Source organism: Zingiber officinale, chromosome 3A (assembly GCF_018446385.1).
Source record: "Zingiber officinale cultivar Zhangliang chromosome 3A, Zo_v1.1, whole genome shotgun sequence".
NCBI classification, from domain to species: domain Eukaryota; kingdom Viridiplantae; phylum Streptophyta; class Magnoliopsida; order Zingiberales; family Zingiberaceae; genus Zingiber; species Zingiber officinale.
Genome location: NC_055990.1, coordinates 149,709,430 through 149,780,630, shown reverse-complemented (window position 1 = coordinate 149,780,630; position 71,201 = coordinate 149,709,430). Strand labels below are relative to the sequence as shown.

Below are 71,201 nucleotides of genomic sequence, written 5' to 3'. Positions count from 1 at the left end.
TCAACTCTTCTTGCATAGCATTAATCCACCTTTCAAAGTTAGAGCATTGTTTGACCTCTTAGAAAAATATAGGATCACTTTTCAATCGTATGTCAAAATCATGTTTTTAGAGATAAACATAATCACGAGTAGTTATGGTTCTCCTTTCCCTTATGGATCGCCTTAAAGGCACATATACTTGAGGTGGTTGAGGTATGTGCTCCTTAATATGAGGCAATACCTCAATTTGAGTTGTAGACTCCTTCAATTACATTAAAAATGATATGAAAATATCTTGACTTACTACTCCCACTGGATGTGCAATTTTCCATAATGTGTAGTATAGAAATTATACCGCTACTTATTACACTAGTAGTGAACACAAGAGAATTGCTAACGCTTTCCTTAAAAGATACTTCCTTAACCTTATCACTCCCACTGTCCTCAATAAATTTAACATTTTCCATTTTGAAGAATGATTTATTAGAGGGATCATAAAATTTATACCCCTTGATTTCTCAGAGTAATTTATAAAATTACAATTAACTATTCTTGAGTCTGATTTCATTTCGTTAGGTCTATAAGGCCTAGCCTTAGCTAGACAATCCTAGCCATGTAAATGGCTAATACTAGGCTATATATCCATTCACATCTTGAATGAGGTTTTAATTACTTTCTTACTAGGTACTCTATTGTGTAGGTAAATTGCAGTCTTGAGTGTCTCATCTCATAAAGACTCCGGTAGAGAAGTGAAGGTTGTCATACTTCTCACCTGTCTTTTATGGTACGATTGCTTCATTCAACTACACTATTCTAATTAGGAGTACCAGAAATGATATACTGATACACAATCTGATCACACTCAGTAAGTTAGTTTGCAAAAGGTTATGGGCATTGTTCCCCTATCCTTCATATCAACAGTAATATTCACCTCCATGGTCAAATCAGACGACTTTAATTTTCTTACCTAATTGATTTTTAATTTCAACTTTGAAAATTTTAAACATGTTCAATGATTACGACTTCTCATGAATAAGATATAGATAGCCAAATCGAGAGTAGTCGTCTATGAAGCTAATAAAATATGTGTGTTTATCTCATAATGCCTTGGGAAATGGTCCATAAATGTACATATGTATTAACTCTAATATGTTACTAAATTGATTTGGTCCCTTATTCCTTTTGTTAGTTGTTTTCCCCTTAACATACTTTACAAAAACATCAAAATTTGATATGTCAAGAGAATTGAGAATTCTATATAACATTAGCCTTTCTAGGCATTATCTAGATATATGTCCTAAATACTTATACCATGACATTGATGAATTCACATCAGTCAATTTGTATTTTTTACCTATACTATGTATTATCACATTGTAATTTATAGAAGTTATGGTGTTTAATTTATAAAGTTTATCAATTAAGGAATCATAGCCAACCAACACTGAATTAAAGAAAATTAAAAATTTTATTTTTAAATGAATAAGAATAAACTAATTTATCCAAACAATAAATTAAAATTAAATTTCATCAAAAAGATGGTGCAATAAATGTATTTTTCCTAAGCAAAGCCTAAAAACACCAATCAACTCAACTTTAGCTTCTTTTTATTCCTAGTATAGATGTATCTTTCATCATAAAACAAAAGTCGACTCCTGAGACAATCCTACATAGTGACACTTATGTGAGTAGTAGTACTGGTATCTATCTACCAAGTGTTAGTGAGTACAATAGCCAAATTGACTTCTGAACTAACAAGAGTGAGAAATTTATCCTTCTTTACACATCAGTTAACATACTTAGGGTAGTCTATCTTCATATGGTCTTTCTTCTTGCAGAAGAAACAAATGAACTCTTATCCTTCTTCTTTTCCTCCTTTTGGCCAAAACCCTACAGAATCCTCAGTTTGCTTTTCCTTTCCTTAATTGATCCTCTTTCTCTTTTTGTCTGAACCTTGGGAATCTGATGCTAAGTGAGCACTTTTAGGTGTCTCACTCCTCAGTGTCTCCTCCTTTTGCACGCACTAAGCTATAAGTTCATTCAATGTCTACTTTTTCTTTTGAGTATTGTTGTCTCACCGCAAATGCACGATTAAGTCGTCAAGTAATAAAAATATCAATCCACAAGGACTATTGATTAAGCACTAGCTAAGTTTACAAAGTAAGTTATCTAGACGATCGAAAGGTGTGTGAAGTCGTGTGTGTGTGTGTGTGTGTGTGTGTGTGTGTGTGTGTGTGTGTGTGTTGTGTGTGTGAGAGAGAGAGAGAGAGAGAGCAAGAGAGTCGAAAGGAAGTTGAGAGAAAGGAAGTGATTGAGAGAGAGAGAATTGGTTGGGGAAATAATTTTAGGATTTCGGTTTCACTATGATGCTAATCAATGTCCTTATGTATTATTCATTTCCTTACCTCTTTGCCTACACTCTTATAGGGACTATAACCAAATATCGGTATAACCCGTGAAGATCACATCAAATAGTTTACTCTAATTTCTAACGCCATTAAGTATGAAAGTAATTCTAGAAAGTCCGGTTAAAAGGATACTCTCTGTCACTAAGAGTCCCCAGTCATACAATCTTTAAAGTTATCTCAATGACTTCCTAACATTAAGTTGAGGAAAACCTATTTAGTCAATCCCTTATAGAAGACTAACTCATGTTTCAAGGTGATACTCTAGAAAATCCAGTTAAAAGAATATCCTCTGTCACTAAGGGTCCCTCGGTCATACAATCCAAATCATCTCCTTTACATGGTAATCAATCCTTCACATCCATTTTCATTCACCACACACATTTCAATAAACACAATACAACAAGTCATAAGTATATCATAGAACAAGGAAATAATCAAATACATAGTTCATACATCAATATTACATCATAATTACTCCCTATATTCTAGAGTTCGGAGGATCTACTCCATAACAATGAATAAACAACTAAAAGGCATGAAAAATAACATTCTACGACTTAAACTATAAAGAAAGGAGAAGAGAAAGCTTAGCAATGCGTTGCCGATATATTTAGGAGGACCTCCATGCTTTAGTGGTGGACGGATCATCGATAACTTCTCAAATGTTGGCTCTAAGGTTTCCCCTAGAAGGGGAAAATCCTCTCCCCAACAAAGGAGACAGAGTCCCAAACCCAAGATGAGTCAAATAATGAATTTCCTGACTCTTTTATACCTCCACTAAACTGTCCAGATCTATCAGGTTTACTAGGCTCCACCAAAATGAGTTTTCACCCTTTAAACCTAGTTTTCTCATGTTTCACTTTAAACCAAAGTTATATCCCTTGAAATTATCTAACTTTTGATAAGTAGCATGGACATTGTCTCCAACTGAGCCAAAAGTTATAGTGGTTCAAAGTTAGGTCTGTAGCTTAGGTGGAGAATGTGACACAGCCATGCCTTTTATCATGACTAGACATGGTTTTCTCTAATTGAAATCTAAAGTAAAGTTGTAGATCTTGAAGTTATTTACATTTTGGTATTTGAAATGGACCATAACTCCAACTGAGAAGAAAATGATAGTTGTTTGAAAATTAGTCCGTAATGCAATTTGGAATTCGACACAATCGTGCCTAAAAGACATGGTCATGCCATAGAACACACAGGAAATGCTGCATTTTTTACATGGTTGTGTTCTTTAGCACGGCTTGGCTGTGTGGGAGGCTTTTAGCTTTATTATAGTATCATTTGGAGCTGGTTTTTGTCCGTAGATGAGGCACATTCATGCTCGGGAGGCACGGCCGAGCTGTGTAAGCCACTGGATGGAAGGCACGACCAAGCCTTTTTGCATGGCTTGACCGTAGAAATCTCTAGAAAAATAAGCATGGTCGTGCCTTTGGGGCACGACCTACCCATGGGATCTTCATAGATGAAAGCACGACCGTGTCCATTTGACATGGCCTAAGTGTCAATCTTGGCCAGAGAGATGGCTCTTAGGAGACACGACTGTGTCTCCGAAGACATGGTCGTATTAGCTGGTACACAACCGTGCTAAGTTTAGCATGATCATGTTTTGTCATTCTCTGTCTAAGTTGCTCTAATATGCATTTTTTCTCTATTTTCACTCCAAAAACATGTCTTATCAATGAAAATAAGCAAAGAATAGTTCTCCAAATAAAAAGAGTAATTATGCTAATAAAATAGTAAAACAAGGTGTGATAACATAAATTATGCTCAAGAAATACAAGTGAATGTGCATCAAACAATACATAAAAATATATATAATGTTCACACATTACACCCACGGACTTAAACCTTTACTTATCCTCAAGCAAAAATATGCAACATAGACTCATATGTGGTATAGTGCATCATAATGCTTAGTGAATCAACCTAACTCTATCAAACAATTTTATTGATGGGCATGATAATAAAGTAATTTAAGTATGACCTAAGAAGAAGTTTTCCATGCTCAGTGTGATAAGTGACCTAAATTTTTTTAGTTTTAATCTCTAAGCCTAGTCAAGTCGTGATCTAATTGTGTTCTTTATACTTATGGCGATAGACACTTACTTGTCACATGCATGGTTTATCCTTCTCAAACTACATAAGGTTTTAAAGGAGGGCTCAGAATCAAGAGAAACATAACAGTTATTTTTTCAGTAACCTAACTCGATCTCAAAAGAGTACCTTGCTAATTTCACTCATGACAATTATTTTCTATATCCCTTATTCAAATAATTTTTTTATACTTTAAAGATGTAGCACTGACACAAATGTAAATGTACAAAATGCAAATGTAGGGATAATAATTTTTTCAAATGAGTTAACATAATCTGAGTTTTATCAAGTAACTAAAATGTAGTTAAGAAATCATCATGGAAACACAAGTATTAATTAAGTTCTATGAATCATAACTATTTCTAGAGTTATCTACTATCCAAATTAGGCAAAGTGAAAAAAGATCATAAAACTAGGTTATCACACAAATTTTCTTAATAGAAACACTACTCACTTCATGCTACTAAAGATAGAGAAAAGTATATCACCAAACATACTAGCACTATGAATCACAATAACATAAGTCTAGGATAAGCATACTAGCATTTTTGCATAAAGATAAACCTGTAAATAGTGACATGATATATGATGAAACTAGAAAAATTTTATTATACAAAAAAAAAATATGATAAAAAACTAAACTACAACCCAATATATATACATCTCCTTAGACTTAAATCTTCCATTGTTCCAATAAAAACCAAAAATAAAGTGGAGGAGGATTAAAGTAAGAGAAGTTACCAAGTGATGAGCTCCAAACTTTTGAGACGTTCATGTGTTTAAGATACCCCTCTTTTTGATATTTATATCCCTCCACATCTCTGAATCCTTTGCAAAAAGAAGTTTAGACAAAAAAAAACTAAGTAGAGGGTTTGGGTTATGAAAAAGAGAAATAAAAATAAGAGAGAACTTAAAGTCCCTCCCAAGAAGCACTTGTTTTAGGTCATTAGCTTGACCCTATTTAAGTTTTAATTGGGAGTGCATGTTTTGAGATAGTTACACTCTCCTTATTAGGTTCTCTAATGAGTATCATCTAAATCTCACTCGTGGAGGAGTAAGATATTTCAAAACCCTCTTACCAAGGGCTCATAGTCTCTCAAAAAATTAGCTCTCCTTCAAAATGTAGATTTGCTACATTAACGGCTCCCCTAGTGTTGTCCTAATGGATATAGAGGGAGGTACATGCAGGTACACAGGCGTCAGGAGCATGATGGGGTAAACCTCAGGTCGTCAGTTCCTGAGAATCGACCCCTGGCCATTACGCCAGAAATGTCATGCATCCACTGTTTGTGCTACGCCTTGGGGAAAATATGGTCTCCTTCAAAGGTTCATCATGAGGTTGTCCATATGATTGTTGTACCAACATGCTCGAAAAAGAAATGCTTAGTATCTTTAGATAAATAAAATAAAATCTTACCATTACCAATTACTGAAGAAAGTAAATCATCAAACATGGTTTCATATGTGGATAGGGAAGACTCTTCTAGATCTTAGATAATTGGAAGTATTTGAATTTCAGTAGTACACTCCTTTATCAAAGTCTCAATTTGATGTTCCTCAAGTTCATCTTCATTATCTTCACTCATTTGAGATTCCTGAGAATCGAGTTGACATTCTAGTGCTTAGTGAGTCTATTTTAATGCACTTAGCATTCATTTGATTGATTTCCTTGCACATCTAAGCTTGTTAGGTTAAGATGTTCTCTGCCATTTTCTCTATTCTATCCCACTGAGATGGTGGTCCATAGTTGTTCTCCTCTTGATTGTTCCTAAAAAATTTTTGAGGGTTCCTTCAACCGAGGCTATATGTGTGAGAATGTGATGAGACCATTATATTAAGGTTTCTTGTGAGATTATCCAATGATATTTCTAAATTGTGTAATGATGCAGTTTTCAATTGTATGGCCCATCACTTTATAAACCTCGCAATAGTATTGTTCCAGCCAATAATTGTAGTTGGAGAGGGCACCCTAATTTTCCATGTATTTTATGTGAGCGGTCAAATAATATTAGGCAATCATCGTTCCTATGACCTATTGCACTACAAATTTAACAATAAACATTAAGAGAATTCATGGTAGTAATTTGGTCAAACCTTTGAATTAGAGCATTCATCCTTGTGTTCAGGGATAACATGTCCATCTAAAAGGTAAAAGTTACAAAAGAATAGACATGTTGTAAAGTGCAGAATTTTATTAGCAAAAAGGAAAATACAAAATTAAAACAACAAAAGAGAGTGCAAAATTAACAAAAAAAAAAGCCTAGATTAACTAAATTACTAGCCAACTAATGTTAATCGAATGTTGTCCTTGGTAACGATGCGAAAAACTTTTTATCTTGCTGCAAGTGTATGGTTAAGTCGTCAAATAATAAAAATATCGATCCACAAGGACTGTTGACTAACACTAGCTGAATTGGCAAAGCAAGTTATCTAGATAATCGAAAGCTATGTAAAGTCAAGTGCACTTGAGAGAATGAGAGAGAGAAAAAGAGTGTGTGTGTGTGTATGTGCGAGAGAGAGAGAGAGAGAGTCGAAAGGAGGTTGAGAGAAAGCAAGTGATCAAGGGAGAGAATTGATTGGGGGAATGATTCTAGGATTTTTGTTTCACTATGATACTAGTCAATGTCCCTAGGTATTGTTTATTTCCTTACCTCTATGTCTATACTCTTGTAGAGGCTCTAACCAAATATCGGTACAACTTACGAAGATTACACTGGAGAGTTTACTCCAATTTTCAACTTCATTAAGTAAAGAAGTAACTCTAGAAAGTTCGGGTAAAGGGATACCCTCTGTCACTAAGGGTCCCCCGGTCATACAATCTCTAGAGTTGTCTCAATTACTTCCTAATATTAAGTTGGTGAAAACCTATTTAGTCAATCCCTTGTAGAAGATTGACTCATGTTTCAAGGCAATGCTCTAAAAAGTCTGGTTAAAGGGATACTATCTGTCACTAAGGTACTCCCAGCCATATAATCCAAAGCATCTCCTTTACATAGTAATCAATCCTTCACATCTATTTGCATTTATCACACACACATTTCATCAAACACAAACAAGACACAACACAATAGAATAAGTCATAAGCATATCATATAACAAGGAAATAATCAAACACATAGTTTACACATTAATATCACATCATAATTACTCCCTACATCCTAGAGTTCGGAGGATCTACTCTATAGTAATAAAGAAACAACTAAAAGACATGAAGAATAACATTCTACAACTCAAACTATGAAGAAAGAAGAACACTACAAGAAAACAGGGCTTCAGAGACGAAAAATTCCGTCTCTGATAGTCATTTTTTCGTCTCTAAAGAATATTTAAGATGGAATATTCCGGTTCCAATATCCGTTAGTGAAACCCCCGTGGCTAAATTTGAGACGGAAATATTCCGTCTGAGATTTCAAAAACAAATTAAAAAAAATTTTGTGAATCTGTTTTTATTTGACCAAATGAAATTAATTGAAAATATAAATTCTGTTTCTAATTTTGTTTTAAATCTATCATTAGTCTGTCTCAAATTACATAAAAAAATATAATTTTAATTTGTTTATAAATTTATTTATAATTCGGTTTATAAATTCTGTCTCAAATTTTGTTTTAAACCCATCATTAATTTGTCTCAAATAACATATTAAATATGATTTTAATCTGTTTATAAATCTGTTTATAATTTTATTTATAAATCTATATATAGATTCATTTTTAAATTTATCACTAAATTTATATTATTATTTATATTTATCATCTACATGATACTTTTAACAAGCACACATTTCAAACAAATTTAAAATTTTTAAAACAATTAATTTCTAATGCAAAGTATCATAAAACTAATATTGAAATAAATAAATATTCACATCATCTAAATACATCTAACCATTAATCAATGATAAAGTAATTTAATCTTTATTTCGCTTATCACGACACTCACGGGACCAGATCCTCCTGGATATAAATGATTTGTATATCCCGCCTCTTGAATCATTTTACGAATCATGTTTTTTAGATTTTCTTCTCTTTGCCTACCTTCCTCGATAAATTGTTCTTCCCTCTGTCTATTTTCTTTGATAACGAGTTCCAATTTATTTTTGCTTCCAGTAATTTCTTCCTCCATCCTCTTGCTAATAGCACACATGTCTTCAATTTCTTGAGATAATTTCTTGTTCTTTTCATGAGAGCACATTTCATTGGAACTTCCATTATATGATCTTCTAAAATATTGATTACATCCAAATCTATACACCCTCCCCTTACATGGGTCGCCCACCACATCACACCATGATTTGAAATTGAATGAAGGTCGAGTAGACTGATCATCAACATTTTGTCTCTCTTTATATTGTTCCTGTCCATATTACAAGAGCTTATATTAGTTTAACAAATATAAAAACCAACAAGTAAGAATTAATATAAGCTAATAGAAAATTAATGAATAATTAATTATGTTGACTTACACTAACTCGAGCCGATTTGTTATCCACAAACTCTCCAGTACCTTGCTTTCTTTTATGCATTCGTTCAAAAATCTCAAATTCATCCACATCTCGTCCCAAATCTTTTTTCTACAATCATACATAATACATGTCAATATAAAATAAAAAAAATGAGATACATTAAATTTATATCTAAATGTCAAATATATAATAAATTTATCGAATGTGTAAATTATTGGAATAAACATGTTAGAAAAGGAGGGTTACCATTCTCTCACGGTGTGCTCCAAAAGAAATTGAACCCCCAGTATGTTTGGTAGTAGACTCATCCTTCGCTGTCATTTTATTCTTCCGTGCAATTTCACATTTGATCTTGTGATCTTCTTTATTCCAATGAATTTTAACCAAGTCATTCCATATATTAACTTCCATCCAATCAGATCCTCTACCTATCATATCTAATATGTCTGGTTTCCTTCCTAAATCTTCTTGTGCAAATGATAATGCTACTTTCTTAGCCAAATGAATGGGTGCCCTGTATCTCTCACTTGCGATAACATCAAACAATCAGACAGATTGCGATAAATTAGAAGCATATTGCTGCAGAACCATACCTTTGTTCCACACATGTTAATAGCGCCTCCAGATAAGCTTCCACTACCAACTATACTTTCACTGTCATTAACAAACATTCGCTCATCTAGCTCACCTTTAAGGATTGCATCTTCATAATCTTTCTCTAAGATAAATATACTTGACTTTAATGACTTCCTCCAAGAGGTTATCAAAATAAGTCAAGCCATCTATAACATAGAAATAACTATTATGACACGAATATTAGAAAGTGTATGAAGTAAAAGGGCAGTAAAGATGGCTTAAGACCTGTGTCGATATAAGCCAGACATTCATTCCTTGCATTTGAAGCTTCTTGTGGTTTTTTCTTCAATATGCCCACTATCAAGTTATTTGTCATTTCCATTACTCCTCGCAGTTCGCCCTCTGAGGCATCATATTTTCTGGCATAGAGAAGCTAAAAGGTTGGCTCCCTTATCTGATCGTTTAGCTGAAAATGGAATGCCATATTAGCAATCACAACTAAGATGAGGAACAGTATACAAATAATTGACTCACAATACTGGAAACAAAAAAAAGGTACAGGATGTAATTACTAAAGATTGGTGAGTCTTGAATACTAAATTTCCTGATATGCTTGGGCTAATGGAGAATAAGTATAGCCTACATGGGAAAAAATAGTAATAAGGAGCTTTGGAAGTGAAGAAAATGTTTCTACAATAAAATACACTGGCATAGAAGTTTGAAATATATGTTCCACAGACTAACCAGTATAGAAACTAGTCCATTAGTACATGCCACAAGATCCTTGAAGCGTCCAAGTGCATGTATGCAGAGAGCTAAAAATCATAGCCATCCAAATCGATGGTAGTCAGAAATATAACCCTTTTCACAAACAGAAATTGTTGAATCATGACCATTGCTTGTATCAGTTTGCATGAATAACTCTTGGTATGATGGTTTATACTTTATAGTACCTGATCCATCTCATCATGATAAGTTTACTTGAGATTATATAGTTAACATACAATAATTACAACTATGACAATCTCAATCTAGAATTAGATTATATAAGAAACAAGAACATAAAAAATCAAGTTTTGTTACTGCTTCAATTGGATGACAACTTGTATGCACAGCAAGAAAACAACAATATTAAAATATTGCTATAATAATATCTTGTTGAAAAAATAATTTTATTAATAAAACAATAAATAAAAAAAACATGACCAAGGCCACGACAGGGGAAAGACAGCAGCCAAGACGACCAAAGCAACCAATGTGGCGGTTGCCATAGTGCCAAGGTAGCAACCAATTAGGTCGTGCAAGCGACTAGCGTTGTGTGCAACAGCCACCACGCGATTAAGTCACACGAATGACCTCGATCGCATGAGTAGGACGCAACTGGTGTTGCGCGTTCTACAACAGAGAAGAAGGCTGGAAAAGAAGCAAATGAGATACCTGAGCTTTGTTGGAGTGTATACTGAAAGCCTAAGCTTTTGTAAACATTTATGTTAAATAAAGAATCACATTTGGTCAATTTATCTACATTTGTTTGTAGTTGTTCAATTAATTTATATTGTAGATAACATAGTATGTGGTGTCACATATAGAAGATGATGTTATCAGTACCTTATAAATTATAAACAGTAGCTCACGACCAAAATGGAAAGGAACAAACCATTGGGAGGTCGTAGTGTAATTAGGAATTAGTTTATCTTGACTATATAATTACACTAGTACACTTAGAGTGTATTGAGTAGGACCATTTGAGGTCGTTTCTTTTATACTGACTTTATAAAGAAACAAAGACATCGGTTATTATGGAAGTGTGTGCTCTTAATCCTAATATAATAACAAGCACATATATTTGATATTTATTTCTTTAATATCAATGGGTGAGATTTAGTTTGATGAATCAATAAGCCTGATAAGTTGGGAAATTGTATCACTTATAGTGTGTGTTGTTGATTATAGAAGGAAACTGTGTCCTAGAGATACTAGGTTGATAATGTCCTCAAGAGGAGCTCATAAGGATTGTCATGTTAAACCCTGCAGGTGGACTTAGTCCGACATGATGATAAGGTTGAGTGGTACTACTCTTGGACTAAGATATTAATTAAATGAGTTGTCAGTAACTCACTTAATTAGTGGGCATTCGATATCTTAAACACAGGGAGACTAACACACTCATAATAAGAAGGAGCCCAAAAATGTAATTTGGGATTAGTGCGGTAGTTCAATAATAGTTCTCTAGTGGAATGAATTATTATTGATAAAATTAAGTTGTGTGTTCGAGGCGAACACGGGATGCTTAATTTTATCGGGAGACCAAAACCAATTCCTCCTCTCAGTCCCTATCGTAGCCTCTTATTTATAGAGTACTATACCCACCTATACCCACCTTCTATACCCACCAATAGGGGGCCGGCCAAGCTAGCTTGGAAACCAAGCTAGGGCCGGCCTAGGTATAAAATTGGGTGGCCGGCCCTAGCTTGAACCCAAGCTAGTGGGGGCCGGCCAAATTAAATTAAAAAAGAAATTTAATTTTAATTTTTATTATGTGAAAGATATAATTTATTAAAGAGAATTAAAATTAAAATATCTCTCTTGTAAAAGATCTACAAAAGATTAAAGAAAGAGATTAGATCTCTTTCCTTATTTGTAGATTGGTGAGATATTTTATTTTCTCTTTAAAAATTATTCACATGTTGTAAAATTAAAATTATAGAAATTTCCTTTTATCAACCATGAAGAGATTTTGAAGAGAAATTTTATTTTTTTAAATTTCCGGAAACAAATTAGAAAGTTTTAATTGTTGATTGAAACTTGTCCAATTTGTTCTTCATTGATGTGGCCGACCATAAGATTTCAATTGGGGAAATTTTATTTTATTTTTCTCAATTAAATCATGTCAAGGAAATTGAGAAAATTTTATTGTAATTAAATTTCCTAATTTGCCTAGGCCAAGGAATATAAAAGAAGGGGTGAGGGTGCCTTCATGGGTGACAACCTCTATTATTTCTCTCCCTCTTTTGTTCCTTGGTGTGGCCGGCCATCCTCTCCCTCTCTTCCTCTTGTGGTGGCCGAACCTCTCTCTCTCCCTTGGAGCTCTTGTGGTGGCCGGATACTACTTGGAGAAGAAGAAGGAGGAGGAGAGAAAGCTAGCATCTCTTGGAGCTTGGTTGGTGTTTTGATTTTCTTCCTTGGTGAAGCTTCTTCTTTTGTGGCCGAACCTAGCTAGGAGGAGAAGAAGGTGGTTGGTGATTTCTCATCTCGGAAGATCGTTGCCCACACAGCGTCCGAGGTTAGAAGAGGAATACGGTAGAAGATCAAAAGGTTATTTTTCTACAAGGTATAACTAGTAATTTTACTTTCCGCATCATACTAGTTATTTATGGAAATAATACCAAATACAAGAGGCTTATGATTCTAGAATTTCGAATATGTTTTTCGATGTTGTGTTCTTTTGTTTTTTTCTTTTCCTTGTGATTTGATTGTTCTTTTCGGTTAACCTAAAGTTATTTTAGGAAATTAAATATTAGCTTTCTATAAAAGATTTTGTCTAGTCGGTGGTGGTTGCTCCCATATCCAAGAAGGCCATGTGCCTCGCCACATCAGTACTGGGAACCGATTATGGAAATTAATATTTAATGGAATTAATAACTTAAGGTGATTTGGGTCGAACGTGTTAAGTTCCGCAGGAGACCCAAGTCAAAACCTAAAAGAACGAATAGATTAAGTTTTGGATCAAACGTGTTAAGTTCCGCAGGTGATCCAAAATTTAATTTAAAAGAACACATGGTAGCTAGGAAAAGGTTCAGACCTTTGTACAAATTTTTATACAGTGTAACCTCTAGGTTTTCCGAGTAGCAATCAACAATTGGTATCAGAGCTAGGGTTTTGCCTCTGTGTATTTGGTATTAATTTAATTATGCACATGTCATACATAATTTAGGCAGGTTAATAGTAGGATGTGCTAACTTTGTGGATGCAGAATCCCACTATTATGGCTTTTAGTTATTATGTGTGTGATTGGACCCTTGGACATGTCAAGGGCATTTATATGTGTGTGCATGATTGTATTAAAATACAGCAGGAGCTGTATTTAGTTTTATTAGGATTTTATTTTTGATCTAGATACATGTACATTCCTTTTATGGAATATAGGATCAAAAATGTAAAATTCTATTTATGTCGCGGATCGAATCTTGCAAAGCGTGGAACCTTCTAAGGACCAGCGGAACTAGGAGCAAGATGGATGCGACAGCGAGACCCGGTGGCGGTGGCCAAATATGGCAGCAGCTTGGGATGACAACACACGGAGGACAACTAGAGATAAACTCCATAATAGTTGAAATTTTGATTTTCTATTTATTGCTTTTATATTGTGTTGTGTGTATGTGTTAGTTTACATGCTTAGTAGGCTAGCATAGTTAAAATTCCTCATTTATAAATAACTAAGTGGGAGAGAGATTTTTAAATAAATCCCATGGTCTCCATTACTGGTTTGTAAGTGATGCAAACAAGCTTGCGCGTTGGCTCTGAGTGCCTTCCTCCATAACGGATGAGCTTGTTTGTGGATCACTAGAACAGACTTCCATTTTGGATGACTATAGGAAGTTAATTAAGAGCGTGTGATCTTCCCCAATGGAAGGGACATAATCTTATTAATGAACTTAGTGTCAAGTAATGGTAAACACTTAGACACATCTAATAGTATCCTCCCCATCGGAGTCACTGCTATTATTTGTGTGACCAAAAGATACCAACTATTAATTTTATTTGTCAAAAAGTTAGGTTGACAAGATAATAAAATTAATGGGTTAAAACCCTCCTTTTACAAATGTTGAATTTGTATACATCCACACTAACGTGGCATACAAAATTCACGGTGTTTTGAGGTGTTGGTTAATTTAAAATAGTATTGTTTGAGGAATCAATATTATTCTAAATTTAAGAGTTCTGACAAAAAATTATTTGTGATTCTTAGGATGACTTTCAACCCACTGTCCATCATACTTCAACAGAATAGACTTACTGGACCAAACTACATAGATTGGAAAAGAAACATAGACATTGTTCTTACTGCTGAAAGCTATAAATTTGTACTGACTGAGCAATGCCCTGAAGCACCTACTGGTGAATCTACTCAAGAGGAGATTGAATATCATAGGAAATGGGTAAAAGCTGATGAGATGGCGCGGTATTACATTTTGACTTCAATGTCAAATGTATTGCAACATCAGCATCAGGATTTACCAACAGCTTATGATATTATGAACAATCTCAAGGAACTCTTTGGTCATCAGGATAGGGCTTCTAGGCAAGAAGCCATGAGAAAGATAATGACAGCCACCATGCAAGAGGGTACTCCTGTGAGGGATCATATCCTAAAAATGATGGCTTATCTAAACGAGATACAGATCCTTGGAGGAGAAATTGATGGGGAAACCCAGATCGATATGATCCTCCAAACGCTACCTAGAAGTTTTGAGCAGTTTCGCCTGAACTATAATATGAATAAGAGGGTTTATTCATTAGCGGAACTACTGACAGAACTTCAAGCAGCAGAAGGATTATTTCGTCACAATGCTCAAATTCACTATGCTGAAAATGGTTCTACTTCTAAACCGAGAGGAAAGAAGAAGAAGAAACAAGCTGGTTCAGCAAAGAAAGTGAATAAATCTCAGAGTACGGGATTTAAAGCTGGCAAGTGCTTCATCTGCAAGCAGGCAGGACATTGGAAGGCGGACTGTCCTCGTAGGAACCAAAACAAAGGTATATCTCATACTCTAGTTGTTGAAACATGTTTAGCGGTGTTATCTACCAGCACCTAGTGTGTAGATACGGGAGCCACTGATCATGTCTGCAATTCCTTGCAGGGGTTCCAGGAAACCCGACGACTATCTGAAGGAGAGATTACCGTCTACATGGGTAATGCTACTAAGGTGGCAGCTGTTGCAGTGGGAGACGTCTACTTATCTTTTGGTAGAAATAGAAATTTGATTTTAAGAAATTGTCTTTATGTACCCAGTTTTAGAAAGAATTTAATTTCAGTTTCTAAACTGTTTTTAGATGGATATTCAGTTTTTTCAGTAACGATGTAGTTATTAAAAGAAATAAAGTGATTATCTGTTCTGGTGCATTAGTTGGCAATTTGTATACTTTAAATCTAATTTCTTCCACAAAGCAAAACATGGAAATTTATAACTCATCTTCTAACTCTAATAAGAGAAAAGAACCTTCGGAAATGAACCAAGCATATCTTTGGCATCTAAGGTTTGGTCATATTAACTTAAGTAGGATTCAGAGGCTTATAGCCGATGGACTTTTGAGTTCATTTGAGTTGGAAAATTTTTCAACTTGTGAATCTTGCTTGGAAGGTAAAATAACCAAGAGGCCGTTCAAGGCCAAGGGGTATAGAGCCAAAGAAGTGTTAGAGTTGGTTCACTCTGATTTGTGTGGTCCTATGTCTGTCCAGGCAAGAGGAGGTTTTGAATATTTTGTCTCTTTCATAGACGATTATTCAAGATATGGATACATTTACCTAATGCGCCGTAAGTCCGAGTGCTTTGATAAGTTCAAAGAATACAAGGCTAATGTGGAGAAACGACTAGGTAAAAGTATCAAGACACTACGGTCAGATCGTGGTGGCGAATACCTCTTAGGAGAGTTTAGGAATTACTTATCAGAGGCCGGGATTCAATCCCAATTGTCTGCACCTGGAACACCCCAACAGAATGGTGTAGCAGAGCGAAGGAATAGGACTCTTATGGAGATGGTTAGATCGATGATGAGTTATTCAGAATTACCAAATTTGTTTTGGGGATATGCTCTGGAAACAGCAGTATACGTTCTGAACTTAGTACCTTCTAAATCAGTTTCTTCTACTCCCATAGAATTGTGGAATGGACGAAAGCCCAGTCTAAGACATATTCGGATTTGGGGTAGTCCAGCACATGTGCTGAAACCAGATGCTGATAAGTTAGAATCCCGTACAGAAGTTCGCGTGTTTGTAGGATATCTCAAAGGAACGAAAGGTGGTTTATTTTATAGTCCTAAAGACCAGAAGGTCATTGTTAGCATCAATGCCCAGTTTTTAGAAGAAGACTATATAATGGATCACAAGCCCAGTAGCAAAGTTGTTTTAGAAGAACTTAGAGTGGACATGTCTACTTCAGTACCAACAGTACAAGATGAAGTACCACAAGAGACTGCAACACGTGTCACACATGATACACAACCACAGACAGTGCCTCGTCATAGTGGGAGGGTTGTAAGGCAGCCTGAAAGATTCATGTTTTTGGGAGAGTCTTCGGACTTGATCCCGGGTAAACATGAACCTGATCCACGAACATACGACGAAGTACTCCAAGATATAGATGCAGCATCTTGGCAAAAGGCAATGAATTCTGAAATAGAGTCTATGTACTCTAATAAGGTCTGGGAGCTTGTAGAACCACCTAATGGTGTAAAAGCCGTTGGATGCAAGTGGATCTACAAAAGGAAAAGAGGGACAGACGGGAAGGTAGAGACCTTCAAAGCTAGGCTTGTTGCGAAAGGGTACACTCAGAAAGAGGGAATCGATTATGAGGAGACCTTTTCACCGGTAGCCATGCTTAAGTCTATCCGGATACTCTTATCCATTGCTGCTCATATGGATTATGAGATTTGGCAAATGGATGTCAAGACAGCTTTCCTTAATGGAAGTCTTGAAGAGAACATTCATATGAAGCAACCAGAAGGGTTCATTGAAAAAGACAAAGAGCATCTAGTGTGCAAGCTCAATCGGTCCATTTATGGACTGAAGCAAGCTTCAAGGTCTTGGAACATCCGGTTTAATGAAGTAATCCAGTCGTATGGATTTATTCAGTGTCCGGATGAGTCTTGTGTATACAAGAAGTGTAACGGAAACGTGGTGGTATTTCTTGTACTATACGTAGATGATATTTTGTTAATTGGCAACAATGTCAAGGTATTATCAGACGTAAGGGTATGGTTGTCCAAACAATTTGATATGAAGGACTTAGGAGAGTGTGCACACATTCTTGGGATCAAAGTGATAAGGGATCGCAAGAAAAGAATGTTGTCATCCCAAGCTTCATATATAGATACAATCCTTGCTCGTTTTAGTATGCAGGATTCCAAGAAAGGTTTCTTACCTTTTAGGCATGGAATAGCTCTATCTAAAGAGATGTCTCCGAAGACATCAAAGGAGATAGAAGACATGAAAGCAGTTCCTTATGCTTCGGCTGTAGGAAGCCTTATGTATGCAATGCTATGTACGAGACCTGATATTTATTTTGCCGTGGGCATGGTCAGCAGATATCAGAGTAACCCTAGACAAGGACATTGGACTGCGGTAAAGCATATATTAAAGTACCTCAGAAGGACTAGAGATTATATGCTAATTTACCAAGCAGACGATTTGCTCCCTGTGGGTTACACGGATTCAGATTTCCAATCAGATAGGGACAATAGTAAGTCTACATCAGGCTATGTGTTTACTTTAGGAGGTGGAGCCATTTCATGGAGGAGTGTTAAGCAGAAATGCGTATCGGACTCAACCATGGAAGCTGAGTATGTAGCAGCCTATGAGACAGCTAAAGAAGCAGTATGGACTTAGATGTGATTCCTGGTTTGCCCAAAATTATCACAATTTATTGTGATAATAGCGGTGCAGTTGCAAACTCGAAGGAACCACGAGCTCATAAGGCAAGTAAACATATAGAGCGCAAGTACCACCTGATACGAGATATCATGAAGCGAGGAGAAGTTGTCATCGCCAAGATTGCATCAGCAGATAACCTGGCAAATCCTTTCACTAAGGCCCTTCCGGCGAAAGCTTTTGATCGGCATGTGGAGGGAATGGGAATCAGATGTATGGTAGAAGATATGGCAGCTTAGTCATTAGTATAAGTGAGAGATTATTGGAGTGTATACTGAAAGCCTAAGCTTTTGTAAACATTTATGTTAAATAAAGAATCACATTTGGTCAATTTATCTACATTTGTTTGTAGTTGTTCAATTAATTTATATTGTAGATAACATAGTATGCGGTGTCACATATAGAAGATGATGTTATCAGTACCTTATAAATTATAAACAGTAGCTCACGACCAAAATGGAAAGGAACAAACCATTGAGAGGTCGTAGTGTAATTAGGAATTAGTTTATCTTGACTATATAATTACACTAGTACACTTAGAGTGTATTGAGTAGGACCATTTGAGGTCGTTTCTTTTATACTGACTTTATAAAGAAACAAAGACCTCGGTTATTATGGAAGTGTGTGCTCTTAATCCTAATATAATAACAAGCACATATATTTGATATTTATTTCTTTAATTTATCAATGGGTGAGATTATTTCAATGAATCAATAAGTCTGATAAGTTGGGAAATTGTATCACTTATAGTGTGTGTTGTTGATTATAGAAGGAAACTGTGTCCTAGAGATACTAGGTTGATAATGTCCTCAAGAGGAGCTCATAAGGATTGTCATGTTAAACCCTGCAGGTGGACTTAGTCTGACATGACGATAAGGTTGAGTGGTACTACTCTTGGACTAAGATATTAATTAAATGAGTTGTCAGTAACTCACTTAATTAGTGGGCATTCGATATCTTAAACACAGGGAGACTAACACACTCATAATAAGAAGGAGCCCAAAAATGTAATTTAGGATTGGTGCGGTAGTTCAATAATAGTTCTCTAGTGGAATGAATTATTATTGATAAAATTAAGTTGTGTGTTCGGGGCGAACACGGGATGCTTAATTTTATCGGGAGACCAAAACCAATTCCTCCTCTCGGTCCCTATCGTAGCCTCTTATTTATAGAGTACTATACCCACCTATACCCACCTTCTATACCCACCAATAAGGGGTCGGCCAAGCTAGCTTGGGAACCAAGCTAGGGTCGGCCTAGGTATAAGATTGGGTGGTCGGCCCTAGCTTGAACCCAAGCTAGTGGGGGCCGGCCAAATTAAATTAAAAAAAAATTTAATTTTAATTTTTATTATGTGGAAGATATAATTTATTAAAGAGAATTAAAATTAAAATATCTCTCTTGTAAAAGATCTACAAAAGATTAAAGAAAGAGATTAGATCTCTTTCCTTATTTGTAGATTGGTGAGATATTTTATTTTCTCTTTAAAAATTATTCACATGTTGTAAAATTAAAATTATAGAAATTTCCTTTTATCAACCATGAAGAGATTTTGAAGAGAAATTTTATTTTTTTAAATTTCCGGAAACAAATTAGGAAGTTTTAATTGTTGATTGAAACTTGTCCAATTTGTTCTTCATTGATGTGGCCGGCCATAAGATTTCAATTGGGGAAATTTTATTTTATTTTTTTCAATTAAATCATGTCAAGAAAATTGAGGAAATTTTATTGTAATTAAATTTCCTAATTTGCCTAGGCCAAGGAATATAAAAGAAGGGGTGAGGGTGCCTTCATGGGTGACAACCTCTATTATTTCTCTCCCTCTTTTGTTCCTTGGTGTGGCCGGCCATCCTCTCCCTCTCTTCCTCTTGTGGTGGCCGAACCTCTCTCTCTCCCTTGGAGCTCTTGTGGTGGCCGGATACTACTTGGAGAAGAAGAAGAAGGAGGAGAGAAAGCTAGCATCTCTTGGAGCTTGGTTGGTGTTTTGATTTTCTTCCTTGGTGAAGCTTCTTCTTTTGTGGCCGAACCTAGCTAGGAGGAGAAGAAGGTGGTTGGTGATTTCTCATCTCGGAAGATCGTTGCCCACACAGCGTCCGAGGTTAGAAGAGGAATACGGTAGAAGATCAAGAGGTTATTTTTCTACAAGGTATAACTAGTAATTTTACTTTCCGCATCATACTAGTTATTTATGGAAATAATATCAAATACAAGAGGCTTATGATTCTAGAATTTCGAATATGTTTTTCGATGTTGTGTTCTTTTGTTTTTTTCTTTTCCTTGTGATTTGATTGTTCTTTTCGGTTAACCTAAAGTTATTTTAGGAAATTAAATATTAGCTTTCTATAAAAGGTTTTGTCTAGTCGGTGGTGGTTGCTCCCATATCCAAGAAGGCCATGTGCCTCGCCACATCAGTACTGGGAACCGATTATGGAAATTAATATTTAATGGAATTAATAACTTAAGGTGATTTGGGTCGAACGTGTTAAGTTCCGCAGGAGACCCAAGTCAAAACCTAAAAGAACGAATAGATTAAGTTTTGGATCAAACGTGTTAAGTTCCGCAGGTGATCCAAAATTTAATTTAAAAGAACACATGGTAACTAGGAAAAGGTTCAGACCTTTGTACAAATTTTTGTACAGTGGAACCTCTAGGTTTTCCGAGTAGCAACCAACAAGCTTAAGCTTGTTCGGTGGATCGTGGAAAGAACGCCGGAGAAGAAGATCACGTGCGCCTTAAGCCGGAGGGTTGCGCGCCTTAGAGTCGTGCATGGTTTGGAGCCAAAGAAGAAGATCACTTGCCCCTTAAGTCAGAGCCATGCCTGTCTTAAAGCCGTGCTTGATTTGCGACCGGAGAAGAAGATCGCGTGCAAGCCGAAGGAGAAATCGCGTGCGTGCAGCTGGAGAAGAAATCGTCGTGTGCGCTGACGAAGTAGAAAACGCGAGTGCGGGATTTGGGAGAGAAACGCTCAAATAGGGTTTAGACTTTTTTATTATTTAAAATAAAATATATTTATAATTACTTAATAATTTATTTCTCATATTATATACTTTATAAACAGATTTATTTTCTGTTTAAAACAACTTTAAACAGATTTACAAACAAAACTAGTTTCGTATCAAATTTAGTTGCTAATTCGTATTTATTTTTGTTTATAAAAATTAATTTATTTCTCATATTATATACTTTATAAACAGATTTATTTTCTGTTTAAAACAACTTTAAACAGATTTACAAACAAAAACTAGTTTCGTATCAAATTTCGTTGCTAATTCGTATTTATTTTTTTAATAAAAATTAATTTTCGTATCAAATTTCGTTGCAAAAAAGAAATACACATGCACTTCTTAACAGAGAGAATGATCAGTGCCACGCATCAGCCATTGTGATAAAATGGAGAACTAAGGATAAAGGATTACCTTTATAAGATATGATTCTTAAGAACAATGTGCCTAGTATTAATAAACATCTCCATTAAACTAAGTCATCTTATAGGAAATCCCTGCAGTTTAAGCAATCTAAACAATCACATCTTTTCTTTCTTACCGACAAAAAGAAACAAAGAAAATTGAAATTTTGAGACTGAAGTCCCTTGTCATATTTGCTCCTATTTTGTAGGCACAAGAGTTAGATAGGCCTAATTCAATCTAACAAACGAAATATATCCCTCAAAGAACTACTGAAAAATTCTAAAGAGGTCTTCCTTTAGCCAGGAGAATTCAATTTCCTACACTTGTCACGGATATTTCAATTTTCCTCATGAAAATGGCTCTGCTAGACTACTCAGTTCTAAGTCTTTCTTAAAGAATAATTCTGCATGAATTACAATGTCAGAATGACATGCCACCCTAAATTGGCAGCATGTTAGGTTGATTAAGACAAAGTATGGTTGATATTTATCTGCAAGTTTTTAGATATGCTACTGTCAAGGCCCTACACAGGCATGGGCAAGAAAGACGAGGGAATTTAAAAAAAAAAAAACTTGTAAAATCATATCAAAGGGATACTCCTACTCTGATTATTCTTATCTATTCGAAACTGAATAATTTCCAATTTATTTAAGCTTTACCATTTTTCAGTTTGAAACAAAAATCATCCTAATTCCAATAATTTTTTTACCTGTGCTCATTTTTTAGATTGTTGATGGTGAAGCGAGGAAGATTTTTTCCTCAAATAAAGTGAATTGTTTCATTGAAAATGTTCAACTTTTGTAGTTTGAAAATTTCAAATGTAGATTGAACGATATGGAAGCTCTTCTTCTGCCTCAATCACTCCATTGTTAAGCATCCTAGCTAATTCTCCACCTATCTATCCTTTGCTAAGCATTCATTGTAGATTGCTCAGGCTCAGAAAGTGCTAATACTGCTATGACAAAGGTAGAGAAAGGCATAAACTTGAAACTGCCAAATAAACCAATTGAAGAAGTTGCACCAACTCAAACAAGAGTCACCTTCCTCTCCGTGATTTAAGTTGCATGTTTCCTTTGTTTCCTCTGATACAACATATTGCAACCTTAAGTGTTGCTGATCACTATTGTGAATACAGGCACTAGACCATGCTGATGTGAGCACTTCTACTACCAACATATTCCTTGAATTCCACATTAGTAGTTCTATATAGTCCTATGTAATGATTATCTCATTGAATGATGCAAAACAATGTTAATTCTATAAATAGGATAAAATTTATCTGGCAAAGTCCTATGAATATTTAATTTTTTTTATATTTTAAAATTTTGAGTATGGCTCGAAATGTGATTGAGCCGTGCACGATTCATTCCGTGAACACCTCATGTCCATCTCGCTCGGCTCATGGAATGAACCACCCCCATCCAATCGAACTTGTCGGGCATGAATCAAATTGGAGTTGGAGAATGGAGGCCCTGCCCAATTTATACTCTGTTAGTGACTTATTTCAAAGTTGTGGTATCCTATTGTTGTCCTGGTTATTTAATTATGACAACTCCTACAAGGTTTGATGAATAACTGAAACAGTATGTTGCTTTGGCTTGATTGATCTTTACAAAGTAACTTAGCTCTGAAGTTCAATGTTGTCATACAAATTTGCCTTCGGCATATCATACAAAAACAGAGTTAAATGCAGCAGTTGTCTCAGAAGTTACAACTTGAGATAGCGAGCGATAAGTGACTAGTTCCCACAAAGTGATCTATTTAAAGGTGAAGAACTGATCCACATGTAATGTTTCAGTTTTTTTGTCCATTTGTCTGATACAACAGTGTGTGTTCGGAGGTGGCATGTTTGTTTGATTGAATGAGACAAACTAGAGGTGAGAGCCATCTGCAGTCGCTGTACGTGCCACTGTTGTTGAGGCCCTACGCAGGTATGGGCATGCCATTTGAGAGAAAAGAGACAATTGAAAATCACACTCGGAAAGCAGCCTTGTGGGCTTCTTTCCTTTGAGGAACTGTGTGTTCCAGAATGGTTTCGTTACGCCACTATTCATGCATCGTTTGTAAGCTTGTAGAGTACTCACTGCTGTGGCTAAGAGCAAACCACTGCTAGCCTCGGCCTCTGTTATGGCATCGAGTCATCATAAAATAATAATAAGAATGAGATAAGATTGGCATGCCGGTTTTCGGGAGTGGACATTGACATTGCACTGGTGGGCTTCTGTTCTCTCACGCTGGCTGGATCTTGGAGAGTTCTGAGAGCAACTTTACGTTACCCAATTGACCAATCGATAGATTGCTGACAGAAAGAGAGTTGGCCTCATCCCGATTCTTTTCTTGTTATTGGATTATTTTGTTCACTTATCTCAAACCTTTCATATCCCGATTCTTCACAATCACGTGAACCATTCTAGTAACAGCGTTCCTCGAGAATGTCCATCACTTCCCTTTTGTTCCTGTCAAACTTCTCTCGACCATAATTTCGAGAATTTATCAAAAGACATAGATAGAGTTTTAAATTTATCAAAAGACGTATGTGACTTTGGTATTTATCAAAGAACGCATTTTTTTAAATACATTTTTTATTTTATCCTCCTGACAATTTGACATTTTCTATCGTTTTCTTTTCTTCATTATATTTCTCTCTCCTCTTTTTTTATCAACAGAACATATGGACAACATTAGTCAAATTTTTCATAACATTTTAATACATTTAAAGAAGCAAAAATAAACAACGAATAGCATATTTGAACTCCTTGTAATTTCAGAAATCCACTAGAACTAAAATGAGTGCAATCGGAGCTCTCTAGGTTGATCAGTGAGTTTCAGTCAAAATCCACTGATGTACCTAAAGAGCTCTGATTGCACCCATTTCAGTTTCTATGGATTTCTAAAATTATAAGGAGTTCAAATATGGTGTCCATTATTTATTTTGACTTTTCATAGATGTTAATATGCAAAATCAAAGAATCGGCAAAAAAGGGGTCTGATATGGAATGATATCAGGCCTAACGTGGGCTTTTTTATCGATTCTTTGATTTTATATATTAATATCTATTAAAAGTCGAAATAAATAATGGACACAATATTTGAACTCCTTGCAACATCAGAAATCCATAGAAACTGAAATGGGTTCAATTGGAGCTCTTTAGGTCCATCAGTGGATTTTGGTTGGGCCTGATATGGAATATATCAGGCCCACGTTGAGCCTGATATGAGTCCATATCAGGCCCAACGTGGATTTTTTTTATCGATTCTTTGATTTTATATATTAATATATATTAAAAGTCGAAATAAATAATGAACATCATATTTGAACTCCTTGCAACATCAGAAATCCATAGGAACTGAAATGGGTTCAATCGGAGCTCTCTAGGTCCATCAGTGGATTTTGGTATTGAACTCATTTCAGTTCCTATGGATTTCTAAAATTGTAAGGAATTCAAATATGTTATTCGTTGTTTATTTTTGTTTCTTCAAATATATTAAAATGTTATGAAAAAATTATCCATATGTTTTGCTGATAAAAAAAAAAAAGAGAAATATAGTGAAGAAAAGAAAACGATAGAAAAAATCAAATTATCAGAGGATAAAATAAGAAATACACTTAAAAAAGTATGATAAATATCAAAATAATATATATTTTTTTGATAAATTTAAATCTCTATCTACCCCTTTTGATAAATTACAGTAATTCAAAAGCATCAACAACCATAAAATGTTCAAGTTTGTTGCGTCTTACACTTGAATGGAGTGCATTTGCCGAGCACCGATGTAGCCATCAACGCACTGTGCGCTCGTTTTAGGAAACAAGTGTTGCGTGGTTCTTCCCCTCGTACTCATCCTGCATGCTCGATCACTTGGCTCAGAACAACACACGTAGTGCCTCAATCATTTATGAAACCACGGCTACTTTTAAAACAAATATATAATCTCCACTCCACGTCTACCGTATTTGTTTGTATGTGCATCTCGCAAGCAAGAAAACAATGGCAGCAATGTGTAGAAGGTAGTAGAATTTTCAACTAAACGATGCCAACAAAAGCTTAAAAGCGATGCTACGTGCTACAAGTCAAGCAACATCCATATCCACTGGAGTTGCGTATGTGGACAGCCAAAATGAGCCTTAATGATGTTGAGCGTGCCGGATGGAGATTTAGAGGTCAAAAATAAGGGAAAAGGTTTACCAAAAAGAATGGTGGTAATGGTCAAGGGAATTCGCTTCCAGTTTGGAATGCAAATCAGCTTGTTTGCTACTGTGCACATGTTTGGAAGGCATACGCATCTACCAACCTGCAAAAGAACAAATAACGAGCAGGCGATTGAGTCGGTGTGTCCGTGATCGAGTGAAAGTTTAACAGTGATGGAATAAGTGAGTTAATCATTGGTTCTTCACATGCAGCAGTTTTGTCATATTGCTTTCTGGAAAAAAAATGATTGAAACTCTCCAGCTGCCTAGCTTTTTAGAAAGTTGATTAATGATATGCAGTCATCGTGTTTGATTTGTAAGGGGAGAGAAACGAACAAGTCAGTCACGACGAGCATGAAAAAACAACACTGGTGCATAAAATAGGGACTTCCGTTGGCTTCTACAGCTGATTAATTAAGCGTGTTGCTCCGGATAAACTGCAGCCTAAGATCTTCTTCTGATTTGCTGAGTTAAGAGTATGTAAAATCAAAAAATCTTAATAAAAAAGCTTGAATCATTTTAGAGATAATTTTTGAGGTTTGTAGTTAAGGTGCAGTATTGAAAACTTAAATCTATTTTGTTTTCTTTTGAAGATGAAACTCGTAATTAATAATAAAGTAGTGTTATATTATGATTTGTGATTTGTAATATAGAGAGTTATATGATTTGTAATGTAAGATCCATAAAAAAATTGTAAAGGAATTTTTTCATTATAGAAAGAATAGTAGATTTTTTATTTTTAATGTGACATTGATGTGGTATATGGGGGGCTAAAAAAACCTCATTTAGAGTTTTAACCATTAAAGATGCCCTAAGAGTTACTTGTTTTAATTGATTTAGCTAAGTAAATTCAAAATGTAACGGTGCTCTTGCATATATGGACATCTTGTAATAACTGCGTGATTTTACTGTACCAAATGTTTAAGGACATAATAATAGTTAGGGCATCTCCAATGCAAGATTTGTAAGAACTTTGTAGAATCAAAAAAGATGAATAAAAAAGTTTGAACCATTGTAGATATGAGGTTTGAAGTTTGTAGTTTAAGATCAGTAATGAAAACTCAAACATGCTCTTTTGTCTTGAAATTAATGTAATATACATGAATCCATACAACTACATATTATAAATTGAATTACAAAAAATCTCATTTAGAGTTCTAACTGTTAGAGATATTTCAATAAAATTTTATAATATTGATGTGACATATTAGAAATATATAAAAAAAAAACTTATTTAGAGCTCTAACTATTGAAGATACTCTTAGATTCTAAATAAGTTTTTTTCAATATGTGACATAAAAATCTATTATTCTCTCCATAGTAAAAAACACTTTTCTACAAATGTTAAACCTCATAACATCTCCAATCAAAGGTTTGTAAAATTAAAAAACCTCAAAAAAAAAAACTTAAATAATTATGGAGGTGAGGTTTTAGATTTTAGTTAAGAGTAGGTTTGAAAAATTAAACCGATTTTTTTCTCTCCAAAGTAGAGCTAATAATATATTTTTTCCTCTTGAAGGTAGATCTAATAATTAATGATAAGATATATTGTATCAAAATAGTAAAAAAAAAAAAAATGAATCATTTTATGAAGTATTTAGTTATAATATTTTATTTCATAAATAGTTAGTAGTAATTAAAGTTATATGAAAATAAATATATTTGATAGATTAAAAATATATGCAAACTTACTATAATTAAATTAAAATTTATAAGTTAATTAAATATTAAATAAAAATTAAATTAAATTAAAAATCAAAATTTAATTAATTTATTAATTAAAATAATAAATTAATTAAATTAAATATCACAATTAATTAAAATATTAAATAAAATTTATATACAGATATTAAATGAAAAAAAATAAATTAAAATATATGATTAAAATTCATAAATTAATTAAATATGATCCTATCTAAAATAGGTGGAGATGAAACGTTAGATGCGTGGCTCTAGTGTGGACTAAATAAAGACTCCTTGTTGTATCTGACTAACTCCCAAGTGATCCTGCGTGCAAGAAGAGCGTTAGCAATCTGGCCAAGGAAGGGGTTCCTCCGGAATCCTTCGACGCTTAAGTCAGTGATCGATTTCTAGGAATGAATAATAGAAAAAACAGTAGCGATGGGTGTGTAAAATTATGTAGTGTCACATACCTGCACCTGTAGCTGGAGACCTATTTTTATAGTGTTATGTTGTGTTTGTGCACGGATCTCAAAGTATTTTCAAAGAAAGACAAACCATAAAGAGGCTCTGACACCTTTCCTAAAATGGACCTGCAATTTCTGCGATTAACAAGCTGGAAGCTTCGAATGTGCAGCTTAAATAGAAAATATTGTTTATCCTCCATGGCATGAAACGCCAAAAAGGAATATGAGGTCGTTGAGCCGTGGGGCCCACAATAGGCTCACCTAGCAAGCCGACTAAGTCTTTAATATTGTTCAACCGACCATCACTCGTAAGAGCCACCTGGTTGACTATGGTGAATGCAATCAACGACTCAGCCTTCGCTCTGGTGGATTAGGTATCCAGTATGTCCGATCGGGTCATATGTCTGATCGGCTAAAGCACTTGGTCGAGCTCGTTAATACTTGGCTTTACGCTTCCTTAATGCTTAGGAGTTTGGGTGGATCAAGCATCCAATATGTCCAATTAGGCTTTATGTCCGATCGGCTAGAGCACTCGATCGAGCTAGTAAATACTTGGCTTTGCACTTCCTCAATGCTTAGGAGTTTGGTGCTCGAGGCCCGATTAGACAAAGGGTCCGATCTGGTAGGCCGACTTAGAATGTTGACAGCCTCTTGACTTTGACTGTCATGCCAGCAGGCCTCTTGAACTTTGACCCACGTTGGAATAGTCCACCTTAACTACCGTATCACAAGCCTCCACTTCAAGTCTAGTCGAAGGAGACTGCAAGTCCAATTGACTAGACTCTAGTGTCTCTTGTGCTTCTTGTTCTTCAATCGGCCGTTCATTTTCTTTGAATCGGATATTACACTTAGCTGTCAGTATTTCTGAGACCCCCTATTCCCCAACCGGACTATCATATTTAACACTACCGTTCAAATTAAGCTGATGAAACACTTAAATGTTGTTGCTTCATGCGCCCTTTGTCTCCCGACTGGACGCTCATTTTTTGAGCCACCCTTCAGCTCCATGTAACGTCACCCTACCATCTTGGAAACTATGCAAATCACTTATCATTAATGCATAGCATGATGAGCACAACTTTTTGACATACGCCTGTTTATCACCTACCATCCCTCATAAATACGACATACATCTTATTGACACGTGTTGCACACCTACACAAAAGAATATCCGATGTAACAAACTACTATTGGGATTCGATGTGACTGCTAGCGATTTAAATTCAACGATCTAGATTGAACCTCTCCCCTCTATCCTTTTGATCTAATGGCTATAAGTGGTCATCCTTAGGGTTTTTAACTTGCATGTTTTAACGACACTGTATCACTTTCTTCTTTCTCTTCATCTTCTACTTCTTCATTTTCTACTTGTCGTTGTCGACAATCACTTACATCTTTTGCTCCTTTAGCTTCTAGTAAGTTTCATTTCCTCTCTCCTTACCGTCCTATCCTCATGGCCTCTGGTGCACTAGTTGTTATTCATGGGCTCTAGTGCACCTCCGTCACCTCTGATCTTAATGGCGACGAGATACGCTGCTCCTATCGCATTCCCCCTAAATATAGTATTGTGATTCCTTCTTGTTATGGCCATCCCCACCTTCCTCCAGTCGGCTTCATACCTTTCTTTAAAGATCAGTTAATGGCTAGTCTTTGATTCCCTATTCATCCTTTATTTTCAAAAATTTGTTCTTACTTTCACACTCCCCTACAATAGTTAGTATCTAATTTCATTATGTTACTGTGCGGAGCTATTGTATTATTCTGCCTATACCGTGTCCCTTTGTATCCCATGTCTTTCATTATTTTTATTATCCGAAGAAGTCCGAGCCGTGCATCTTCCTCTTCCAAGACCGAGTGGGCGCTGTGTTTTTTTAATAAAATGTCCACCTCCAATAAAGGCTAGAAATCACACTACTTCTTCCTCCGATCGCCTCATCCAGTAGCATTTCCAACTAAGTGGCAAATGGAACTACCTAATCCTCCTACACTGACCAAGTATCGTTGGGGACCTAAAATATCATATTCATAAATTGCTAATTGAGGGCATACTATATATGTTCGGGATGAGTCCTCGACGAGCCCGACTGCTTGGTAGCTTTGGTGAGCCATTCATCTTTCTATCGCTATTAGATCTAACTGATTTTTATTTTATAGTCAAAACCATGTGGAAAGCACTGTTGAGTGATTCCATAAAATTGACGAATGAAGAATGGAAGATCAAGGGGAAGTCGAGCTGGAGAGCCACGGGCTCTTATCGATCTGACCTTCGAAGGAGCTGATTGGCAAAGAGGGAGCGAGCCAAGTCACGGGGAGCGATGTTGTTGCTAATATTGAAGAAATTCCACCCGAGCGACCCTTCTTTCTTCCCGTAGTTGTTCCCTCTAAGTCCACGACCTCGACCGAGCCACTAATCCACCATCAACACCAGAAAAGACGTTGATCGACAACACTGGTGCACTAGGCTTCTATAGTTCTGCAAACATTCGTTGTTGCTTCGACCGCATGACCGCCCTCCCAGTGGGAGGAGAGCTCAACATCTATGATCCATGAAGTCGTGGTCGATCAACAAACCCAAACTTCATATGATCATACACATTCCTTGTCTGAGCTACCGGTTGGAGCATTTCCAACCCAACCAATTTCTTTTTGATGTCGCTATCGACCGAGCCAACGATCTACAATACACTCGACCCCCCTTTTCCAAATTTAGAAGAAAATTAAAATCCAAACCCACTTAGGATCTTCTATCTACTCACTTTGCCAAGTATTTGGCCCTAGAGCAAAAAAAAGGATTCAAGGGCCCTTGGCCCATACTTACAAGTCGTGCCTCCACTTGGCCAACACAAGAAATCTTAGGGTCATAGATGATCTGGACCTCAAAAGCAGGGAGACCCGAGCTTTGGCCATGAAGCTAGAAGAAAAAAAGACCAATCTTCTCTCTAAACAAGTCAACCGAGCGGTTAAACAAGCAATAATTGTGGTTCAGCTTGGGGAGTAGCAACAAGCCCTTGAGGTAAAGGATGTTGAGCTGGTGACGTTAAAAGCTTAGCTTGAAGCTTCCCAGGCGGAGATGGCCAACTACTAGGATAGCGAGTTCGGTTAGCTAGAGGCCTTCCAAGTGGAGTATCTTCGTTCTAGAGACTTCAATTAGATGTTGGTCAATCAAACCAATAAAATGTTCGCTATGGTGCTAAGGGGGCCATCAAACAGCTGAACGAAGGAGGCTATCTAACGATAGATGTTCCCAAAAATTTCATCAAGTGTCGGAAAATCATAGAGATTATTTCAGATGATGCTTTTGCCAACTTTGGCTAATGCTCCTTTTTAGCTTTCCTATGCTTCTACAAGGATTTCAACAACTTGTGACTCTGTAAAAATTGCATATTTAACACTATTTTCTTGTTTTCTCCTTCATCATTTTTATGCCTTAGCATCTTGCAACGCTTCCTACTTTCCATTACTTATGTAAGTTTATTCAAATGATAAAAATTGGAGACTTAGTTATGAAAGCAATCTCACTTATAACTCGGTCGATCGGCGCAAGAATCTAAGACTTAGTCGTGAGAGCAAGCTCACTTATAACTCAGTCGATCGGCACGAAAGTCTAGGATTTAGTTGTGAGAGCAAGCTCACTTATAACTCGGTCGATCGGAGCGAGAGTCTAGCACTTAGTTGTGAGAGCATGCTTACTTAAAACTTGGTCGATTGGTGTAAGAATTTGGATTTAGTCCTGAGAACAAGCTGACTTATAACTCGGTCGATCGGTGTGAGAGTTTGGGACTTAGTCTCATAAGATTGAATTTGCCTGCATTCATTGAGCATAAAATTTTTACAAGCTATATCAGTTTAATACCGACATATTCTCAAGCCTGATAGGAAGATAGATGGTTTGCACTCCATGGCGGATTCAAATTTTTCCCTTCCGTGTCTTGAAGATAATAAGAGTATGAGGCAAGCTTTTGCATCACCTTAAATAGACCACTCTACTTTGACTCTAATTTGCTAACATTGCCGATCAGCTTTATTTTCTTCCAAACTAAGTCGCTGACCTGAAAAAAATCTTGGAATAACCCTTCAATTATAATTTTGCTTCATTCGTTAGTGATAGGTCATAAGTCGAGCGGCTGCTTTATCTCTAATTTCCTCTACCATATCAAACTCCATAAGATGTTGATCGACATTATCTCCATCATATAATTACCTCCGATTAAATTCCACTCCAACCTCTATCGGTATCACTGTTTCTCCTCCATATACCAAATAAAAAGGAGTTATGTCGGTACCCTCACGGGGCATAGTGCGATAACCCCATAATACACTCAGTAATTTATTAACCCAACTACATCTATTGTGATTGAGCCTGATTTTGAGTCCCTGAATGATCTCTCTATTGGTGACCTCCGCTTGGTCATTACTCTAAGGGTAAGTCATAGAAGTGAAGGTTTGCTAAATGTCATAAGTTGAACACCATTCTTGAATTTTCCTCCCTTGAAACTGTCTTCCATTATTCAACACAAGTTTATAAGGAATACCAAACTGACATATGATGTTTTGCTATAGGAATTTGATGACCATCTGTTCAATTATTTTAGCCAGTAGTATGACTTCTATCCATTTGGAGAAATAATCCATAGTTACAAGAACTTTCTTTGACCGAGTGTCATTGGGAAGAGTCCCACAATATTCATGCCCTATTGGTTGAATAGACAGGAGACAATCGAGGTCTTCAATAATTCTGTGGGTCGGTGCAGAATATTTTGGAGTTTTTGACAAGATACGCAAGTTGATACCAATCGAGTCGAGTCCGCTTGTAGGGTGAACAAAAAGTATCCAGCTAGTATGATTTTTCGAGCGAGTGACCGACCGCCAAGATGGCTTCCACATGAACCTTGATGCATTTCTTGTAAAATGTACTGGATGTTATCCGTTCCAACACATTTGAGTAGCGGACAAGAAAAGGCTCTCTTGTATAAGTGATCTGCCACCAACGTGAACCAACTGTCTCTCTTTTTTATCATACATGCTTGCTCCTGACCGGATGACTTCAATTCCCCACTCCGGTCAGGGGTTGTGCTTCCTTCAGATTGCGTGGCGGTGACATATCTTGGAGGGCCTTTACCTTACTTGGGTTGACTTCAATTCCCTGCTCGATCACGATCTAGCTAAGGAAGTGTACCCACTTTTAGCCACGAACAGACACTTGCTGGGGTTAAGCTTGAGTCCATAGTTTCTTAGGGTTTGACACATCTCCTCTATATCAGCACATAAATCAATAGCTTGAAGGAACTTGATTAAAATATCATTAACATATACTTCCATATTTCTGTCGATCTTTTTGTAGAACACCTTATTCATAAGTCATTGGTAGGTTGCTCCTACATTCTTTAGTTCAAACGGCATAACATTATAACAGTATGTTCCTTTAGCAGTGATAAAGTTAATATTTCTTGGTCTTCCTTGGCAAGCGGAACCTGGTGGTAGTCATGATATGCGTACAACATACATATTAACTCGCATACAGCAATTAAGTCTACCACTTTATTAATGCGTGATAGAGGATAATAATAATCTTTTGTGCACGCCTTGTTTAAATCTCTAAAGTCCACATAGACCTACTATTTGTTACCAGGCTTCAACACTAGCATTACATTTGCTAGCCAGCTCGAGAATTGAACTTCACGAATATGTCTAGCTTCAAGTAACCTATCCACCTTCGCCCGGATAATTTGGTTATACTCGGCTCTGAAGTCTTATTTCCTTTGTTTAACTGGATGAACGTCCGGGCAAATATACAATGCTTGCTCCATCACTATCAATGAAATACCCATGAGTTCCTGGGGTGTCCAAGCGAAGACATCATTATTGTGCGTCAAACAAGCAATCAACTCTGCTTTGCTCTTCGGGTTCAGATCGGCAGTTACTTGAGTGATGGCCTCCGGTCAACTATAATTGATTTGCACTTTTTCTTTTTCTTCATAAACTAAGGTCAGAGGAGCTTCTTGAATAGTGTTAACTTCTACCCGCGGAGCTTTCTGGGCGGCGTGAGCTTATGCTCTCACTATTTCCACATAGCACTTGCAGGCTACGAGCTAATCTCATTTTATCTCACCAACTGAGTCATCTACTGGAAACTTGATATTCTGAAAAAATATAGAGATGACAGCTTGAAATTCATTCAGTGTTGGTCGGCCCAAAATGATATTTGATCCTATCTAAAAATGGCGAAAAAGGCTAGCTAGGGATGTGGCTTCTCTGTTGACCTTAGGAAGACTCCGCTCTGATCTCGTGAAGACTCTGCTCCGATCTACAAAACAAGAAATGTCAGTGCTGGGTTAGGGAAAGGATCCTTGGCATTGACCCTCCGACGCTCAAGACAGTTACTAGAACCTAGAAGAAGGCAGAGCAACGTAGCAACAGCAAAAGCACAAGCGTGAATAATGAATAGCACATACCTCCACCGGTACATGGACGCCCCTTTATATAGTGATACAGTAGGCGACGTGCACGCTCCTCCAGGTGTGGGCACTTTTTTCCAACCGTCCTATGAAAGGAGATATCAGAAAAGTATTTCTGACATCATACCTTAGCAGAGCATGCAAATCCCTAACATGATCGTAGAAGTTTTCGTCGTACGATTTTTCTGTTGATCATGCCCTGTTGTCAGCGGCATTATCTCCCAAAGGGATATTATGAAACATAGGAGAGGCCCTACTGTTTAGCCAAGTCGGGTAGTCGCTCGACCTAAACTCCCTATCCAGTCAATCTCAGCTGCTCTTCTTTATTGTAGTCTGGTTTGGCAGATTCTCTCTAACCTGACCGGACATGAGCTTCGATCGGCTCGGTACTCGCTTGGTCAGTTGTGCGCCATCTGATGTTCTTTCTATATGACCTGTTCGGACGAGTGATTTACTTTGATAAGCTTCCTGGCCAACTAGACCATTCAAGCCTAATCGGCAGTTGAAGTTAACCTCCGCTCGACCCACTTTTGGTGAGCCTGTTAGTTCCCTGGCGTTGATCACCTTAACTTTGACCTCCATGTCGACTGCTATCTCCGTCTCTGACCCACACTTAGTGGACTCCCATTATCACCGCATCAATATTATAGGCTGAAAGTGCATCCATCACGATGAAGTTTGATCGATTGGTCCTCATGAGTGACTCTTCTCCTAGAGAGATAGTCAGCCGGACTTATCCAATCAACTACACTTCGTTACCGATAAACTCGTACAGGGGTGTTGTCTTGGGCTAGAGCTCACTCTTATACATCTAAAGCTGCTCGAATGCCTTCTTAAAAATGATGTTGGCCGAGCTACCTGTGTCAACAAATGTACGATGAATATTGTAGTTAGCGATCATAGCTTTAATGATCAAGGCATCATCATGGGATATCTCTATCCCTTCAAACCCTCTCAGACCAAAACTAATGTTTGGTCCCTATGCTTTCTCCTGACTACACCCGACCGCGTGGATCTCCAGTTGACGTGCATATTATTTTCTAGCCCAGTTGAAATCACCATCGGTTGAACCATCCACTATCATACCAATGTCACCCCGAGCAGCATTACTACGATTTCCTTCCTTCCAGGCGAGTCAACGCAGAGGTTGTTCGACGATAGCCCGAGCCGGTTCTTGGTTATTTCTTAGTTCGAGCCTTTGTTGGTTTTGATTGGCTCGTGATGGATTTTGACCTAGAAGCTCGTTCGCTCAGCGATGACACTAATGGTTGGGCGAAGGGATTACTGGCGAACCCCTTGATTAGATGGTTGACATTGCTCTTGATTAAAATGGTAACAATCTTCTGTATTATGTGTTCTTGAGCAATGATAGGTACAAAACATAGGAGCTCATTAACTCAGGGAAGCGTGCCAGCTTAGCTTCCACATGTTAAACCGCCTGCGGTCTTGGCTCATAGTGTTGTGGTTGATGACTCAGTTGGGGCCCCTTAGGTGGCAAAGTAGAGAGAACCACTCGGCGATTGGACACAATGGCGGGAGCATCAGGAGCCATCTCCTTCTTTCGAGCGGATTGAGTTTCTTCAACGTTGATGTATTTGATGGCTTGTCCGAGAAGATGATCAAAATCCTTCGAAGGTTTCTTAACGAGGGATCGGAAGAACTTGCCATCCATGAGGCCCTGGGAAAAATCACTCAGGGGGTGTTTGGTTGATGGGTTTGGGAATGAGGGAATGGAATGATAGTAAAAGATAGTGTTTGGATTGTGGGTTTGGAAATGACATTTTGGGAATGATTACTAGATTTATGGGAATCAACCAAACTCATATAACTTGATGGGTTTCATTTCCATTCCTATTCTCATTCCACCCTACTATCAAACTTATACCCATAGTCATTCCCATCATTTAACCAAATGCCCCCTCACTAAAATTTTAGGGATGGCTAAGGAGACATTCGTGACCACTTGGTTAAATTTTTTGATGTATGCCCTCAGTGAATCCTTGAGCCCTTGCTTGAGAGAAAAAAGGCTTAATGTCGTCCTATGATAACGATGGCTGTTGGCAAAGTGATGCAAAAAAACTTTGCGAAATTCTTTAAAATAGCATATGGACTCAGTCAGGAGATGGTTAAATCACCTTTGCGCCGAGTCGGATAGAGTCATGAGAAATACTCAGCACTTAACCCCATCAATGTACTGATGGAGAATAGTCGCGTTTTCAAATTTAAGTAAGTGGTCCCCCGGGTCAGTCACCCCTTTGTATTCTCCTATCGAGAGTGGTCGAAAATGAGTTGATAGTTTATCCTCCAAGATTTCATAGGAGAAGAGCATGCTCGTCCGCTCGAGGGAGCTACTGGTCATCGGTGCTTTGCCTTTATGATGGTCGCGGGTGGGCATATTTTTTGAAGACGAACCTTGAGGCCTACGCCTATCCGCTCGGCCCATGTCATCAAGGGTCGTGCGAGACAATGCCCAGTGATATGCAATTGACGATGGGGGTGCAGGCGGCAAGCTTATCGACTACAAAGGTACTTGAAGGAAGGCGGCTGGGGGAGGCTGGCTCGGCGAGAATCCGATTGAACCTTCCACTCGAGTACCGCGCTCGGCCTGATGGCCAATCGTTGACAAAGCTGTCTCATTCGACAGATGGCAATCAATGTGGTTGCTTGTTGTTGTTGTACCATTTTGGCCACTCAGATGGCTATCAGCAGTTCCAAATCTTCTTGAGACAGTGACATGGTGCTGATTCATCTAGTCTCACCATCTTCACGTCTCAGACGCAGGTGAAGTTCCCACAAACGGCTTTCCTTTCTTCGGTGCTAACTTTTTCTTTCCAAGGGATAGGGTTGGAATGTATAAGAACTTTTTTTTTTTAAGTATGGTCAGGAACAACTCCTAGGTCAATTAAGGATCAAATGTTGGAACCTCATGGGTATGGATAATGTAATGGAATTGTTAGATAAATTCATAGGCCTAGGTGGGATAGGAGAGTTGATAAAGGGAATAGAGATAATGATAGAGATCATACTGAGAAAGAGGAGAATTCTGTACAGGTACAACTCTTATTTGAATGAAGTGCAAAAAATGCGATCTTTTTTGTCTAATAGAACAAACACAAATAGGTGGAGATGGAACGTTGAACGTGTGGCTCTGGTGTGGATTAAATGAAGACTCATCGCTGTACCCAAGTAACTCCCAAGCGCTCTTGTGTCCAAGAAGAACGTTAGCGACTAAATCAGGGAAGGGGTCCCGGCTTTGGCCCTTCAACACTCAAGTCAGTGATCGATTTTTGAGAATGAATAGTAGAAAAAAATAGTATCGTTGGGTGTTTAAAATTATGTTTCATCGTAAATCTACGCATGTAACTGGAGGCCCCTTTTTATAGTGTTGTGTTGGGTTTATACATGGATTTCAAAGCATTTCTAAAGAAGGACGGGCCATATAGGGGCTCTGACACCTTTCCGAAAATAGACCCATAATCTCTGTGATTGATAGGCTGGAAGCTTCGAATGTCCATCTTACATATAAAATATTCTCTGTTATTCGTGGCACGAAACACCAAAAAAGAATATGAGGTTGTTGAGCCGCGGGACCCACAATAGGCTCACCCGACAAGCTGATTGAGTCTTTAATATAGTTCGACTGGCCATCACTCGCAAGAGCCACCCTATTGACTTTGGTGAATGCAGTCGGTGACTCGACCTTCGCTTGGGTAGATTAGGTATCCAATATCTAATCGGACCATCTGTCTAATTGGGCCATATGTCCAATCGACTGGAGCACTCGGTCGAGCTTATTAATACTTGGCTTTGTGCTTCCTCAATGCTTAGAAGTTTGGGTGGATCAAGTGTCCAGTATGTTTGATCGGGCGTTATGTTCGATCAGCTAGAGCACTCGGTTGAGCTAGTAAATACTTAGCTTTGCGCTTCCTCAATGCTTAGAAGTTTGAGGTCGAAGCTCGATCAAGTAGGTTGGCTCATAATACTGATCACCTCTTAACTTTGAATATTACATTAGTTGACCTCTTAAACTTTGAGTTACATTGTGATCCATCGTATCAAAATATTAAAAAATATATATAAATTAAATTAAATTAAAAATCATAAGTTAATTACTTTATTAATTAAAAATATAAATAAATTAAATCATTTATTAATTGAACCGAAGTTCAATTAATAAAGAAGTTCAATCATTTGAACTTGACTCGACGGTATCGCATATTATATCAGTTTATTCCATTTAATCAAGATTTAACAGGAGATCACATGACTCACATTCACCCATGGCGTGAGATGCGTTGTCCGTCGAAATTATCAGCTCTACTTAAACCTCTCACTGGCCTCCTCTCCTCTGTGCCTTAACTGTTTCTCCTTTTAGGTATTAACTTTGGGAGAGTGGTGATGGAGAGGTACTACGGAGTCGCTTCCAGCTTTACACGCGGCCCAACCACCGCGCAGTCCGCCTCTCTCCCAAAGCCGCACCTCGGAGCAGAATCCACTCTCGTCTCTTCCCGTTCCGCTGCCTCTGCTGCCCGCAGTGGCCGCTGCTTCGACGACACCGAAATCAGCATATTCGACGCCGAGCGCTACTTTAACGAAGGGCACGAACCCGTGAAGGCGACCGTATTTCTCAACGGGCCGGCAGAAAGGTGCGACCTTTACCCGAGGGACGACGGCCACGCTAAACTCGGCCGCACCACCTCGATCCACTCGACGCCGACCAGGGCCTCGTCGGAGACCAGCTGGAACAGCCAGTCCGGCCTCCTTGCCAACTCCGCCCGCGGGAATTCTCTCTTGAAGGATCCCTCCAAGTCGCCGTCCTCCTCCGGCCGCCGGCTCTTTCGCGGAAACTGCCCGTGTTCGGGGAAGAAGGCGGTTGATGTTGACGAGAAGTCCTCTGTCATCGCTAAAACTCCCATCTTTCGGGAAGCGGAAGTGGGTTTGAGTAGCATTCACGAGAGAGCCAGGACAGAAGAGATCAAGAGAGAGTTTGGCGTTGAGGAGATGAGAAAGGTGAAGATATCGCCTAGAATTTGTTCCCCGAATCCCAGTCTTTTAAGAACATTTCAGCCAGAAGTTGATCACCTCACCGTCAGCTCGGCCATCCCATTCGGGAATCCCGCCGGCTTCTCCTTCCCCGTCCTGAATCCCTCTTCGGTCAACTCCGCCCAAGAGCCTCCGCGGGAATCCCTAGAGATCTTCCGGCCAACTAAGGAGACGGCGGATTCCGCGAATGCCCCGTCAGATTTCCAACACCGCTCTGTCGTTTTCCCGTTCTCAGACGAGGTGGGCCGCAATAGCTTTACCTTTCCGGTGATTCCGAAGCTCCCGGTGGATGACGACGCGGCGAGCGACGCAAGCTCGGACCTTTTCGAGATCGAGAGCTTCTCCACCCAGGCGATGTATCGCCGGCGCGATTCTCACGAGCATGTCCGACGAGGCGTCGATCATGAGGCTACGCCGTCCATCGCGCCCAGCGAGTGCTACGCCCCGAGCGAGGTGAGCGTCCAATGGAGTGTCACCACCGCGGAGGGCTTCGACCGCGCGAGCTTGGCCAACTTCTCCAGCGCTGCCTCACACTGCGACGACCTCCGCATCGTCGAAGTGGAACGCCAGCGCTTCGCCGGCGGCGGCAGGAGGAGATGCAGCGGTCTCCTGAGCTGCCGGAGCGAGAAGGCGGTGAGCGTCGGCCCCAAGCCCGTCCGATCGGACTCGGTGCGTCCGACAACAAACCGAGCGATTTGGACTCGCTAAATCGAGCGCCAGGCCCCTTGTTTGGGCACTTCCCATGTTAAACACTGTGTTATTACTATTAATGGCTACATGAAATACAACGGTTGCTCCCAAAAATGGAATAAAATGACAGTAAAAGTTTTTCTTAATTGTTCTCTGGGTACAAAGTTCTTTCGTGGGATCGGATGGTCATCCAGACTTGACATTACTCCACCTATTAATTATTTTTTTAATTAATAAATAAATAAATCATGTGCTAGTTAGTGCCTTATATTAATTCTTATCCAAACATCATTAATTTTTCGTTAAATTAACGAGCAGGATAGAAAATTTTCTAAATATCCAAATATCAACTACTCTAATTTCAAAACGATTATTACAGTGTAATAATAGATTCGGATATAATTTTTTTATTGACTACTTGTATTATAAAAAAAAAAAACTCAATCTCATAGAGTGTGTCAAATTAATTTTTAAATAGAATATAATTAAATGAATTAGATAAATACATAGTATTTAATTTTATATCATTAACTCTATCCATTATTTCAACCAAAATAGATTAATAAATCTAAAGAATTTAAAATAATACAAAACTAAATCATATATATTTATTTAATTTTCCTAATTATATTATATTCTTAAATATCAATTTAACGCACTATATCATATTATCTAATACGAATTAAAAAAATTAATTATTAATCGATTACTACTTCTTTAACTTTAATCAAGTGTAATAATTGATTAAAATCTTTTTTAATAATTAAAAATTATATTTATATTTTAGAAATTACTATTCTCAACATATTGAGTCAAATTAATATTTGAAGTCATAGATATAATCAGAAGAACTAGTCGAACACATAGGAATTAATTTTATATTAATCTGAGCTCGTTTAATCCATCAGTCGATTTTGAATAAAATCGACTGATGAATCAAATATCCTCGAATTGATATGAAACTAATTAATATGTGTTCTTTTAGTTTTTATGAATATACTCATATTTTTAAACATTAATTTGACTCAATATATTAAAAATAATAATTTTTTAATATGAATATATTTAAAAAATTATATTTATGTCTCAGTATATTTTGTCAAATTCTAGTTGAACATATAGTACAAAATTAGTTAATAAACTAATTTTATTCAAAATTAATTTTGATTTTAAAAAATCAAGATTTTTATAGTCAGTAATTGACTGATTTTTTTATCATTTCGAAACAATGATTTGGTAATTTCTATACTTTAGGTAAAAAGCTGATTTTTCTTGGCGCCTGAGGTAGGCGAGCCGCTCCCGATTTACTGCTTGGCGGTCGATTGCAGGACTCTCTGATTTACCTCCACCTGGGGATTGAGGGGCTGTGTGAGGAGCGCCTGACGTTTTGCTATGCGGCGCCGGCGCTGTAGTGGTAGTTCACTGGAATAGGTGGGACGGCGACGCCATTGGTATTCTGCTCCACCGTCTCTTGTCCAGGTTCCAATATCGCCTGACGGGCGATGGCCACGGATCCGTTCCTCCGTTCCAATTCTGACCTAATCGAGGGTGTCGTTGACTACCGAGGACGTCCCGCCTCCAGATCGGCCTCCGGCCGCTGGACAGCCGCAAGCTTCATCATGGGTATCAAATCAAACCCTTCCTTCCTTGTTTCCTTCTCGTTCCTCCTCCTACCCAATCTCTGCCTTTCTGTTGATCCCGGGAGGTTGATCCTCGATTGCAGGGGTGGAGATCCCCGAACGGATGGCTTACTATGGGATCTCCGCCAACATAATCTCCTACCTCACCGGTCCTCTCCGAGTGTCGACGGCAGATGCCGCGGCGGCGATCAACGTGTGGAATGGTGTGGGGTCGCTGCTGCCAATCCTGGGCGGCCTTGTTGCCGATTGCTACCTGGGTCGCTTCCGGACCATCGTTATCTCTTCCTTCCTTTATTTACTGGTCAGTCTTCCTCTCTTTTTTATCTTCTCTTCTTCTACTTTTTTTTTTTTTCTTTATTAGTTGGAATGACGACTGTTTTGGGAACAAAAAGCTAGTGATAAACTTCGATTCTCCCAAAATTTTGGTAGCAGAAAAAGGGATCAAATTTGATCAGACTGTGTCATTGTAACCATTCTGTTTGTAATAAATTAACGCCCAAGGCCACATGCATCCCAACTAGAACATAAATTTAGCTGTGTACTTCTCTTCATTGGAAAAAAGGATTCGTTTAAGTGGATGTCTTGTAGCAAATTCCGTATGAAAGAAACTAGTGATACTGTTCAGGAATTGTGGAATTATATTTACCGGTTATCGGGAAGAATGAGTTAAAATGGCTTTAACGAAACATAGAAGTTGTATTTTCACAAGATGTCAAGTTCCAATATCTTGAATCAGTTGATAGACCATTGGCCATCCTACTACGTAGCAAATTGTTGCTGGCTTTGAACTGATACAAACAGTGAACAATACATAGCTCCCTTGCTATTTATCTGGCAAAATCAACTTTTTTTATGGAATTTCGAGGATTATCCTTGCTTTTCATAGTAGGAAGTATAAAATACTCAAATCAAATTACCATCTTTGTGGCCAAACATGGAATGTTCCTCTTTTAAAAAAGGGTAAGAGTTGTCACTTGTGTGATGTTTAGGACCATTAGAGAGTTAAGTATAGATGATGAGAAGTGCAATAATATTCAATTCTTAATTTATTTTCTACACAAGGGTATGAGCTAGTGCTTATGTTATGTAAAGACCATTAGAGAGTTTAGGAAAGATCATGAAAAGTGAGACATTCAATTCTCGAGTTATTTTCTTGCCATAGGTGTGCTTGCAAATAGTTTTCATTTGGCCACAACTCTTATCATTGTATTTCTTTAAAATAACAACGCATGGCTACTAGGCACATAAGTTGAGCAGCTATTCTTAATTTCCTTGAAATTTAAGTGTTAACTTTAATCTGTACTCAATTTCATTGTTAGTGAAAGTGGGCTGAGCATTAATAAGGCAGTGTCCTTGGTCACTTTGCATTTCCGTGACTAATGTATTGTTTATCGAAGTGCACATCTGAGTTTAATTTTCCACTAAGGATCAACTCCTTATTCAGTTTTTAGGATTGAAATTTGGTGTGCTTAAAATTGCATGGTATTTATTACTCAAGTCATACCGATTAACACATAAGGGTATTTATACTTGATATGTACCAGCAAAAGAACTTGTCCAGCATGAGCTATATTTAGGTTTTAATTTGAATATGCAACCTAGTCTACTTCTAATATCCCATATGTATATTTAATCCCCAAGAGAAATTTTTTGATAAGATCATGCACTGGTGAAGAATTGGACCTTAAAGAATTCAATTTTAACCCGCCGTGTATGTTTTATTGTTTGACGTGAATGTATAAAAAGAGGAATTACTTTTGGGATCAGATGTGCCTCTGGAACCACTGGATGGGGGTTGGAGATAGCTCTAGCACAGTTTGCTAGATTCTGTTGTCTTATATTAAACACTTGTATATCCAGATTTGATACCTCTAGCATATGGAATTGCTCCACCACAAGCTCAAATGTTGAAGTTTTTGTCTTCCATGGATAGAGAAAGATGAGCAATTTAGCATGTTTCAGTATAAAAAGAGAATTTAAGTCTAACATAATATGAAAATGCATTAGAACAATGGAAAATCCATTGCCCATGTTGCATAAATTTTTTTCTTTCTAAAACCTCCCTAAACTCCTTTCACAACACCAGTGAAGAAAATATGAAAAATCCAAGGTAAAAAAAAATAACAGAAGCTGAAAATTTCAGCTGCTCCACCTCAAAGAACACCCTAATTTGCATTATTTGTATAGTTGAATGTATTGAAGTGCTAACATGCAGACAACCTAATTTGTACAACTAGTAAAACTTTTTGGTGTTCTTTTGCTCTAATGAATCTGTTCCTTAATAAAACTGCATCTAGTTTCTTTATTCTTCTGACGGAGGAAACCACAGGGCTTAGGCATGCTGACGTTATCATCTGTTTTGCCAAGCTTCTACTCGTTAAAATATGAAGGTGCAAGTATTGCAGATCAAACCACTTGCCCACCTTCCATTGGCCTGGTCTTGCTATATATTTCCTTGTATCTGGTGTCAATTGCTCAAGCAGGATTCAAGCCCTGCGTGCAAGCATTTGGAGCTGATCAGTTTGACCATGGCGATCCCAGGGAACTCATCTCCAGGGGAATATTCTTCAACTGGTGGTACTTTGGAACGTGCATGGGCATTGTGGTCGCCATTGCATTCTCAAGCTATGTCCAGGACAATATTGGTTGGGGTCTTGGGTTCGGAATCCCATGTATGGTGATGTTATCATCTCTTTTGATGCTCTTGCTTGGAACTAGGACTTACCGCTTCTACCTTTCCCAAGAGGGCCCAATGGCTTGTGTCTGCAATAGATTTCTTGCCCCAGCAAGAAAATTGTTACAAAACCTTAGAATTATAGCTGAAGAAGATATAGGACTGCACCAATCTGAGTAAGAGTACACTGTTATCTGTTTGTAAAACTTGAAATTTTCTATATTCTGTTCTTATTCTGAAGTCGTGTGCAGGACTGGAGATGTAGAAGCTACAAGGTTGCTTCAATTATTCCCTATATGGTCAATGTGCTTGATGTATACGGTTGTTTATGCTCAGTCAGCAACCTTGTTCACAAAGCAAGGAAGGACATTAGATACACGAATCAGCGATAAACTTCATGTGCCACCGGCAGCTCTGCAATGTTTCATAGCTGCTTCCATAGTTCTGTGTATTCCGATCTATGATCGAGTTCTTGTGCCAATGGCCAGGAAGTTGACAAAACTTCCTTCCGGCATCACAATGCTTCAAAGAATTGGCACAGGAATGGTAATCTCCATAGTCTCTATGTCGGTTGCAGCTTTGGTGGAGAAGAGGAGGCTCAGGATTGCTGAAGAATTTGACCTCTTGGATAAGCCTGAAGCCACAATTCCAATGAGCTTATGGTGGTTGCTTCCTCAGTACATATTGATGGGGATTTCTGAAGTTTTCACCTTAATTGGCATGCAGGAATTCTTCTATGACCAGGTACATGATGGATTGAGGAGTTTTGGGCTCGCCCTTTACTGTGGAATCTTCGGCATAGGTAGCTTTGTCAGCGGATTTATGATAACTGTAATTGACAAAACAACAAGAAGAGGTGGGGAGAGTTGGTTTGCCAACAATTTGAACCATGCTCGCCTGGATTACTTCTATTGGCTTCTTGCTGGACTCAGTGCATTTCAATTTGTTCTCTATCTCTATTTCGCAAGAGATTATGTGTACAAGAAAAACCAAGATACTCCAACCATATGAGTATATTTCCACAATGTGTTTCAGGACTTGTATGATATTACTGAGAACAAAATTACAGGTTTTTCTAAATATTTAATTTCTCCAAACTTATGGGAATTGGTTGAATCCATAAATTTCATTTCTCCAAGCATGTGGAAGTTGGTTGAATCGATTAAAATGTTGATAAATGTTTGAAATATGTTAATTCTATTACTCCTATAGAAAATTTATAGGAGACAATATATGGAAAGAATATTGAAATGTCAACAGTCTTCTACACAAATGTTTCGAGATATGATTCATTCTCACATTTTCGCTAAGATTAGCTTGTGTACTGAAACAATATATATGATACAGGAATGATGAAGTTATTGAACTTATATTATTGGATTTGGTTCTGTACAGGGACATCTTCCTTTTTCAGTGCATGTTTGAACCACTTAGCAGAAGCTTTTTCTATCCGAGTTAGATTGTTCTTGAAATCAACATAATAGAGGCCCAATCTAACTGTGTAGCCAGAGTTCCACTCCCAATTATCTAGTAACGACCACACGAAGTAGCCTTGTACATTGCAACCATCCTCCCTGCAGAGTTTATCCATGTTAATTGTCAAGAAGATGGAACAAAACCATGATTGGGATGACTTTTGTGCAAGAACATATGTTCTCATAATCTCTTTGTTGTTCTCTCAAACGAACCAGTTGAAAAGAAATTTACCGTATTGCAGCTTGTAGATAAGAGAGGTAATCAGAATGAAACTGTATCCTCTTATAGTCATTCAGTGCTTTGTCCAGACTAGTGAAATTAGGATCATCCATGCCTGCAAAGTTGAATTGATTTTGTAATATTTGTTGAACTAAATTAAGTATCAGATTGGTGTTACCATTTTCTGTGATGATAACCAGTGGATTATCATAGTTATCCTTGATATAATTCATTAACTTGCGGATGCCCCACGGCACAATGTGCAGCCATCCTGATGCAGCCTAAAAGGACGACACAAATCACGTAAATCTGAACATCATTCCACAAAGTCACTAGAAAAACAAGTGCTGAAGCTCACATTTTCACCAATCTTCTTTCCATGTCGTGAAGCTGTGAAAAACCACGAGCAAGATTAACATGTTGTATCATCGAAGTTAAAACAAGTACAGCTACTTTCAGTGCTTGATTTTGTCATACATGTCTTGATCACGCCGGCATCCGATGAAGCATCATCCAGTATCAGCTTCCTGATTCTTGTTCGATCGTTCCGGGCATACAGTGTGGTGTAGTGGTTTATGCCTATGAAATCCAGGGAACCAGCCAACGATCTGGACATCTCACTTGTAAATCTTGGCAGTCTGCTTCCTACGAGCTCCTTCATGGAGTGGGGATAATCCCCAAAGATGAGAGGGTCCAAGAACCTGTTTCAGAACGCATATTTACCCATATCAAAGTTGCTTAGACTTTTTCATACAAACTACTCATCAGCAGATTTACCATCCCAGTTCGAAATCAATTGCTCTTTGAGCAGCGTCTCTGTCTTCTTGAGCCTCTGATATAGGTTCATACCACTTGGAATCAAGAGAGATTCCAACAGAACCGTTTTGTATCTCCTACAGGTTAGAGAATTCCTAATGATGCTCTCTACATTTCGTTATTCATGAATGAAAATTTGTGAGCGAGCAAGAACGATGGACTACCTTGAATTGGTACTCGTAAGTATGAAAAGCAGCAGCATGAGATAGGAGGATGTTGTGAGCGACAATGTATGGTTCAGTTGATGATTTGCCTCTGCGACATAGCATGTGAGATAGAATAGAGCACCTTCCGGGAGCTTGCATACCTGTGTCGTATCCTTGAATTGCGAATCCATGAGGCTCGTTGAAGGTGATCCAGTGCTTCACTCTGTCCCCAAAAGCCTTGAAACAAGTATGGGCGTAATGCTCAAAATCTTTTCTGCAGTAGTTGGTCGTTACTTTATTCACAATCTTCTCTCAAATTTAGATGTGAACTCATGGACATCAGGTAGTATCCTTACACTATCTCTAAGCTTAACCATCCATTGTACCTATCCTCTAGAGCCTGTGGAAGATCCCAGTGATAGAGCGTAACGTATGGTTGTATTCCTGGAACATAAAATGAACAACAAAAAATTCCTCAGCTCTCAATATATTTGATTTGTCATGGTCACTTAAAATTGACCTTTGTCTAGCAGAGCATCTAAAAGATTGTTGTAATAGCTTATTCCTTCTTGATTAGGTTCTCCAGTTCCATCTGCGAACAGCGAAGCCTGTTATTTTGTACGAGTAGAAAATATTTCAAGAGCTGCATACTTGGGAATATCCGTGACCATGAAATTGAGAATCTGTAGGCATCCATGCCTATGTCCTTCATCAACTCTACATCAATCTATAGACAGAGTAGAAGATGAATGTTAGCATGCATTATGAAAAAAAAATTTCTTCTTCTTCTATTTTACCTCAAAGAATGGCAATCTTTATCAACTAGTCTAGTTCTAGTTCCATTAAGAGACTGGCAATAAGAGTTTGCTTAGACTATCAAACAAGCAAGAGTGGAACTATCATTGATGTCAAGCAAAGTCACGCAACCTCTTTCTGAACTTCTCTTAAAATATATTACTAATGATCGATGCCGGACCTTCATTTCTTGCAAAAATGAAACTGTCTCAAATTCTGTGTTGTCAGCATCATAACGTTTTCATTTTAATTTCATCAAGGCATTTTCAGAATATCAAACATCTGCAGATGATTGCTTATTGATGGCAATGGTATTATGACTTGACCTTGTATCGATGGTATTGGTCGACTGCTTCATCTGCATTACTGAAGTCTAAAATCCTCCCTGCTGATTATTCTAAAGTTTAGATACATATTAAATAGATGCAAAATAGGCATATAAACAAACCATACCAGGTTTTCTTGCAAACGTCTCCCATATACTCGGTCCCCTACCTTCCTCTGTAACAGCTCCTTCAAACTAGGATCGATTGGAAACGCCATTAACTTCTCCTGAGAAAACTTGCAGAAATGACTACGAGAAATGTTCCTCATACCTGCAAAGCTGAAGAAGCTGTTCCGAAGGTGAAATCTTCAGGGAAGTCATATCGACTTAAAGCCTCAGTAGATAAGCCAACGATCATATATAGTACTGTTACTGTAAGCAATGCCTTAGCAAGCATTTGTGACATGGGAACATAAGCTTACAAGAGTGCAGCAAGAGATGTAATTGTTGGCGTTGCTGGAGGATAAGGATTCATATATGTATGCAAATGGAGCAATGAGATCCTGTTGGATAGTTGATGAAGCAAAGCAAGATTGGGTGCAAGGATAAGTCTCAATATCATCAAGAGGGGCATTACCAATCAAGTCTCCTAAGCATATTGAGACGGGGGATGATAGGAAATGATGTGAAATTAAAGATTTAAAGGCATGTTTTTGTTGCGTTCGTTTTGCTGGATAAAGCAATGACGAGAGGACGCAACCTCATTAACGCTTATATATATACACGCGTGGGGTGTCACCCCATATCCGTGCCAGCCTACACGACCGAGACACGCTGGCCACATGCCTACGTGGCACCACCCATATATAGTCAAGATAGCCTCCACCTTATACATCTCAACAACAGCTCTTTCGTTATATATATTTCCCTTCTCTTTTTTATATTCTACAGTATAGACAATTTAATTTTTATAACATTTAAATCTATAAATAACATTAAAAACTAAATTATATTTTTCACATTTAACAAAAAAACATTTTAATAAAAAATAAAAAATAAATGTAGGAGCGTAAGTTGATGGGAGCTCCTTTCCCATTTCCACGTCGATAATGGGAGCGAATCCTGAGAGTATCTATTGACATGATTTCCATGAGGAAGTTCCTTCACTTTCGACAAGGAGCGGCTCCATAAACATGGAGTCGCTCCTTCATTTTTTTATTATTATTATTAAAATAAAACTCTCGATGAGGAGAGAAGTGAACACGACGTGGTGGTGTTGAGGGAGGAAGGCAGTGACGCAGGGCTGAGTAGCCATTATTGCGATGGTCGTGCAAATATCGTGTGTTGTTAGAGAGAAGGGAGACAACAGTTATGCTCGTCAAGTCGCAGCCGAACATCTGTAGGAGGGCCAAGGAAGTCGATTCCGACGTTGGTTGCTCACATGGCAGATCGTGAGCAGTGCGTTGTAGCGTCATGCGTAGGGAGGTGAAGTAGCTGCCATGAGAAAAATTCAGATTAATTGAAAATGAGAGCTGAAAAAAGAATTTAATGCTTTTAAAAAAAGGGTGAGGCTAGAGCTCACCCTAACCCAGGTGTGGCTCCGCCTGGCTCCCACTTATATTTTTCGTCTAAATCCTTAATTAGGGGTGCATTGTAGTAACTATGAACTTGTAGTTGTTACATATATTGTAGCAGCTACAATTTCATAACTGTTATAACATAATATTAGGGAAGCATGTTAAATTCGTATTGTAGTAGCTACAAAAATATAACTGCTATAACAATTATAATATCTACGTTTTATAACTACTACAACATAAATAGTAAATGAACATGGTTGAATCCACTTTATAACCACTATGAAAATCATAATTGCTACAACATGACTGTTTTTGAATAGGTTAAGTATGCATTGTAATAATTACGAAATCGTAATTGCTACAATATGTATAGTATTTACGATTTTTTAGTTGGTTCAAGATTTAAACGAGATACTCGACAGGATCGTTTTAAAGTTAGGAATAAAGTTATGGATGACAATGAGTCGGGTTTAAACCCAGACCCGTATTAAACCTGTCCCGTTCGGGGTGGGTTTAAACCCGATCAAACGAATTACAAGGCAAGTTTAAATTCATTGACTGAGTTTAGAAGCTGATTTAAGGCGGGTTATTAATTTCAATGAACCCACCCCGTATTATATATATATATATATACCCATCGGGGTATATATAGCCCCTAAACCCATCGGGGTTTGAGCAAATTCGGGGCGGGGCAGGTTGAAAAAGTAAGCGACGCGATTTTAGGTCTATTTTTTCTGACAGAACAGGTTTTGGGATTAGCTAAATCCGACCCAAACCCTCTTCGTTACCATCCCTAATTACAGACATAAGGACCGAGTGTAAGATACTCGACGGGAGTGATCAATATAGACTGATCTTCCATGATTTTGAATATTCATGACTATTGCTGATATAAAGATCTTTTGTATTATTAATTTTTTTCATTACATAGGATAGTCTAACCTGGAAGGAGCATAAATTACCTTTGGAATGAGATGGTCTTTTAATTAAAAAAAACAAGATTCAAAACACAAGAACGCTCTTTTTTTTACTTTTGCTCTTCCTTTATCTACGGGTACAAATAGGGGGGAGATGGGTTCTCATTGATTCAGTGTCTTCCTATCTTGGGCCATTCATATTTTTTTTTAAATTTATGATTGGTGTATCTTTTGTCATTATTAATCTGACGGGATTTACATTTTACACAGAATCTCTTTAAATGTTTTAGTTATTTTTATTAAAAACTGTTACGTGTTCATTTTATTTAATGGATTGAGTACTTTTGACCAAAATTGATAGATGATTATTTAACTCGTGCATTTTAGTGTTTAAATTTGAAAATTTGAGCAGACCGTGCATTTTTGACCATAACTGAATTCTAATGGTATTACATAATTTGATGAATTTTAAAGTACGTATTTGTGAAAGTTGAAAGTTAAAATTGGGTGAGCGGTTTAAAAAAATACCAGTAAATAAATATCCTATTAACCGCGGGTATGAACTTAATAAAATAGCCCGGCCGTTTTTTTTTCGGATCCCTTTTTCCATGCCCTATCCCTTCTACTGAGCGGGAGAGCATGGCCACCAAAGAGATCCTCATGCTAGAGGCGGCGCCGGATGCCGTCCGCGAAGCGTGGTCTGCCGGTCCCGATGCGGATGTCGTCGATGCTTTGCCCTACATCGACGATGACTACGGCGATCCCAGGGTAGCCGCAGAGGTCGACCGGCTCGTCGAGGAGGAAATGCGGAGGGGCACCAAGAAGCCAGCTGACTTTCTGCGGGAACTCCCACCCCTCCCAAAAGTTAACTTTGAGGTATTTTCCTTTGATTCCTTATAGTTTGTTATTGTTTTTCCGAGCATGATGCAAAAGTTAGGGTTTCTTCAGGCCCGTGCGATTTCCTATATATATATAAAGGAAGTTCTAGATTTCAGTTAGTAATGGTTGGTTGAAAATATTATATATTTTTTAGGTTTATCGTGGATTTATGCCTAATTATTTTTTCAATGTGCATTTTATTAGAGCTTGTTTATCAAACATCACAGCTAGCTGTTTGTGTCATTGGTCCAAGAAGTTTGCATTTAAGTAATTCTGCAAGGAGAGTCAGACTACTTTCAATGGAGATCAGTCTGGTGAAAACTAAGGTTTCAAAAAGCATACGTAGACAATATGTGTTGGTCTCACTGATTAACATAGAAATGCAGTACGTGGAGGCCTATGTGGTCATTATTTAAAATATTATTTATCACTAATAAATACAGGTGTTGAAACTGACACTCACAAGGTACAAAGTAATAAATAGTTAACTTTGAGTGTTAAGTTAATTTGGTTTGGAAAAATTAATTCAGGTTTTTAAATTGCACGTGCAGACCACATATGCCACAAACGGTCATGGTTGGTCACTATGGACCCTATCAAAATTTAGCTAGGCAGCAATAGAGGCTTTTTAGAACCATGGTGAAAATCTAGTAAGAAAGCATGAGCATCGAGCCAAGAGATTCCATCTGGTTTAGACATCTAGGGATCATAATAAAATTGACTATCATCTAGATTTGATGATTGAAAGTAGTCGATTTCTTAGGCTTCAAGAGCTGAGTCATGTTGCTCAGCTTACGCGTTAATATTAAATTGTTTACCATTTGCCATGCATATTCTGATTATTTGACTTTAGAGCAATTTGTAAGCATTTTGGATATTGGTAAACATGTTTATAATGCATAAGCGCTTCGCCAACCTGCAGAAATTTGAGTTTCAATTATGGTACAAACACATATCATTTTACTTTTAATTTTTTGCAAAAGTCTTCTAAGTTGATTGACATAATTTTACATTCTGATATTATTAATAAGTAATAATTCATCTCATTTGGACACCATAAAGAAAAAAATCATGCATAATGTAATCCAAACTTGATTAAACACCTAATTTTGTATGAACATTTTTTTGTTGTGGTTGTACTACCAAATTGGTCTATTGATTAGGAGAGAATAAATGTATAATAAGATGGAGAAATGTGGTCTCAGGATTTTACCAGTTGACCAAGTATAAGTAATTTGGATTATTTGTTATTGTTTCATGACAACTAGAGGTTTTCCCTTGTACCATCTAAGCCTCTAAAGTTAATCCAGGAGCCAAAAGGTTTGAGTAGATTGCTTATTTTGTTTTACAAAGTTTGTATGGGGCATTTAATTTTATTTGTTACAACTTTTAAGATCTCTTTTATGCCCATTTCTGGTAGTAGGCTTAATCCTATCCTTCTATGATTTAAAATTTACGTTCGAAGGAAGATGATCTCCTATGTAATTTTGGGATAAGATGAAACGAGCAAGTTCTCAATAAAATAGTTATCAATGAATTTATGACAAATTGTTTGGCTCACTGCTACCAAGTTAATCTCAACTATTCATAATCAAGTATACGAATATTATAGCTCTATGGAAGATATAGTAACCTAGCCCCTTCACTCTTCATTGAATAACTATTAGGGCTAATCCTTGGTAGTCCCCTCTGCCTATATATATATATATATCAACCTCATGTTTTGTATGTTTGTTTACAAGTACACCCTTCTCTATTTATAATTTGGTTCCTTGCAAGCTAGTTCAAAATAATTGTAAAACTCTAGCTTGTTAAAAGGGTATTTAATTTTAGAACTTCTCAGAACTTAGTCAGCAAATTTGCTTGCTAACTTAGCAAAAGAAGTTATTATCTACATGAATAGCACCTTTTCTCTAACAATTTAACTAACAAATGTCTATATGCTTGTTCGTTTAGCAAAATAGTGTGTAGGAGCCAATGGGCATATGGAAGCATCTCTTATTTATTAATTGTCTAGTCCAAATGAACTCAGTTATGGTAGAACCACAATCTCGTATTTTATCTCTGCACTTAAATCTTTCATGCTCTTCCAAGATATCAGATTGCTTGGTAGAAGAATATATTGGCTCAATGTGGATCTCTCTGTGGGAAAATTTGCTTAGTTTGAATCAGTGTCCCCATAACTTGAAGATTATCGTGATCTTGGTATAAGATTGCTTTCTTTTAAGTATTTTTAAAGAACTTCAAATTCTGAGTGTTGCCTCTCAACCATCATGACATCAAAGACTCTAGAAATTAAGTGAATCACGCTTCGAAAAAATGAGATGTCGGGATAGCAATAGTAAGGTACTTTAATTTTCTAACTAATCTGGATTACTTTGCTAGATCGGCTAATTCCCCATCACTCGATAAGAATCTAATATTAGGGTCCATGGGAGTGTTAATTGGCTTAACTTATCTATACTAGCCTCCTCAAGCATTTTAAACATGTTTTTCCTTGAGAGAGAGGTATATAAATGTGTCCCTTTGAATGGATGATTTGTATACTAAGAAAGTACTTTAGGTCATCGTGGTCCTTGGTTTGAAGGCACTGATGAAGGTACCCTTTCAGCTTATTGATTTACTTGACATCATCACTAATAATGATCATATCATCAATATAAACATTAAGGATATACTTACCTGACTGAAAAAGGAGATGTAATGTTAAGTGATCCTGTTAACAATTAAATTGAATAAGATAAATGTTGAATTTATTGAACTATGTTTGAGGAGACTGTTTCAGCTGTTAGGCTGCTAGTCTCCCCCTAAGCAACAAAACCAAGAGGTTGCTTCATGTCTGTCTCTTTGATAAGACCACCACGAAGGAAGATATTCTTAATAACTAACTCATAAAGTGGCCTTTGCTACCAAAGTGAGGAAGAGATGTGTGGAAGAAATCTTAGCTACAGGAGAAGAGATGTCTATACAATGAACATAAAAAATCAGAGTGTATCATGGACCACTAATCAAACTTTTAATAGATCTCCTTCTGGAAACATCTTAGTTGACACTTACTTATAACCAACTATAGATTTATCAAGGGGAAAGATGAACTAGCTTCAGGTATCTTTATCTTGTAATACTGTCATATCACTTTCATTTGCGTATCTCCAATTCGGATTAAAAAGTGTCCAGAATATCTTAGGAATGAAATATATAGCTGAAGAAGAAATAAAAAGCAGAGTAACTATTGGACAAGGAAGTATAGAGTGTAATCGAGCATAAAATCTTAATTAACACTTCAAATTGAGTGGTTGTTTCAGCATTAAAGACACACAAGTAGAATAAATTTTAGAAACTTCTTTCATTATGAAAATCTTTGTTATTGTAGAGTAGCCATGAATGAAGGTAACAAGTGTTTTGAAGCTAAATTTTTGCCCATGCATAATTAGGACCCCAAACATCAAAATATACTAAAAAAAATAGTGTAAATAAAAGCACATTTATGACTACTGTTAGGGAGTGAGTATTGAACATGTCTCCTAGCTAATAAGATTCACACTCAATACACTTAAAGATAGGCAAAATATTGACCATTTTTTACAAGTTTTGCAACAACTGTGCATCTATAGAGGAAATAACTTGGCCACAAGTGCATGAGATGGAGAAAGAGGTAGCTAGTACAATCTCTGAGACTTATGGCCTTTGTCGACCACCTTTTTCAGTAGAATCTTGAATGTAAACAAAGTTGCCAGCAAATGTTGTGGATCAATTCATTTATTTTGTTGGTCTGATGCTAACAGTAATTTTATAGAAAATTTAGGAATAAAAGATTAGGAAAGTGATAGTGATAAGCTACAATAACTTGTCCAACGACTTTATGGCAGCCATGGCTGGGAGGAAAATGTGTATATATATATATAAAAGGGCAGCCCGGTGCACGAAGCTCCCGTCATGTGGGGTCCCGGGGAAGGATCCATTGTACGCAGCCTTACCCTGCTTTTTGCAGGAGGCTGTTTCCAGGATTCTAACCCGTGACCTTTTGGTCACATGGCAACAACTTTACCGTTGTGCCAAGGCTCCCCTTCCGGGAGGAAAATGTGTATGAGCTAGAAATTTACCTTGAAGGTGCAGAGACAGGAGTTTAACAATAACATTGGTGTTGGACTTCCTGAGAATAAGAGGGCAACAAATATGGGAGCTTGGCATCGGATTTTCTCAACATCAACCAAATACTTTTGTCTTCCTCACAAATGAATGAAGAAACCTTATGTCTGCGTATACCTGGACAAGGATGGTTCCCAATGTCTGGGTGAAAATCTGCGAGAACAAAAGTCTTGACTCGAACAAGGAAGGTGCTTTTGGCCCCTGTGGCAACAAAAAACATTAGGTTTAATCCCTAAATAGTTCTCTTTCTCTCTAAGCTGAGGAGAGAAAATGAAAACAGTTGTTTTTGAAATCTTCCTTCAACATGTATAACTGAAAATTAGAGTGGATTAAAGTGAACACCAACAAATTCATGGAGGCGGTGGATTTACTTTGAATATGCAAATGATGGAAGGGGAGCTTGACAACAACATTGACGTTGAATTTGATGAGAATAAGTGGGAATAAAACTAGGAGTCTAGGAGAATCAATCTTGGAGCTTGGTGTTGGATTTGCTCAACGTCAACCAAAGACTTTTTATCTTCTATTCAGATGCAGAAAGAAACTCTGTCTGAGTAGACCCAGACAAGGAAGGTGCTTAATGCATGGAAGAAAGCCTGAGAGAACAAAAGTCTCAACTTACACAAGGAAGGTGTTTAACGTCTGGGAGAATAAAAGTTCTGATCCAAAGTTGCCTGTAAGAACTGGAGTAAACAGGAAGAATAAGGATTGATCCTGACAATCACAAGGAAGAAAAATGTACAAAATAAGTATTGACTCTGATATCATGTTAAGATGAGGAAAATTTATTGGAGTTTATCCCTAAATAGTCCCCGCTATCTCTCTCTCTCTCTCTCTCTACAATAGATAGCGAGATTAGCTTAATACCTCTTTATAGCTACGTCCTTGTGTTTTGTATATTTACTACTGGGCCATTATCTATTTACAATTTGGTCCCTAACAAGCTTTATGCAACACACCCTATGCATGCCAAGGTACTTGGATGGTGAAAGCTCCTCATGTCACTTATAGGTGACAACCTAGCTTCACGAGAAATAAAATTAGGATTTATGTTTCATATTTTTAGACAATTTAAACACTGGCTTTGTAAGCCTAATGCAACTCTCAAACTTTTTCATCCATAATACTTGATTACTAGTTTTGCTGACTGCTCAGGTAATTGCATACGCATATCTTAATCAGTTAATAACTTCTGAACCAGTTAACTTTCCTTTTAACCTTATCACTTTGCTTACCTGTGAAATTAAACAAACCTACATCATCACAAAAATCATACCAGTGTATGCTGTGTCACATTTACAGTTCTACCTTGGGTTACTGATAACTGTTTCTCAGGATCACCCTATGCTTGCTAGAGAATATGAACGTGTCAGAGCTGGCAAGCCTCCGGCAATTCTGGAGATGTCCCGCTATGGATTGGAACCTCCACCTGCAAACAAACGCAATGATGTTACTGCTTGGAGGCTGGCTTTACGGAATGCACAAAGCCTTGTACAGCATGAAGTTATTAGGCAAGTCTTTATTGAATGAAATGAACTTGCTTGGATTCTTAAAATTGCTGAATTAAATATTTCATATGATTATTTTTTATGGTTTTAAAGAGATACTTTTAGTTCTTGCAAATTTACCCCACGAGTTTTGGCAAAGAGATTAGTAGATCATGACATGATTAGTTACTTTAGTTTGTACTAGGAAAGCATATTTGCGCACCGCAATGTCTCATATTTTTTCATTGCATCCAATAGAAACCTAGTCACAACACTATACTATGTCTCAAATCACAGATTCATGAAGTTTTCTTGCCTTTTACTCTTAATCTTTTACATGACATCATTAATAAAAAAACCATTTAATTTGGTGTTCAATATGATAAGAAGTAGCAATTTACCCTTTCATAGAATGCAATATGTAATTGGAATTACTTGCGTTTGTTCTGTCACCAGTAATCACTTTGTGTTGCATAATGCATGTGCACATTATTTCAGCTAAGGTAGCTGTTAATAAATCCCTTTGTTATTTTGAATCTTAAGGATTGAAAATCTGGAGTTGCTGGTGAATCATGGTGCTGATGTCTGGAAGCTTCAGAACAAACGAACGGAATCGTATTTATCCAGGTAAATTTCTTCAGCCATTTGTCATACACTTGTTCTGAGGTCTGACAGTTTATGAATACTGTTACTGAAACTCTTCTATAGCAGATATTTTTTGATGTATTCATATGTCAAAAGAAAGTCTATCCAAGATCTTGAAGAATCAGGTTAAATTTATTTGACAACAGTTGGAAGTAATTGAACAATTGTATTTAGTAGAATAAAGTAATTACATCAGACATACATAGTACCCCAATTTTATGCATGATGACCAAATAATGAATGTGAGACTAAATTTAGCTCTTGCATTCCTCATCAAGCTAGATCATTTGTCAATGTCTAGCTCATCATACAAAATAGAGAAAAGTTCCATATATTAAAAGGGTATGCAGTGGCAACAATTGAGGTACTTTGATAGCCTAGTGCTTTGGAATGTAGTTGTCAACTTTATTGGATCTTCAAAAGTACATAATTTTTCAATTCCTATCTAATTGAAGATTTGAGGTGTGTTAAAATGAAGTGGAAGTTTTTAATTGATTGCTAAAGAGAGAGAGAGTAGGATTTCACAATGCTCTCACAAGATAAAAGAAAAAGTCGAGGGAATTTCTATGAGAAAAGTGAAGATCGAAATCTTTTAATGTCACAATCCATGGAAGATTTGATAAAAATATTTCAGATGAATAATGAGATTAGAGTTTTAATAAGATTTTTCCGTTTTGTTTATGTATATGCATTTTTTTATGAATAGACGTCCTTATTTATATCCTTGTTTTTAGTAAAATATTTTAGTTTGCTAATATTATTTTCTATTAATTATGTTAACATAAATTATGCTTATTCACACATTATTTTTTTGCTTGATTTTGATTTTTCTAGGATAGCATATGTTCTCTCGTACAAATTTATAAATAGCTTATTTTGAATATTAATCAGTTTCTACCTTTTAAAATATTTATTTTGTTACATTTTAAATTTTAGAAATTTTGAAACAATTAGCTATTCTCTATGACTTCATCTCATTAATCAAATGAGAATTTCTAAACTGTTTTAGTTTCAAAAGGACAATATTAGTGTTATTTGTTGCAATGATAATTTGAGTAATATTTATTTTTGATTGAAGTTATAAATAAATATCATTCTTGTACAAGTAAATATGCCCAAATATACTATTAAATCTATTCTTAGATTTGTTTTTAATTTTTTTTTATCTGCATACTTTCTTTTTTAAGATTTTTTAAACATGTTATATTTTATCATATTAGGGATGGATTTCAAAAAAAAGTAAAATGTATTCTATGTTACCAAACTAAATATAAATGACAATGTCATTAAAATTATTTTTAAAATTTTTACTAGAAATGTATTCTAATATTTATTTTTGATTTACAGTTGATAAACTAATGAAGTGATATTTGTTTTTACCGTGTGTTTAAATGTAGTGATGCTTTATAATGTATAAGTTTGTGATTTAGCATAATAAATAATTTGTAAAATGTTTTTTTAATAGTTAATAAAGATGTAAAATGGAGTGATGATTTTTAATGTATAAGTTTACATGTAGTGATGGTTTCCTAGTACTACATAAAACTGCACATGCTTAAAAATTGGCCTAGGCGGCCACCTAGGTGGTATTGAGCAGAGATCAATTTGCTTGGGGACTAGGAGGTACAAGCGAGCCTTTTAAATGAGTTAGGTGGATAGCCTAGGTGACCTATATGATCTAGTAAGTTCAGTAGGAAAAAGTTGGATTTTTTACATTACTTTTTTGTTCACTTGTCATGGTATTAACTGGAATTAACATCCATCAAAACCTTTGAACACCTTTATTCTCATTTTTTCCACATGTCAGCAACCCATTCCTTCCCATTCCTCTAGCTATCCCCTGCTTTCTGTTCCTCGACTCATGACGCTATAATCACTAACACTTCTAGGTTTTCACCTGATACCACTCTGCATGTGATGCCAGTTTCATTTTTCTGACCATCCGCTTCATATTACCTGCTTTAATTTTTGCCCATACTATGCCACCACATAACATTCTTTAAATTCCTGACACCAATACCTCCTTTCCAGTTCGCCCAGAGCCAACCTCCTTAGCACCAGCTAACTCAATACCCTGATCCCAACCTCCATAGCTTCAAGAAAGCTCAATTGTTTGTTTTCTCTTGTTTTGCTTCCGATTCTTGTTTGGATCTTCTGTAGACTGTGACTAGTCTCCAGAATACCTTTTTTTCCCCCTCTGCTTTGCTCCCCACTCCTCATTCTGGTAGTTTGCTGCAATTTCAATCTGTATAGATATGATGTTAACAATTTCAATCTGGCAACAATTCAATTTGAAATTTGACACTTCGGTCGATTTCAAATTGTAGGTTACACTTTTTTTCTTTTGTTAGTTGCAATGTGATATATAATTATTTTTTTGTTCTTATGGGTTTAGTGATTTTTAGTATGTGATTTTGCAGTGTTAAAGAGGATTAAGAAATTATAACTATAAACTTAAATGTATGACTCTAATTTTTTTTTTAATCTCAACTGCGAAGGCACTTGTCTAGACTCTAGGCAGTGGCCCAACTACCTACTACTTTTAATATCTTGGTAATAAAATACTAAATTTTAATATTTATAATTTTAATATCTATGATAAAGATTATGATTATATTGTTATAAACATACTTTTAATTTAGAAGTTTCATTTTATTAATACCAATGTGTTTTATACGCCCATCTATTTAAGTGTGCCAATTAGCTTAATTTGGCTCCATTGTTAGGTCACGGGTTTGAATACTCGAAAAGTCTCTTGTAAAAAGCAGGTTAAGATTGCGTACAATGGATCCTTCCCTGGGATTGCATGGCGGGAGCTTTGTGCACCGGGCTGCCTTTTTTTTTTTGGCCTCCACCGTTAGGCAAGATGGGTTCTTGTTGTGAATCACAATTTTGCCTTGGGCATTAAGGGCATATGCCTAAGGGTCTGAATGGGAGCATACCTTTAGTAGATGGACTATGTTCCACAACAAAGATAAGATAGAGGGCAAGAGTAGGTCATGACGAGATAGCCTCTAGTGGGAGTTGATGTGGACAGAAGTTGATCTTTTAGGCTAGTGTTTACGACAGATCAATGAGGGAAGACAACAAGCTCATGAGCAAACAGCTGGATGTCTTAATGATTGTATGATATTGTATAGAAATCAGGTGTTAATGTGAGAAGTATATGCAGGTCTGTCTAAGGATGATGTAAACCAGTGACAAGATCAATGAGTGAAGTGCCAACTAAAGCTAGATGATACAGGAACCTAGATGTTATATAAGTAGCTAGGCACCAATAGGATGGAGATGGGGGATCAATCACAGTGAATGAAGAGAAGGGCTAAAATGAGTGCATGGAGAGGGGAGAGGAGGAGGGGAGGGGAGGAGATTGCACCACAACATCAGACATGTGGCCTCGCTTTAAGGCTCTGTTTACTCAGAATGATGGAAAGGAGAGGGAAAGGAATTCAAAGGAGAAAAAAATCTCTAGGGAAAGGTAAAGGGAAAGAGAAAAGAAAAAGATCTGTAGGGCAGGGGGAAGGGAAGGAAAGGAAAAGAAAACAACAAGAAAAAAAAAGGAAAAGATCATGGGCTGCCCCGCGAGCAACCTCGCGGTACCGCTGCGCAAGGGGGCCGCCGTCTGCCGTGAGGTCAGTTGCAAATGGGAGAAAGCTGTCTCAAATGGGAGAAATTAGGCTTGCATTTTATTGCAAGGAAATTGCTTTCTGTTCGATTTGGGTGGAAGAAAAAATATCAACAAAAAAAAAAGAGATTTTGATGGATTCATGAATCTGTTAGTCCATTAGGTAAACACAAGAAAGGAAAATAATTCATCCTTTTTTTTACAAAGTAAATGAGGAAAAGTTTTTTGCCACAAAAATCTTTCCACAATTTTTGTTTCCGTCCTCTCAAATAAACAGGGCTTAAATGAGAAACTGAGTAAAGAAACTTTTGTATGAAAGACCTAAAACTTGCTCTAATACCTAGTTGAGGGTGGAAAGTGGTATATTTGATAGAAAAAGAAAAAGAAAAAAAATACATTGTATATAATTCAAATATTATACTAAATGATTAATTAACCAAGACAATATTGATTTTAACAAGGCCTATCTATCTGTAATATGAACATCAGTAAGAATGCTTGTGACATCATGAAAAGAGTTTTTAGTGTTGTGTCCATAATAACATGGAGATGTTGCATAACATATGTGAGAATCCAGATCAAATAATATATGTACATTGCTTGTTTTGCTACCTTAAATTTAATGCTCCCCTATTTGCATCAAAACTAATTTGATTGCATTGCTGATACCTTTGTGCCTTTGGCTACCTATTTTATTATTCAGATAAATCATTGTCAAAGCATCAATACCCTTATGCAATCAATCTGTTAATGATGATTGTTTGAGTTTCCCTGAAACTTGGCCTAATTCATAACTTAGCCTCGCTTAAAGTGATTCTTGAATAGCTTCCATTCTGATTTGCCAAATCCCTGGCCTGTGTAAACTTGCCATTTGGATGCTTGTAGTGGTGCCTTGGGTAAAGGGGGTTTTATATAGCAAGAAAATAAAGAGGCAACAACTATGATTATCCTTGGCCAAACCTTTTAGCTGTCTTTGCTAAAGATTGTGCTTGTGCATGGGTAAGATGGGGGCATTCACATGAACTTGGGTTGTACTTTTGTGAAGGAATGATACAAAGGATCTAAGCTTTCTGGAAAGTCGTTGGAGAATATTGCATATGGTGAAAAGCAAGTTCATGAAATGAATAAAAATATTGGTGGACTACTGTGCAGTGCAAGTTACCGTTGTTGATCAAGTAATGTAAACTAGATATTGTCAAGAAGTTCATGGGATTAATCCAAATGGAGAAGTGGTGCAGTGTCTGATCTTATAATTTTCTCTTTGTATTTGATATGCAAGGTAAGACTACGTATAATAGATCCAATGTGGTCCGACTCTTCTGCGGGATTCCCACATTGGCGGGAGAAAACTTCATACACCGGGCTACCCTTTTTATTTGATATTCACGGTCTCTGTCACAGTATTTGATAGTTAATATATAACCTTACCGACTTAACATGAAAACTTATGCATGAAAATTTCAAAACACTAATCAAGTTTCACTTCAGATTAGAAGCTACAGCAATGGAATACGACAAAATGATAGAAGCAGTTAATCGTGACAGAAAGTTTCAGCAGGTGATTTTTTTTTTCTTTTCTTGGTGTTAATTGTCAGCTCCTTTTTGTTGAGTTCGCTTGGATGGAATTAGAGATGGAGATTGAATTTAATTTCTTCACTCTATTTTATTTCCTTCAAGTCTGGATGAAATGGAATGACATGAAGATTAAGCATTCCTTCTGGTTCCATCCAAGTAAAGATGAATGGAATAGAAAATAGATAATATATTTCATCCAAGTTAATTTTGTTGTAATCAGCAAAATACTGGCGGTCAACTCAATATGCTGAATGCACAGTGGAAGGAATTATGTCTTAAGAACATAGAGATCCAATCTGCATGTTCTGATCTGCAGAATGCTATTGATCAAATGAAGGAAGAGGCTAAACAACTGTATGATTCATCAGTGACAGAAAGTTTCAGCAGGTGATTTTTTTTTCTTTTTTTGCTGTTAATTGTCAGCTCCTTTTTGTTGAGTTCGCTTGGATGGAATTAGAGATGGAGATTGAATTTAATTTCGTTCAAGTCTGGATGAAATGGAATGAAATGAAGATTAAGCATTTCCTTCTGGTTCCATCCAAGTAAAGATGAATGGAATAGAAAATAGATAATATATCTCATCCAAGTTAATTTTGTTGTAATCAGCAAAATACTGGCGGTCAACTCAATATGCTGAATGCACAGTGGAAGGAATTATGTCTTAAGAACATAGAGATCCAATCTGCATGTTCTGATCTGCAGAATGCTATTGATCAAATGAAGGAAGAGGCTAAACAACTGTATGATTCATCATTCTCATACTTAATCTAGGTCCATGCATGCAATTATCATCTGACAAAACCTTTTGTCACAGTGGCTTAGATTTGGATGCAAAAATGGAAAGTTAGATTGTAATGCTGATAGACTCAGGTATGTTACTACATTCCTCAAGTTCTTATTCAATATTTCTTATCAGTAATTCACTTACAAAGTCCTTTCTCTTAAATACTGTATAATCACGATCTATATGTTCTTGCAGGAGAGTGAAGGGTACGTTGTATTTTTTTTGCCTTGTAACCATGAGAAATCCCAAGTTTCAGTATGGGGTCATTTAATGCCAGGATCTCATATTGCAGGTTATGCTTAGTGAACCAAAAACTTTCTAATCTCAATTAATTTTTTAAATATTTTGATAATGAAATGTATGTGTTTGCCAACGTAGAGATGGACTTCCATCGAGGTGTACCAATCTACTTATTGTTTGGATGACCAGATTGTCGGGCATTACTTCCCCAACTAGTTTTTTTTTTTTTTGGTATAAGACATTGAGCATCTGGAGTCTGGACGGGACTTGAAATAGCAGAATGAACACGGCATGCATCGATAGACAGGCTGATGTATCTAACTAGTTTTCTTTGAACCACTTAATTTCAGCGATCCTTGGGTAAAGGCAAAGGATTTTGTAGGTTAAAGGCCTTGTGTATTTGCTTTAAAAAAAAGTTGTGACCCTATTCGTTCCTGTCCACTAAAAAAAATTAATTAATCATCAAGCAAAAGCAATTAAATGCAATATTCCTGAGGTTTATTAAGACATTGAGCATCAATATTCCTGAGGTTTTTTGGTCTTCCTGCATGAGATGCTCATTCAAAGCAAAAGCAATTAAATGCTTCTCTCAAAAGCACGTTGCCGCGTGACCGCTCAATATGGTTGATTAAATGATCAATTGGATTCCAGTTATTCTCATGCTTAACATCCCACTTTCCCCCCTTGTGAATCTCTGATAGGGCATGTCATTCGTGATGGCTCAGAATCCATCAGTGCTTTTCAAATTTATTTGGTAGTCTATGGTAAATTCATGTGGAATTGAATCAAATTAATTGGTTTTAAAAAAATTAAATATATGGGTTAAAAAAAGTGAAGATAATTGTAGATCAATTTCTGAAATTCACTACTCTTACAGAAATAAAAAATATCTATTTTTTTCATTCTAAAAGTAAATATAATTTGGTCACCTGTTAAAAATACATTCAATTAGCTCAACTCACTAGGATCAAATAGGCCAAGCTAGAGGTACCAACGAATTAATTAGGTCAGTGGATCAAATAGCTAGAGGGATAAAAAAAATCCGTAAATTAGAGAAAAATCTCTAAATACAACTTTAACTTTACATATACATCTCCATTTTTTAAAAAAAATTATTTTCACTCCTTGTATGTAAAATTTTATTTGCTTCAACTCTCTCATATAAATAGTATTATCTAATTGTCCCTCATATTTTTTTAGATATAAAAAGTCTAAAAATGAATATAATTCTTCTTAAATTCAGTACTTTAAATTATAATCAAGTATATTTTCTATTAAATTGAGTATAATTTTTTTTTCATTTAATATAAATCCTCCTATAAATTCAACACAATTTAAAGAAAATCTAATATATTTTTCATTCAATTGAGCACTATTTTAAAAAAAAATTGATATAATTTTCATCCATTCAAGGTAGAAAAAGAGTCGTGCTCAATTTGATAGAAACTATACTAAATTCTAATTAAATGTGTTAAATATAAAAAAAATTATACTCATTTTAATACTTATTATACTTAAAAAAATATAAGAAATAATTAGATAAATTGATATCCATTATATTTAGGTAGAGAGTAGAAAATTAAGTACATTCCTCTTAAATTCAATAATATTTAAAAAGAATCTAATATATTTTTCATTTAATTAAACAATGTTTAAAGAAAATCTAATATATTTTTCATCAATTCAATTGAAAAAAAATCATATTTAATTTAATAAAAAATATAATAAATCTTAATTTAATAAGTTAAATTTAAGAAAAATTATATTTATTTTTAATTTTTTTATACTAAAAGTATTTAAGGGATAATTAAATAAATTGACATTCATTTTGTTTAACTAAAAAGTAAAAATAAATTTTTTTAACACCGGAGCCTCCATGCAAAATTTTATTCGTGATCGGGAACTACATGCAAATTTTTCCAAAAATTAATTGGGTCAGCTGAGCAAAAAAGCATGATACAGATTGAGAGGCGTGATACGTTGGAAGCGTCAAATACAAGCTCGTGTTGGCTACACGGTCGGGCCAAAATTGTCAAACGAATCAGTTGAAGCAAAGCAGGTCAAATATAAGTTCTTGACCTGCGTCCTTTCTCCTCCTTTCTTTTCTTTAGCTCACTATTGGTGTCGGTCACCCTTTGCTTACCTGCGATACTCTATAGTTCAAGGAACTAAGGCTACCAGTTGCACGGCTAACTGTATGTTTCTTCGACTCGACCGTGGAAGAAACGTCCTCCACTGAAGTGTACATCACAACATAGCAATCCAATACGCATGTCAATAAAAGAAGGAAAAAAAAAATGTAATATTCAAGTTGAAAACTGCTATTGAAGGCATCTAGAACATGCATACTTATTTATAGGTGTAAATGTTTACCAATATATCCTGCCAATTTCTCTTAATTGCATCACGAATCTTTGAGAGCTATCCTCCTGCAATACCTTGCCATATTCCTTGCCTTCAACACACTCGATTGCCTAAATTTTTGTCTTGGCAGAATTCTCTACTGTAAACTTAAGCAACTAAGGCAAAGTCATGAGCTCAGTCTCAACAAATAGTAGGAAAGTTAGCGTCCTATAAAAAACCCAAAATATAATGATTACTGTCATATCATCATCATTACCATCGGCATGATTAAGAGGACCATTATAATTCCCATCAAAAACAAAAACAAAAAAGAAGAGGACTATAACAATTAATTTAAAATGGGAACTCCATACCACCAATAAATACAGATTTCATCATCGTGCCCGTCTCCCAAATAAGTGTTCTGCTAGCTTTCTAGCTTCAATTCTCCATCTTATCTCAATCTGGTCTGGATTGTTCATCTATATCACCGACATTCACTTTATATTTCACACTCGCATATTTTTATCGAGTGCAGATTTCCAAATACTATGTTGGACAGAGCACTAGACAAATTATGTGCAGAGAATAATGCACTGGTATCAGACAAGTGCTGAGATTTCACACAAAATTAGGTAATTTATTTTAACTAGTCCAATTGCATCAATATACAGAAGTTCCAAAGATATTATGGTGCACAGAAGGAATCAAACAAGAAGAATTTTTCAAACCCATATTTTACAAAACTAAATAAATGAATAAAAATACAACTTTTGGACAAGCAGTGCAATCCAGTATTCACAATCAACAGCCATTTTCGAAAGATAAGTAGGGCTTAGTAAAGTTGCAAAATCATAAACAAAATAGGTTTCTTATCAATTAAAATATATATACCTGTGACTAGAAAAATGTCGATGTTGGTATCATAGTCAGAAAATTAGTAAAGAGCACTTAATTAAATCATAAAAGTCTAAGATTTAAGTTCAATATGTTCTACAATATAACAAGAAGCCATTTATATAGGCTTTTAAAAGCTAATACAGTAGCTCAAAATTCTACATAAAAGGATTAAAGTAAATTTAAGTACCACTAGAGGTGCTGAAAACTTCAGTTTTTAAAATCAATGGCAAACCAAATAAAAGATATTTTCATTCAGCCCAGAAGCAGAACTTCAGAAGGATCTTGGCCCAGTAGAAAACAGATTATGCACCTAGAAATCATCTGCAATGTTAAAAGTGTGAAAACCTTTGCATAATAGAAAATTTTGCCGCCAGGATAAACTAGACATTCAAGTTCAGAGATCAAAACAAAGTTAAAGCAAAAACAATGTCCGAAAGTTGAATTGACACAACGTTTCAAATATTCAGTGCAAGAAAAATAGAAGAGGTTGCATGAAACTTTTATTACAACATTAAAAATTCTACTCAAAACTCAAAGGCCACGGTCGTAAAAGGTACTTTTAATACACAAAACCTTTGTAATCCAAAAATTATATGATTTTTTGCGGATTTCAATTTTGCAAACTACTAATTATGTAAACCAAATATAGAAACCCAAAACTTAAGGTGAAAAAATCAAACCAGCTAAGTGATTGTTGGACAAAAATTCTTCAACAGGAAGGAAGATGTAATGCTACTTCTTATGCATGGTAGTTTTGATAATACCAATATTTGATTAAAAATATACACAAGTCATATTGGGTACACGTAATGTTCCACCAACTAATTTTAGATTTCTGCAGTCACAATAGAATATGCATATGCAAAGCTATTTGAAGATAGCAAATATCAGGCCATCCAATGAACTATAACCTATCAACTGCAGACCACCTAATCAGTATACATAACAAAGATAACCCAATTTAAATTTTAACAATTATATTTCTGATTGAACAATTTGATTGAAGTTAAAAAGACAAAGTACTTGCTTAACCTAAGATGAATTACATTTCTTTTACTGTTTATTCCTAATATAAGGAAAAGAGAAAAAAAAACAAATGTTGTGTTCAATAAATTCTATCTGGAACAAGTATGTGCTTCATGTATTATAGTTTTCACAGCACAGGCACTGTAATTCACTAGTGTATTTACAGAAGAACCATACCTAGCATGTATTGCTCATAGTCCAATGTACATTGCAGAAAACATTTTCTCTCCTAATCAATCTCTATCATTCATCCTTGTTTATGTTTTTCTAGGAGCATAGATACAAGCACAAAGTTTAAGCTTGATAAAGGATAACCTGGTACGCAGAACTTCTGCCTATGCAGGGTCCAGATAAGAGTCGTACCACATCGGGTCTATTATACGCAATCATATCCTGCATTGCAAGAGGTTGTTTTTGCGACTCAAACCCATGACCACGGCATGAGGAAATCATTGTGTAGTGAGAATTAAATCTATGCTTGAATTTTAACCGAGATTTGATGCATATTCTTCCTTGGGGTAGTTCTTCTGGCTTGAATCCACATGCCTATGATTTGTTTCCCATAAACTCTATTTAGTGGAAGATCCCAAAATATTAATTGTGCATGAATGGTGGATCAATTGTCAAATGTCAACCAACAAGCAACTAGTCAGTGTTAGTAACACCAGTTATTTGCTGACCATTAATTGACATACTAATTTTCTATTCAATCTCATCCATTAAACACAAGTGACACAAATTGCTCTCTCCCTCAAATGTCCTCACTCCTATTCTTATTTTCTGTCCTCCTAGTTCGAACAAAACAAGACTGGTATATTCAATATATTAGTTCAAGTAAGACAAAAAATTAGGGGGAAAACTGTAAGATTCAATATTAATTATACCTGGGATTACCTAATGACCAATGTAATGGCCTAGGTTGCCCATTTGCCCAAGTCCTGTTTGGCTCCTACCAGCTCCTCCCTGTCCAGTTGATGGAGTCCCATAGCCACCCTGCCCATATGCCTGCGAGTTATGACCTCCCATCATCCCAGCATTCAAGTTCCCAACAGCACCACCACCACCATAGCCACCACCAAGCAAACCATGTGCAGAACTATTTGACAATGCCCCAGGAGTTCCAGCCACCCCACCAGACCCCAAGTTTCCCAAGATGTTTGTCAAGCCCAACCCAGATCCTTGATTCGCAAGTAACGCAGTCAAAGCTTGCCCTAACACAGGATTTAACCCGGCAGCCACTGCAGCAGCTGGTTGAGCATCCGGGTTGAACCCCACTCCAGCACCTGAAGGGGCCATAAGGTGTCCAGCACCTGAAGGGGCCATGAGGTGCCCAGCACTTGTAGCACTTGAGAGATGACTTCCAACCCCTCCAAAAAGAGAGGGATTGTGGTTCCGTGGGATATGTGCCCCATGTATTCCACCAGCAACATGATGCAGGCCAATATGGTGAGCTACGGGACTTTGAAAATGGAATCCTGGCTTGTTTGGCTTCGGCCCATCGATTGCCTTCTGGCAATGCAGTATGTGACCCTCGAAGTTCTTGTGCGGTTCCTCCAATGCTTTCTTAGCACTCTCAACGGTCTTGTAAACAAACAACGCAAAACCCTTTGGCTTCCCAGACACCTTATCCAGGCCTAGCGGTCCCTCCTCTATCTCCCCATACTTAGAAAAGAACTGAACCAGTTTCTGGGGGTCAAGCTCTGCCCCAACGTTGCTAACAAATATTTTCCTTTGAGTGTACTCTGATACAGGAGGAGCAGGTGGTGGCACAGGGCCAATTGAGGCAAGCTGACAAGAAGTGATCCTGTTGCCAATTTTCTTCTGGGGCTCCTGAAGTGAGCGACGTGCACCAGCACGATGCTTAAATAATATGAATCCGTAACCCTTGGACTTGCCAGTTGCCCTGTCTATGACCGCATTGCAGTCCTCGATCTCGCCATACTGGCGAAAAGCAGCAGTGAGAACTTCGGCGTTCGTATCCCAACCGAGGCCGTGGACAAATACCTTGCGGTGGACAGGATCGCAGTCGACTATGCGATGTATCTCTGCCAGCACGTCAGGATGCTTCACGGCCGCATCGCGGAGTAGCTCGATGAGGTGGTCTTTGGTGAAAGGCTCTAAGAGCTGCTGGATCGTATTCGGGTCTCTGTCGTTCTCGTCCTCGTCCTCGTCGACTCCGTTTTCGGCCTCCGCAGCTGCTTCTCCAAGGTCGGTGGAGGGGGCATCGGGATGGAAATTCTCATCGATCGGAAGCTCAGAGTTGGCCTCGGTAGGGGGCTGATTCTCCTCTTCTTGAGACTTACCCTCTTTAGGCTCTTCGGCAGGTGCTTCGGCGGGTGCTTCGGCGACAGCGGGCGAGGTAAGCTTTCGCTTTTTGTTGGCCATGGCGAAGGAGAGCACGAAAGCGAGAGCGCTAGGGTTAGGGTTTACACAATGAGATTGGGTTCGGGAAATGATTAATATCGCGACGGAGGCAATATATTGTCTGTAAATGAGAAATAATTTTTAAAAATGGGCTGGAACAATCCAATTTGTAAAGGCCCATTTATTTAAATCGGTGAGTTACCAACTCACTCTTGGAAATATCAAATTAACCCAACTCCTTATAGGCAGGGATCCCTCTGACTCCCTGTACTAATTCTGTATCTTTATTTATTCATTAGTACAGTGAATTATACCTCATTCGGTTAATCAATTCATCTTAACGATGAGTTTCTAGGACCCTAAATCAGAGGACCTAATCTTCTTATATTTGGTGGGCAAAAATTGTTATTGTCCAACATTCAAGAATGGAAAATCAGCCCTGATATTTGTATACACAAGGAAACATACAAATGGAAAGTGGGGACAAAGGTGACAGGAAGAGATGTGAGAGAAGAATAATTGGTCTATAGAAAATGATTTAAATTTTTAAGTATT

The 71,201-nt window shown here is 37.0% G+C and overlaps 5 protein-coding genes and 1 long non-coding RNA gene across 19 annotated transcripts; 3 read left to right on the top strand and 3 right to left on the bottom strand.

Annotated features, from left to right (window-relative positions):
• Positions 1-8,764: 8,764 nt before the first annotated feature.
• On the bottom strand, positions 8,765-9,212 carry LOC122054126. Its single transcript, XR_006132572.1, has 3 exons — positions 9,194-9,212; positions 8,948-9,055; positions 8,765-8,838 (listed from the first exon to the last, which is right to left on the bottom strand). It is a non-coding gene; the product is annotated as an uncharacterized LOC122054126 (long non-coding RNA).
• A 29,469-nt stretch (positions 9,213-38,681) lies between these two features.
• Positions 38,682-40,247, top strand: LOC122052785 (protein PHYTOCHROME KINASE SUBSTRATE 4-like). Its single transcript, XM_042614492.1, has one exon. It carries the CDS (start codon positions 38,767-38,769, stop codon positions 40,117-40,119), a length of 1,353 nt encoding a protein of 450 aa, XP_042470426.1. The 5' UTR covers positions 38,682-38,766; the 3' UTR covers positions 40,120-40,247.
• A 1,138-nt stretch (positions 40,248-41,385) lies between these two features.
• On the top strand, positions 41,386-45,553 carry LOC122052783 (protein NRT1/ PTR FAMILY 5.10-like). Its single transcript, XM_042614489.1, has 4 exons — positions 41,386-41,724; positions 41,825-42,042; positions 44,071-44,591; positions 44,667-45,553. Exons 1-4 carry the CDS (start codon positions 41,604-41,606, stop codon positions 45,424-45,426), a joined length of 1,620 nt encoding a protein of 539 aa, XP_042470423.1. The 5' UTR covers positions 41,386-41,603; the 3' UTR covers positions 45,427-45,553.
• A 117-nt stretch (positions 45,554-45,670) lies between these two features.
• Positions 45,671-48,780, bottom strand: LOC122052784 (beta-glucosidase 25-like). Of its 2 annotated transcripts, XM_042614491.1 has the most exons (13): positions 48,464-48,778; positions 48,321-48,387; positions 48,194-48,252; positions 47,724-47,799; positions 47,593-47,664; positions 47,429-47,516; positions 47,091-47,346; positions 46,888-47,003; positions 46,588-46,811; positions 46,469-46,500; positions 46,289-46,391; positions 46,123-46,225; positions 45,672-45,989 (listed from the first exon to the last, which is right to left on the bottom strand). In XM_042614491.1, the coding sequence occupies exons 1-13, from the start codon at positions 48,596-48,598 to the stop codon at positions 45,788-45,790; spliced, it is 1,533 nt and encodes a 510-aa protein (XP_042470425.1). In that variant the 5' UTR covers positions 48,599-48,778; the 3' UTR covers positions 45,672-45,787. The 2 variants fall into 2 exon arrangements, with proteins under 2 accessions (XP_042470424.1, XP_042470425.1); XM_042614490.1 differs by having other exon boundaries at positions 45,671-45,989; positions 46,123-46,391; positions 48,464-48,780.
• A 2,440-nt stretch (positions 48,781-51,220) lies between these two features.
• LOC122052782 (pre-mRNA-splicing factor SPF27 homolog) lies at positions 51,221-64,440 on the top strand. 3 transcript variants are annotated; one of them, XR_006132097.1, is made up of 8 exons: positions 51,221-51,505; positions 56,993-57,168; positions 57,688-57,771; positions 62,903-62,972; positions 63,210-63,343; positions 63,804-63,859; positions 63,969-64,065; positions 64,152-64,440. XR_006132097.1 is itself a non-coding variant. In XM_042614488.1 (8 exons), the coding sequence occupies exons 1-6, from the start codon at positions 51,269-51,271 to the stop codon at positions 63,835-63,837; spliced, it is 735 nt and encodes a 244-aa protein (XP_042470422.1). In that variant the 5' UTR covers positions 51,221-51,268; the 3' UTR covers positions 63,838-63,859; positions 63,969-63,979; positions 64,152-64,440. The 3 variants fall into 3 exon arrangements, 2 of the variants coding, with proteins under 2 accessions (XP_042470422.1, XP_042470421.1); XM_042614488.1 differs by having other exon boundaries at positions 63,969-63,979; XM_042614487.1 differs by lacking the exon at positions 64,152-64,440 and having other exon boundaries at positions 63,969-64,114.
• A 1,683-nt stretch (positions 64,441-66,123) lies between these two features.
• On the bottom strand, positions 66,124-70,757 carry LOC122052780 (RNA-binding protein P-like). Of its 11 annotated transcripts, none has more exons than XR_006132093.1 (3): positions 69,167-70,757; positions 66,387-66,584; positions 66,124-66,248 (listed from the first exon to the last, which is right to left on the bottom strand). XR_006132093.1 is itself a non-coding variant. In XM_042614481.1 (2 exons), the coding sequence occupies exon 1, from the start codon at positions 70,665-70,667 to the stop codon at positions 69,177-69,179; it is 1,491 nt and encodes a 496-aa protein (XP_042470415.1). In that variant the 5' UTR covers positions 70,668-70,757; the 3' UTR covers positions 67,308-67,577; positions 69,167-69,176. The 11 variants fall into 11 exon arrangements, 6 of the variants coding, with proteins under 6 accessions (XP_042470415.1, XP_042470416.1, XP_042470418.1 ...); XR_006132092.1 differs by having other exon boundaries at positions 66,387-66,532; XR_006132094.1 differs by having other exon boundaries at positions 66,387-66,523.
• Between the last annotated feature and the right edge of the window lie 444 nt (positions 70,758-71,201).

Excerpts from the sequence above, each read along its gene's own strand:
- LOC122052785 (XM_042614492.1), top strand. The coding sequence starts at position 38,767 with ATGGAGAGGTACTACGGAGTCGCTTCCAGCTTTACACGCGGCCCAACC.
- LOC122052783 (XM_042614489.1), top strand. The coding sequence starts at position 41,604 with ATGGCCACGGATCCGTTCCTCCGTTCCAATTCTGACCTAATCGAGGGT. Across the intron at positions 42,043-44,070 it reads CTTCCTTCCTTTATTTACTG|GGCTTAGGCATGCTGACGTT; the intron begins GTCAGTCTTCCT and ends AGGAAACCACAG. Across the intron at positions 44,592-44,666 it reads ATAGGACTGCACCAATCTGA|GACTGGAGATGTAGAAGCTA; the intron begins GTAAGAGTACAC and ends AGTCGTGTGCAG.
- LOC122052784 (XM_042614490.1), bottom strand. The coding sequence starts at position 48,598 with ATGTCACAAATGCTTGCTAAGGCATTGCTTACAGTAACAGTACTATAT. Across the intron at positions 47,517-47,592 it reads AGATGCTCTGCTAGACAAAG|GAATACAACCATACGTTACG; the intron begins GTCAATTTTAAG and ends TTTATGTTCCAG. Across the intron at positions 47,347-47,428 it reads TGGTTAAGCTTAGAGATAGT|AAAAGATTTTGAGCATTACG; the intron begins GTAAGGATACTA and ends CAACTACTGCAG.
- LOC122052782 (XM_042614488.1), top strand. The coding sequence starts at position 51,269 with ATGGCCACCAAAGAGATCCTCATGCTAGAGGCGGCGCCGGATGCCGTC. Across the intron at positions 51,506-56,992 it reads TCCCAAAAGTTAACTTTGAG|GATCACCCTATGCTTGCTAG; the intron begins GTATTTTCCTTT and ends ACTGTTTCTCAG. Across the intron at positions 63,344-63,803 it reads AAGGAAGAGGCTAAACAACT|TGGCTTAGATTTGGATGCAA; the intron begins GTATGATTCATC and ends CTTTTGTCACAG.
- LOC122052780 (XM_042614481.1), bottom strand. The coding sequence starts at position 70,667 with ATGGCCAACAAAAAGCGAAAGCTTACCTCGCCCGCTGTCGCCGAAGCA.